The sequence below is a fragment of the Rhineura floridana genome, chromosome 9 (assembly GCF_030035675.1).
Source record: "Rhineura floridana isolate rRhiFlo1 chromosome 9, rRhiFlo1.hap2, whole genome shotgun sequence".
Taxonomy (NCBI): Eukaryota; Metazoa; Chordata; class Lepidosauria; order Squamata; family Rhineuridae; genus Rhineura; species Rhineura floridana.
In genome coordinates, this window is record NC_084488.1 from 79,422,448 (window position 1) to 79,494,536 (window position 72,089).

A 72,089-nucleotide genomic window follows, 5' to 3' on the forward strand; every position below is an offset into this window, starting at 1 on the left:
TTGACATTTTTATCAGACATTATCTATATCTATTTCTAGCATCAGGGGTTTCTCTGTTGTTTTTTTGTGATCCTTTAGGGTCTCTTTTAAAAAAAGAAAAGTCCTAAAAGCTCTCAAAACTTTTTCATTCTTCTAGTTATGAAAATTTAACACAACAGATTTAAAACACCCTTACCACCTTTCCAGTACTGTGTCTGCAATCTATCTCCTGTGTGCCAGAGACATTTGCTTTTAAGTTTATATTTGCTTGGTGAACGACCACCGAGTAGAATGTTTATAATTTCTGTGTGACTGCGTGTGTGGACACACTTAAGCAGTTGAAGTGCTGTGGTTTGGGATTTCCTAGAATTACTTTTGTAGACACTGCTTTGCAAGTGCCCATATCAGCATCATCACTTTCCAAAACAATATGAGAACTGAAATATAGCCATCTTTCAAAATTCTCACTTATCCAGATTTTGCAATGCACTTCTCCAGCCAACCAATGTTTATACAAAATTATATATTAGCGGAAACTGTGCATAAAAATTACTATATTAATGAAAATAACATACAAAATGCATTATATTAGGAGAAATTGTTTGCAAAGGTGTGTACATTAGTCAAAATAGCATACAAACGTGTTTATTAGGAGATTTAAAATGCTGAAGATGTTTCATGGGGATTTTTTTTTTAAAAAAGCACAAATTGCTGCAGAAATGTGGAGAACTTAATTTAAGATTGGAAAAATGAGAAACAGAGAACCCAAAATGACAGATCCTGCCATCCCTAAACAAAACAGAAGAGGTGGGTCCCACAAAAATACCTTAACTGTCAATAGTAGGGTAAAGAGGTGAATTTTCAGGTGGAAGCTGAATAATAATGCATCTAAACACACCTGTATGGGAGGCCCAATATTGCAGGCCTCAAGCCAGTTTCACTCCATTTCAACCCCAGCATATTCATTTTAAGATAGGTAGCAGAGCTCGTCTTTTAGCTTTTGTGGTTTCATATACAAGGTGGTGGAAGTTCTCTTACATTTTTAACTATTAGCATGTATGAAATTATGTCTTAAATAGCCATAAAAGGTCATTTGTCTCCCCTATCCATGTTTACTTAATTTCTACTGTACTCAGTGATGCTTCCTCTCAGGTAAATGTGCATGGGATTGCAGCCTTAGAACTATTTTTCATATATAAGTGAATGTGGAAGTTTATTTAATTTATTTATAACTCTTTTATGCCTCACCTTTCCATTCATATATTCAAGACAGCTTACTAAATTTCAAATGGAGAGATATTTTTTATTTTTATTTATTAAATTTATATCCCTCCCTTCCTCCCAGAAGGAGCCCAGGGTGGCAAACAAAACACTCAAAACACTCAAAACACTCAAAAACATCTTAAAAACAGACTTTAAAACATATTAAAGCAAAACAACTTTTTTAAAAAAAGCTAGTATCACCCTATTTGTTTAATCTATACACAGAATATATCATACAGAAAGTGGGATTGGACCAAGATGAAGGAGGTGTGAAAATTGGAGGGAGAAATATCAATAATTTAAAATATGCAGATGATACCATACTACTAGCAGAAACCAGTAATGATTTGAAATGAATGCTAATAAAAGTTAAGAAAGCACAAAAGCAGGACTACAGCTGAATGTCAAGAAGACTAAAGTAATGACAACAGAAGATTTATTTAACTTTAAAGTTGACGATGAGGACATTGAACTTGTCAAGGATTATCAATACCTTGGCACAATCATTAACCAAAATGGAGACAATAGTCAAGAAATCAGAAGAAGGCTAGGACTGGGGAGGGCAGCTGTGCGAGAACTGGAAAAGGTCCTCATATGCAAAGATGTATCACTGAATACTAAAGTTAGGATCCTTCAGACCATGGTATTCCTGATCTCTATGTATGGATGTGAAAGTTGGACAGTGAAAAAAGTGGATAAGAGAAAAATCAACTCATTTGAAATGTGATGTTGGAGGAGAGTTTTGTGCATACCATGGACTGCAAAGAAGACAAATAATTGGGTGTTAGAACAAATTAAACCAGAACTGTCACTAGAAGCTAAAATGATGAAATGGAGGTTATCATACTTTGAACACGTCATGAGAAGACATGATTCACTAGAAAAGACAATAACGCTGGGAAAAACAGAAGGGAGTAGAAAAAGAGGAAGGCCAAAAAAGAGATGGATTGATTTCATAAAGGAAGCCACAGACCTGAACTTACAAGATCTGAACAGGGTGGTTCACGACAGATGCTCTTGGAGGTCACTGATTCATAGGGTCACCATAAGTCATAATCGACTTGAAGGCACTTAAGTCATAATCGACTTGAAGGCACATAATAACAACAAGGAAACAATGTTAGATAGTGATTAAGCCAACAATGATTTTTCTGTAGGACCAAGAAGATTTATTTACTTATTCATTTGGCTGTCGGTACCCCATTCCAATTATACAGACAAGAGACTGCATTTATACAGAAGTGATATACGTCTTAATTTACACATAACTTGGCATTTATTTGAAATGGTCTCTTTAAAGGCATCCTTACGTTCTAATGCAAGTAGCATTTTTTCCTGAAGTTACTTTTGTCATTTTGTAAACTTAATTCCTCCAAAAGGAGGGAAACAATATATTAGCCATGCAATTACTTTGTGACATCAGCTACACTGAAAGATAGCAATTTCCCCAGGGCCACTAAATAAGGATAATTAGGGATATCAGCTCACCAGGGATTCAGTTCTGGGTTTTCCATATTCAAGACTAGCTCTTTAGTTATTTTGCCACCTGCCTCCTGCGCCACAACTACCACATGAACACTTCTTAAGCGTGCAGTTCCTATACACATTGGCCTGGTGGTATGCTCTGTTGGACTCAGTGGGGATTACTTCTGAGTAGACATGCATAGGATTGTACTGTTAAATGTTTCCTTATGGACTAAATTGGTGCCACTGTGGGGAAAATCACAACAGTACAGAAAGCTGTAGTATACGAACAGTTCAAAGTAGTTTCCACATGATCCACATTCACACACGTCTTGGGTGTAGGGCATACATGTATATAAGAGAGGAACAAGACTGTTTTAACCCCAACCCCAATTAGGGATAGAAGGGTCTGTCAATATTGGGTTCTCATTTCTTCAGTCTGAAAGTCAGTTCTCTACATTTTGTAGCCGTTTGCGAAGCCTGGTGTTCCCCCCCCTCCTGCCTTTTAAAAATCCTCTTGGAAATTCATCACATTTTAGTACAAATTTCTCCTACCGAACACATGTTTGTATGCAGTTTTGACTACCATGGACATTTTTGCAAGGAATTCCCCCTAATATAATGAAATTTATATGCTATTTTCATTAATACATATTTTCAAGCACACTTTCATTTTTTTAAACATTGGTTGGTTGGAGTACTGCATCCCAAACTTCAGATAAGTATGAATTTTAAAGGATGGCTGTGTTTTGGTTCTCTTTTTTTGGAAAATGCAAATTTGATAGATTTGGCTTTAAATACAAACTGAATCAAATTTCTCCCTTATCCCTAGTTTTGCTTAACTTATAATGTGCTGTTTTGCTAGAAATTGTTTCCATTGTTTTTATAATTATATCAACTGTTTTACTTGTTTTTAATTGTATGAGTATATTGTTGTAACCTTCCCTGGAACCTTATGGTGAAGGACAGGTAAGAAAACAGTATAGATAAATAAATAGTAGTAGTAGTAAGTGAAGAAGTACAATCTCCAATAGCTTATTAAAACCAACTTTTTTTTAAAAAAAGAGCCAATATTGGTTGGACAACTGCAGTGCAAAATTTGGGTAAGTGCGAGTTTTGAAAGGTGACCATGTTTTGGCACTCATATTGTTTCAGAAAGTGTAAATTTGATAGATTTGCCCTTAGCTGGTTGTCAGTCTCTGCTGGCAGCACTGAAGTGATATATGCTGCTGTAAAACAATTAGCCGGCAGCTGCCTATGCAGGGGCTTGGTTGTAAAGCAGATAAGGGAGAGGGTCAAGGGGTCTCAGTGCATGTACCAGGTCAACTTCCAATAGGCAAAAAAAGCAAGGTCCAATACTCTAACAAAGGTAATCCGGGTTTCAAAGCATGGCTAGCCAGGGCCTGATGCTGGCATCTTGATGTTGCTTCCAGCAAAGGGCATCCCACTGCCTTTTGAGCTCCCTTCCCTGGTTCAGTGCTAGCAATCAGCCCTCCAACTCTCAGGAGCTTGTAGCCTTAAACGGCTAGAATGCCTACACTGCTCTGCTACTCACAGGCATCTTTGCTCTGCAGGGAGTGGAGGGGCCTCCTGTTCACTCCCTGAGTCTGACTGAGGGCCCCTGTCTTGTATCTTGAACATCTTCTAGTGGTGGTGGGGGGTCTGGAGCTGCTTCTGGGGTGGATCTGCTTGTGCCTTCTCCTGGGTCTGCTGTGCCATTCCCCTGTTCCTCATCCTCCTCTGAGGACTCATCTGATGGAGGCATGACACTGGTCTTTGTAGATGCTTGTATAGACTGCTATATAGTGAGCAAAGATATGCCATGCTGCTGAGCATTTTAAAATTGTGTGAAGCACCTGTGATTAGAGAACAAAGCAAGCAATAGCAGGGATACATAGCATTGGTCACTATATCACAAATCCGAGTACCTACTTTCTAAGGTTGCCTCCAGACCATCATGATTTTGCAGGAAGAATTCAAGTGTGTACTGGAAATTTAAGTTTGTGCAATTAGAGTAGAGTGAAGCACTCTGTCGCTCTAGTGCAACAAATCCACTTAAAAAAACCCACTGAGTTTTTGTCATTAAGAAAGTGGGGGGAAAGAATGATTAACAGGAAGATGTGCAAACACAAGCAAGTTAGGATGAATGTTCATAAACAAAGCAGAATGAATGCTTAATAAAGACTGGACATGGACTAAACCAGTGGCTCCCAAACATTTCTCCAACAGACCATTTGAAAATTGCTGAAGATCATGGTGGAAACTTAAGGATTTTTCTGCCTGCTGTAGCAATTGTAATGCACTATGCTAGGTTCTGAATTATTTTTAATTGCAATTTTATTGCTTCTTTTATTTATAATGTTGTATTTTATTGTATTGCAATCAGAGCCAGCCCCAGACATGCCGGGGCCCTTGGGCACCAGCTTGCCCTGGGCCCTGGCACGCATGTGTGCACGCACACATACATGCATGCGTGCACCCAGGACCAGCCCCAGACACCCTGGAGTCCTTCGGCAAAAGCCTGCCCTAGGCCCCAGCGCTCCCCTTCCGTGACTCACACATGGCAAGAGCTTTGGGACTCCGCCATTCCCTTCCTTAACTTCCCTTGTTCTGCGGTTGCGCACACAGCGGTGCCCTTAAGAAGATGGTGGCTGAGGTTTCCCTAAGGAGCTGACGCCTCTGCTGCCATCTTGGTTCATGGCAGGGATGCGAGCACATAGCACGCATGCGTCCCACCTGGCCACCCCTTAGAACCAGCCCTGATTGCAATTTGCATACCATAGAGTTCAAACTGTAATACAATAAAATACAATATAAGAAATAAAAGAAGCAATAAATATATTTAAAATTTCATATGAATATTTAATGTGGACATGCCACAGACCACCTGAATTAAGCTTGATGACTACTGGTGACCAATGGACAACAGTTTGGGAATCTCTGATCAAAACCACGACACAAGCTTTGTTCAAGCAAATCAGGATGAATGTTGAATAAGCAAGTTATCTGAAGGAGCCCTAAATATATACAAAAATAAATGTATGGTGCAGCCAAAGTAGAGGAAGGCAATGGTAAACCACTTCTGAATACCACTTACCATGAAAACCCTATTCATAGGGTCACCATAAGTCAGGTTCCACTTGAAGGGAGTCCAGGAGGGCAGCCAAAGTCAAGCCCTTAGGGCTGCAGTCCTCTAATACTCAGTGGGTCCTACCTCTGAGTTGACTGTGGATATAAGTTAGGGTTGCCTGGTTCAATCCCTGATCTTGATCCTGTATCTTTAGGAGAAGAGAAAGTCAGCCAAGTGCAGATGTTCTTGCAACCCTGTCACAGGAAAAACCACAAGGTGGAATTCTCCCTCCCCCCCACACAATTTGTAAAGATACAAAAGACCTCTTGGTTGCCAGGCCCAGCCTCCAAGAGGTCTTTTGTACTGCATCTTTAAAAGTTGTGGAGGGGGGAGGGAGAATTCCACCTTGTGGTTTTTCCCATTACAAGGTTGCAGGAACACTTGCACTTGGCTGACTTTCTTTTCTCCTAAAGATACAGGATCAGTCTCAGGGATTGAACTTGGCAACCCTAATATAAGCACAGACTCAGTGCCAACCAATACATGATCACAGAGTTGGTTATAGGGTACAAACTTCTTCTTTCATAAATTGCCAGCACAGAACACCCTGGTCCAAATCAGGACCCTTGTATAGGATAGAGGGGTCCTTAATCCTTTCACCCTCCCACTGTTGTCCCAATATGGACCAGCTTTTTCCCATGCTTACAATTTCCATGGGAAAGAAGTTCCCATTGGAGTGGGCTCCTTCTGGGAGGAAGGGTGGGATATAAATTTAATAAATAAGTAAAGTAGTGTGGTGGACCCAATCCAGATTGGGACTGCTGTGAACAAAAAAAAAGCTTGCACACAAATATCAGATGCAGTTTCACCCTAAAACATCTTCCATTTGAAATCAGTTAAGCCAGAAAAATAGCTTAACTTTGGCGAGATAGTGCCCTAAGTTATCATAAAGGGGATATTTTTCAGAAGTAGTTTTTATTATAGGAAGACAAACACTTTAAAATATGATCTTTCAAATATTATTTACTCCTGAAAGTATCTGCTGACATCCAGCAAGTCCTGGAAATCTCTTGATGGTCATTTTTTTTTAAGGCTAAAAGCATCCTAAATGGTTCCATTAGCCCTAGCCCTAAAGTAACATCCTGTAACCAGATGAACCATTATAAACTGGCTTCCCAGAAGCACACCGCCTAGGTCTCTGCAAAAGGCATGTTTTTAATCTCAGCTGTTTTCATAGAAAGCATCTGTTCTGAACTGCACATAAGTCAGCAAAATGTCATGTTACAAAAAGTGTGAAATATCTTAAAATAATTAGGAAAGAAGGAGTAAAAAAGAAAAGGAGACAAGGCTATCTGCTAGAATTTTAGGAATGTGTTGGTGAGAACTGTGGAAAGGAATTGGTACTAAACTAATAATTACAGCTGATGCCTACCAGCACCCAAACTGACTGTAATGAGAAGAAACTAGCATGTGGTATATGTTATTATTATTATTTATTAATATTTATTAAATTTATATCCTGCCTTTCCTTCCAGTAGAGCCCAGGGAAGCAAACAAAGGGCCTGTCCATACGACTGTATAATCTGCAAAGTTATAGCTTTCTGTCCTCAATTCACCATTGTCCATATGACGTTTCAAACTAGTAAGGATTTTTGCATTCACAAATCCACATTAGAAATACCACCGAAAAACCAATATGCTTTCCTAAACAGATAATCAATCACATTAACATCCATGCACTCGGACGCAATGCCATGGACTTTCCTGCAATAGGCAGTCCATGGGCATTCCTCCGTCTTATGCCAAGCCCCCTGTCTCTTTCCCACCCAATAGCACATACACAAACCTGTGCATGTGTGGGAATTTAAAAAAAGATACACGTTTCTGTGCTCTTCTGAAAAAGCGTGCAAAAAGCAATGACCATTATGGATCAATCATTGAAAATGGGTGGACTTAGGGGCATGGCCAATGCAAAAGCAATTTAGACCAAAAAAAGAGCCCACACGTATGGATTCTTGATAATCAAGTTTTCACAATAATCCAACCACAAACAGGACATGCATGGATGTCAAGGCCACCAACCAAATATGGGAAATGCAGATTTTGCAGTTAGGTGGATGGTATAGCACAGTGGGGAGGAAAGCCTGGCTAGGAGTCCAAAGTCCATGAGTTCAAATCCCTGCTCGTGTCTCTTGGGTGTAAAGGGCCAGCTAAAGTTCACCCCCAAAGTGAGTGGCTCAGGGGTTACGTGCCCTGTCACCTCTGCAGCCATGGGCAAGCTGCATAGTCCCAAGGAGCCCAGTTGTCCCCCAGCTGGCAGTTGCGGACAAGGAAGGGGTTGGTTTGTGCAGCTGTGGCAAGCTGAGCAGGCCCTAGCCAGCTGGGGAGGACTAGCCTCAGAGGGAGGCAATGGTAAACCCCCTCTGAATACCGCTTACCATGAAAATCCTATTCATAGGGTAACCATAAGTTGGGATCGACTTGAAGGCAGTCCATTCCATGGATTGGCCCCCAAACACTAAAAACACGCTAAACCATCTTAAAAACAGACTTTAAAATATATTACAACAAAACATCTTTAAAAACTGTTTAAAAACAATAGTTATATTGGTCATGTTTGCAGCAGCAACTACAGTAGGGCCCCACTTTGTGGCACTCCGCTTTGCAGCGTTCCACCAATGCGACAGTTGTCAATTGCAGAAAGGCCCCACTCCTATGGAGCTTGTTCCACTTTTACGGCGTTTTTCAGGCATTGGGCACCATTTTAGACAATGTTAGTCAATGCGTTCCGCTTTATGGCGGATTTTGCTTTGCGGCGGCGGTCTGGAACGGAATCTGCCGTATGAGCGGGGCCCTGCTGTACTGTATTAGTTTCACAGGTTTCAAATGTTTGTCTTTGCTAAGCAGTAAGAATGAATCATATTTGGAGTGAGTTGGAAGCTAAAGGAGGAGGTTTAACTTGTCCCATAACCTGTAGGAACCATACAGAATAGATGAGCAGTTATCTAAAGCAGTCTTCCCCAAAGCTAGTGTCCTCCAGATGTTTTGGTCTGATATGGTGGGACTTGCACTCCAAAACATCTGAAGGTCACCAGACTGGAGAAAGACAATTGAAAGCTATTGCAGATCATTTATTATGCAATCAAGCATGTAACTGGCTTTATTCCCATAAATGTGGCCCATGATTTACCCACACTTCATCTTGTCTTGCCTCTTCATTTCCCGGCTATGCATTGCAATTCCCACGATCGTTAGACCCAAGGGCTCTGGCGATGGTGGGCCTTTGCAGCCATGCCGGGGAAGACCTAGCATTGCTTCAAAAAAACCCTTATCTTCAGCGTGACATGGCCACATGCGCCTGTCGCATAGGGGGCGGAGCAGGGTGGCTATTTAAGCCCTGCTCCACCTCCGCTCAGCCTCTTTTCAGCCTCATGCGACACCCACCCACCCTCCCTTGAGGACAGTACAAGTGTAACTGGTCACTTCGGGGTCGGGTAGGAATTGTTAGCTTGCCAGCCTTCATTTGTTGGCAATTTTTTTGCCTACCCTGTACTGTTCTTCTAATTCATCTGATTTGCTCAACTTTATTTGGCTTAATTTGATTTGGCTGATTTGTTGCCTGGCCTTGTAATTTAATCTGTAAATATGTTATTTGGTCACATTTGGCATATATGTGCGGAATTTCACAAGGTAGGGTTTGGTGACCACCCTTAGGCACCCTTTAAGGTGATCAGTGGGTTCTGAGGCCTGCCTTCCAGGTTGTGCGGCTGGTTGGCAGGATAAGGCTCACCTTTGGGGCTAAATTGCAACACCCACTCAGAGTTGTGCGGCCCTGGGGGGGGGTGAAGCAGGAAGGCCTCCCTAACCACCCTGCGGGGATGGGGCACGGAGAAGGCAACTGGGCTTGGACTACCCCCTTTCCCATGGCAGGATGTCCTTGCCCGACTGGGTATGAGTTAGGTTCCACACTTATCTCTGCAGATCATTTATTATGCAATCAAGCATGTAATTGGCTTTATTCCAATAAATGTGGCCCTTGATTTACCCACACTTCATCTTGTCTTGCCTCTTCATTTCCTGGCTATGTGCTGCAATAGTCTTTTCCAGAAATTGAATTTTGGACCTTTGCATGCAAAACATATGCCCTACCACTGAGCTACAACCCTTTCCCTGTTTTAAAAAATCTTTTACAATTGTTCTTTTCAATTCACTAATGAATGCACATCATACCTAATGCAGATACACACCATTCATTTAAAGCACATTTAACACATATTTGAAGCATATGAGTCACACCACAGAATCATGGGAACTATAGTTAAGGGTACTGGGAACTACAACTGTGAGGGGGAAAGTACACTTCCCAGGATTCTTCAGGGGAAGTCATTTGCTTTAAATGCAAGTTGGATGTGCTTTAAATATATTGTGTGGATCTGCTTAATCAACTTTGCCTGCATGTAAATTGTTTTAATTCATTTTTTACAATGGAAATGAGCTATAAAGTTTACTAGGTGATCATGGGTTACTCACCATCTCTCAACTTAATCTGCCCCTCAAGATGAAAACAACACAGGGGAACCATGAACACCCCAAGGAAGAAGGGCACACTGAATATGTAGAGGAAGTATTGTATAACAATAGTGTGAAATAAGATACTTATCAGGACATAGTATGAAGAAATATTTATATAAGCATGACCAGGCCCGCCCTTAGCATGTGCGGGGCCCGGGGCAAAAGCATAGTTGGGCCTCACCAATGAGCACCACTTTCGCGGTTCCGTCCAGGGGTTGTCAGTCCCAGATCCGGGGTTTTCTTTGCATCCTTGGGTCCGCCTGTCTGTCTGTCTGTCTGTCTCACGCACACACCTTATATTTTATTCACACACCCCGACCCTTCCAGTACCATTGTAACTTGCAATAAAAATGATTAATAACTGGAGAGTGAGTAGGGGGTGAAGTATTAAACACACTCATTTGCTTCCTAGAGGGGCAATGCAAAAATCCTCTAGTTCCTCTGTTTCTCTGGCAGTTTCGCCTTCTTCTAGCTGAGAGGGATCCTTTCAGTTATGTGGGGGAGGGGGTAAAGAAGTATCTTCCAGCTTCTGCAGTTCTGATCTGATTTTATCCCCCCCCCTCATGCCAGGAAGCCAGGTTGTCACATTCGGTCTTTTCTTTATTTTATTTTAGCCCTCCCCTTCAATTATATTATCAGGCATTTAGAAGCAAAAATCTAACCAAAAAGTATTACAGAAAAATGGCATTAAAATTCTATACTGCATATAAAATATTAAAATACTATACCCCCCCTACCATTTAGCAAGAATTTATACCAACCTCAATGATTGATATTGGAAATGTGGAAATGGGGGAGTTATGTTTGGTGGAAATTTGAAATAGTGAAGAATTAACAGAAAAAAATATTTGGAATATTAAAGTTATAAAGGTTATACCTCAATATCAATTACTTTTAAGGCTATAAATTCTTCTGGAATATTTGGGAAAAGATATACATTCAGAGCATACAAACCTGGTAGGAAACTTATCATGTACCACCAGAATATTGCCAATTGTGAACATCTAAAATACCAACACTAAAAGAATGGGTTATGAAAGCATGGTATGTTGCAATGATGGGTCAGAATTATTATTATTAATGGAGAATGAGAGACATAAATAAAATCTGAAATATTATGGTCTCCTTTTATGACATATACAAAGCAGAATTACAAGACACTATTATATTTAGCACTTTTGCTGCTGAGATGAAATGTTAACAACATTGAAAGAATATTCACCATTTATAGCACTGACAATTATAACAGGTTTATAATGTATATGATAACAGGTTTAAGCATATATGTATATAAATATTTTTGTATGGATGTTTTTTTACTTAAAAATAGAAAAATGCAAAAGAAAAAAAATGGGGGGGGGAGAATTTAATTTCCAGGAACAAGTGTATGTTAAAGTCACTTATATATCTATCTATCAAGGAATGCTTCTGTTTTTACTTAGTGATTTTTATTCATTTCACTGAATGGCACTCCTTGCCAACAAAACTCACAGTTTGCCCTTGGTTTTCCAATCCATAGCCCTGCCTTAGGGTGCTTCTGCCTGTTGCTATTTTTGGGTGGAATTAAATCACATACTGGCAAATTCAGGTTGTGCAATTAAAGTCAATTTAATGTTCTCAGATGGCAAACCTGCTCTCCCCCCCCAAAAAATGTCAGCTTTTTGCGATAAGGGAAGTGATAGGAAAAATGCATTGGATAGTATGGGATTACAATTGCTTGATGCAATGTTGTACAACCTCCTTGCAAACAAATCAGAATGACTGTTCAGTAAACTTCTGACATCTTCTGTCCTCCCCACAAACCTTGTGCAAACAAATCAAGATGAATGTTCAATAAACTGGTTGTCTAGAAGTGACCTTATTTATGATCTCCTGAATCTATAGCATTGGATTGAAAATCTTAACCTATCGGCTCTTAGCAGCTGGAAAGCGTTTGAGAATAGGGACATGGAAAATATATGCATTTATGAACATGATTGGAAGAGCTAGAACAATTGAACACATCGGGTCCCAGTTAAAGCTGCAACACGGAGCTATACATATTTAATAGTGATGGTTTAATTATGGCTGAAAAATGGAATTATTGCTCTATTGTTGCATCCTCTTAGGAGTCCATACACATCATCATGGAATAGCTGATTCTGTGCCAGCTGGATTTTTTCTTTACATGTCTGTATCTAGAATGTCAGTTCTCCATCTTATTTAGCCAAGCCCCTCCTCCACCCCCACACCATGCCAGGAATTTCTAATCATAAATCCATTATTAAACAATAAAATGGGAACTATCTTTACAAAACTCTGCAGGACATGCCTCTTTGTTCATACTTTATTTATACATTTGTTTAGGATTTTAGCCTGAGCTGTCCCCAATGGCAACAATGTAGAAAACAGCATTGAAAGAAGCTGAAAATGTGGAATATATTTAAAATATATATGGAGCTAAAATCACTTATACTCCTGGCCACTGAAGGACTGCCCAAATAAAAAGTTCTTACATGCTTCTGGTTGTAGCCTGGCAAGCCTTCAGAAGACGGGAGATGAAAAGTATCTCCAAAATACATGATTCTGCATGTCCTCACTGTTCATACTTGATGCATTGAGAGCCATCATTGAGATGCTGGTGGAACCATTGGGGAGAATACTGCTTTGAAGGTATATATGGCCTAAGACACTGATATAGTATGACAGAGGTGAAACAGACTGTGTCACCCATTATCAGGTCATCCATCATGAAAACAGAGAAGAGAAAACTCATACCTCACATTACATTCTCATATAAACATGTGTAGAAGGGATACTTTTGAATTGCCTCCAAACCCATTTCTGCAAGATATAAAAAATTGTCTGGATGAGATTGTGAAATACATGTGCACAAAGTCATATGTTTTTGTTGATTGCTTGCTTCTTCTTTTTTCCATTGCAAGTAAACAGAACCATTTCATGAAACTCATATTGATCCAATCTTATGTTTCTGATAAGAGAGATGAGCCAAAATCTCAAACCTGCATGGATAGAAAATGAACGGCCTACAAAACCAATCAATGCCACAAGACACTGAAAACTGCTTAGTGTGTTTCTCTTAGTAGTAATGTTTAAACTTGGGTTTGGGTACCCATGGCATTCATTTCAATAACCCACACAGGGGCATAAGGGTAAAAGTATATTGAATTTTGTGACTGATAAATGAAGATAAACCAGTCATCTTCATGCCAAAATGGGCCTTATATTCTCTCTCTCTCTCTCCTCTCTCTCTCTCTCTCTCTCTCTATCACACACACACACACACAGTCAGAACAATTACTTTCTGGGGCAGGATTTTGTTGCTGATTGACATGATTTCATCTACTATATCCAGCTGCTTGATGACTCATTTAACTACCAATTCAGTTTCCCAGTTGCATTTTACCTAGCCACTCAATACATTGCATATGCATGAGAAAACATTTCTTAGAAAATGAGAACTTGCACCATGATCTGTTGAGACTGAGGCAGGGATAGGGAAGGGGGAGGGAGGAAGAAAGAAAAACCTTTCCCAGTGGGAGGTAAATCTAAAATAAATGTGTGCCCAAAGAATTTATCTTTATTTATTTGCAAATTTATACTCTGCTTTTTGACTTCCTCCAGAACGCAGCTTATAATTTCAATAAAACAAGCACCACCTGGCAATAAAATACAAAATACAGAACAACTAAACAACAAACCAGCATAAAAAGTGAAGCACAGGAATAGAATATAAAACATCACACAGATAAAAAAAACAGTTAAAACATGAACATCAAATTAAAATGGCAGAAATGAAACAGATAAAAGCTTGAGAGAAATGTTTTCGACAAACTTTGAAAACCTAACTGTGCTGTGTCACTCCTGAAGGAAGAGAATTCCACAGAACTGGTGCCACAATCCTAAATGCATGTGCTTGAGTCATGGCATGCTTTAGTACAGAGATGTGTGGCTCCATCAACAGATTATTCTTTTTGTTGTGCCTACAATATTATGTATCTTCTACATGGCTCATGCAATGTAATGATTTACCTAGGGCATGTGTACATATTTTTAAATGAATAATTAAGTTTTCCCTAGTGCTATTTATTTTCTCTCATTACTTTTCCTCAGTGACATTGATTGGCAAGCACCTGGCACCTGGAGTATGCCCTGTGTTAGGTGCCTAACAATTTCAATAAATAATATTTCTCTAATCAATGGGCATTTTTAGTGCAGGGATGAGAAACCTGTGCCCCCCTCCCCAATGCTGATGGACTGCAACTTCCATTATCCCTGACCATTGGCCATTCTAGCTGGGTTGGAGTCCAACAACTTTTGCAGGGCCACAGGTTCCCAATCCCTGTTCTAGTGAAACAACATTTTCCTTTCCCCATGATGTAATCAGTGCTGTCTATGGCAGACTGTATGCTCACCAGAACTATCTCATATAGAATTATTGAAATGATTGTTGCAGAGGATGCTGAAAGGGTGGGTAGAGTCAGGAAGACAAAAAAAAATCCTCAACAAAACCCTGAGGTACACAAAGTGTTATGCAACTATTACACAATAGCAGGGAAACCTGGTAAAAAATATAAACCTTTTATCTCCAACTATAAGCTCTGGTCATACTTTCCCATATTTAGTCTGCTGATCCCTGATGTTAAAGAAGAGAAAAGAAGGAAAGCTATGGGGAAAATATTACGGAACTGAATTTATTAAAGAACAAACAAGCTAGAAAACATTGATACCTCAGAGACTTCTGTAATGTATAAATCTCCGCCTTTCCACATTTCATATAACATGTTCTAAATCAACCCAATTTCAAAAACTTTCACTGATAACATTTTTCCAAATGCATGTACCATATGCTAAAGATTCTTTTACTTCAAAAGTAAACATTTTAATTGAGGTTACTTCTGTGTATTGACACAGCATAGTCTTGAAACCAGATGACAGGCATCGCCATTAATTCTGTTGTTACTTTTCAGAGCAAACAACATTGCTAATGATTTATATGGAGTGAGTTCTGTCCACACGGTCTGTACTTGTTGCCACTACAGATCAGACTCATTCCTAGCATATGTTGTGATGTAATGTGGGCAATGTTACATGTGACATTAGAGAGAGAGAGTCTTGGCTGCTGTTTGGAGCAAAAGCTTATCAGAGTAAAAGATGGGGAACAGAAGGATTTTGGGCCGTGCCTCAATGGTAGGGCACATGTTCTGCATGCAAATGCCTGAGGTTCAGTCCCAGATATTTCCAGGTAGGGCTGGGATAGACCCTTCTCTTGAACCCCAGAGAGTGACTGCCAGTCAGTGTAGTGTATTGGGTTTGATGGCCCAGTGGTTTAATGGGGTATAGGGCAGCTTTTAGGGTTGCCAGATCAGAAGCATCCCAAACCCTGAGGTTTCCAGGGCAAGCCCTAGTGATATCACAAGGGTGGGCCTGAGTGATCTCATTAAGAATGATACATTATGCATCAACCACAGTTGCTTGAAGCATACCATTCAAACAAAAACACTTCTCTGATTGGAAATCAAGATAGCTAAAAGATGGTGTTCCCAGGTCCAGCTGAAGTGATGGGATCATTTCTTCTCACTTGCTTAGGAAGCCTGGTAGGGAACATAGCCTACCTGCATCTGGCAAGAAGGGTTTAAGTGCTCTCAGGCCAGGGCAGTCATCAGAAGGCCATTGTAGGAAGAAGGGAGCCTAGTGTTATGGAGGTGTTACATACAAGCACTCAGGAGTAAAGATGGATGCCCCTGAAGACTGCCATTCTAAACACATGAAGGGACTAAGCCCCATAGAATTAAATAGGACTTACTTCTGAGTAGATGTGGTTAGGATTGACTAGGGATCCTTTGCAAATATATCCATATCCAAGTAGAGTTGGCAACCCCCTGCTTGGAATGCTCTGTCCCTCCTTTTTAACATGGCTGCTGCAAAGGTCTTTACAGACTTGACTCTTCACTTCAGAAAGAGGTTTGAGAAATGGATAGAAGACTTTCTACCCTTTTCTGCCTACCCTGTGAGCTGCTATAAACTCACTTTGATAGCCAACCCAATTCCAATGAGTAATAATTGACAGACAAAACACACATGGATTGGTCTACCTTCACTGGCAGTAGTTTGGAAACAACAGCAGCTCCACCCATACACTTCCCAGTATGTGAATTCCTTTACCGCTATTGAGCAAGAAACAAACCGTCATGCTACCAACAAGGTGCATCATCAGTGAGTTTAAGGGGGTTGAGCTGAGCACATGGAACTACTGTTGTTGCTTCTATGGATATAATGGAGTGAGGTCAGAGGTAAATGAAATGCAAATAGAAAAAGAAAAACAAAAGACAGTGATGATTTCCTAAATGCAATACCATATTAACCTCAACAAGAATCCTATGAGTAAGGCAGAACATTCAGCATCCCACAACCAGTCAGGATTCCTAACCAAAAAGCAAAACTAAAAAAAATCCTGGTAGTCAGTCAGCCAAGGTCACAGAAATCCCTATGCAGCACAACCTGACCTGGGGGCTGCAGTTAGTGCAGAATGCTGTGGCATGATTGCTGACATGAGTGAGACTCTGTCAGCACATAATACCTCTGCTCTCTGAAATCTGCACTGGTTGCTGATATGCTACCAGGCCAAGTTCAAGGTGTGCTTTCCATGCTACAGGTGCCACATAGTACTTCTTCTGCTCTTGTAAGAAATGGATCCTTTAGTGTGGCAGCTCCTATGCTTTGGAATTCCCTGCCGATTAACATTAGGCAGGCACCTTCATTGTACTCATTTTGGCACCTGCTAAAAACATTTTTGTTTAGCCTACCCAGGCATATAGAAGCTATTGTGTTTTTTGTCTGTTTTTAACTCATTGCTGGTTTTATTATTTTGAATGTTTTTAAATACCTGTTTTGAACCCTTTTTGCCAATAATTTTATTGTTGTAATTCCTTCTGTAAACCACTCTGAGGTTTTTAAAAATAAAACAATATACAGTATAAATGTTGTAAATAAAATACTTATATAAATTTCACAGTCACTGTGGCCCTTGGGTCTCTTTTCTCTTTTAGGAACAAAGGAATCTGCCTTATACTGACTCAGGCCATTTGGTGCCATCTACCCTAGTACTGAAGACATAGACTACCATTGGCTCTCCAGGATTCCAGGAAATAGTCTTTTCCAGAGATTCAGTTTTGGATCTTTGCATGCAAAGCATGATGCCCTATCATTGAGCCCTTTCCCTATTTAAGAAAGTATCTTTAAAAAAGTATATTTTCAGTTCACTGGCAACCAAGAGATCTTCTGTATCTTTAAATGTTGGGCAGGGGGAAGGGAGAATTCCACTTTGTGGTTTTTCCCATTACAGTGTTGCAAGAACACCTGCACTTGGCTGACTTTCTCTTCTCCTAAAGATACAGGATCAGTCTCAGGCCCTGAATCTGGCAACCCTACTGGGTGACCAAGGGTTGCTCACCATCTCTTAGCCTAATCTGCCCCAAGGGTGAAAACAACAGAGCGGGGGCATAACCACCTCAAGGAAGAACGGCACATTTAAATATAGAGAAAATCATAATGTACAGCCATAGTGCGAAATCAAATACTTATTGGGACATAGTATGAAGAAATATTTGCATAAGCATGAATGTCAAAGATATTTATTATTTAAACAACCTGTAAAGATATTAATAGTGTAATCCTATGCATGTTTATGAGAGCGAGTGTGGTGTAGTGGTTAAGGTGTTGGACTACGACCTGGGAGACCAGGGTTTGAATCCCCACATAGCCATGAAGCTCACTAGGTGACCTTGGTCCAGTCACTGCCTCACAGCCTCATGAAAAACCTATTCATAGGGTCGCCATAAGTCGGAATCGACTTGAAGGCAGCATATTTTTACGCATGTTTACTCAGAAACAAGTCCCAATGTATTTAATGGGGCTTACTCAAAAAGGGAGGTATGCACAGGACTGCAACTTCAAATGATAAGGAACTTCAGTCACCCAACCCAACCTTCAGAACTATGCCACTTTAGGTTGTTTTCCAATTGTTTATACTTGTTTTATGGTTATTGGATTTTAAATGGATTTATTTCTTATTGTGAGCTGCCTTGGTTTCCTAACAACAACCCTAGCTCACAGGGTTATTGGAAAGATATCATATGCATACACAATGGAGATGTAAAAATTCATACAGCCCATATTATAGTTTATTGTCAAAACCAGTTGGTCATTGCAGAACATTAAAAAAAATCAGTATTAGTTTCCTACCAAATGAAAGCAGTGCCTAAGTAAGCCCTGCCTATTTGCTTTAAAAATAGGTTTGGAGGGGGAGAGAACGATTTACAACTAAAACACAATCCTTTTCTATGTTCACTCAAAAGTCCCATTAACTTACAGCACAATCCTAACAATGTCTACTCAAAAGTAAATCCTATTGAATTCAATGGGGTTTATTCCCAGTCTGTGGGATTAGAATTGCAGCTTTACTCCCAGAAGAGCAAGTATGGGACTAAAGCTTCATATTGGGAAGGTCTTCAAAATTGGCTATGAATCAAACAAATCACCTGCCTTCTTCAGCAGCCCAGGAAAATTTAAACTTGTTTAACTACTCATAAGTAGAAAAGTATAACACACTGTAATGGCATCATAAACTGCATGTACAAGTTTTTTAAAAAAAATCTGTTCAAAAATTATTTGAAAGATAAAATGTATAATGTGCTATTTTTGTAAGTAATTTAAAAAACCCTGCATGTACGCTTTGATAATAATCATAACTGAAATTGTTTACTGTGCATGCCTACCAAGATTCTGCTATGATCCTTTCTTCTAGATCTCCTGCACACAGAGAGACGGACTTTTGCTACTGTTGCAAGCTATAAACTTTCACAATTTATGATATTTTCAGACAAGGAGGAAAAGACAACAGTTTTCTGGACTTGCAATGGGTTCTAGCTATTGCCTGGAGGTCAACAAATCCCTTGTCAATCACAACCCTGACTTCACTTATTGTCTACAAACCTGAAAGGGCTGGGTTAGAGCAGCCATCTACGAGCTCATTTAACAGACATTGCAGGTGGGGGGGGTAATGTTTTGATGTATATCTCTTGAACCAGACCACCTAAGAACTTAATTTGTTTTAAAATGAAAGCTGAGAGTCCAGAGATTGGGGAAACCTGGAGAGAACCCCAAAAATCCAGAGTCTCCCAGCAAAAACAGGAGACCTGACAACCCTAGCAGCTTCCTATGGTCCTAATGTCTCCTGAAGAAACATAATTTTAAGCTAATCAAAACTTAGAAGTTTTACCTACTTAACCCTTTATGTGGTTTCCTAATAGGGGCACACACCTTTAAAAAGATGCAGCGCACAGTCATATGTCCAGAGGCACTTATTGATGTGCTTTTGCTGACTTAGGAGGAAGAAGCACAAAAATAAGATACGCCACAAATCTGTGGAATGCCTACAGCTGGAAAGGGGCATGACCTTTTGTTTGTTAATTTGTGATACACTTCTCAGGAGATAGTACTGATAAGAGGCAATCTTAGGCCAGAGAGGGGGATCCTGTGGCCCTCCAGATGTTTTTGGGCTCCAGTGTCACTCCAAATAACATCATCTGAAGTCAGGCCCTTATTTGTGCTGGTAATGGAAGTGCTATGATGACTGCAAGTTCCAGCTTCATTCATTGGCATGGGCTTACTAGGTTCAGCATTGCCCATAGAGACACTTGAGGAAGCCCTTGTGAGAGTCTACTCTCTGTACATGTCCTGTTTACTTACAAACTCTTTGGAATTTTGACTTGTACAATTAGATTGGGAATCATATCAAGATTCCTTGTGGATGTTTGGACTCAAAGCCCATAGAAGATCTTGGGCTAGTCATTGTATCTCAGTCTAACCTACCTCACTGGGTTGTTGTGAGAATGACATGGGGATGGGGAAAACCATATATATCACCTGAGGCCCTCAGTGGAAAGGTGGGATATAAATGTAAGCAGCAGCAGCAATTCCATAGTGGAGCTTCCAGGTCAAGACTGCAATTTTGGTATACCAGCCTTCTGGAGGCATGGATGACCACGTAGATCAGCCTTTCCCAACCAGTGTGCCTCCAGATGTTGCTGGACTACAATCCCCATCTTTCCTGACCATTAGCAATGCTGGCTGAGGCTGATGGGAGTTGTGGTCCAACAACTTCTGGATGCACACTGGCTGGGAAAGGCTGATGTAGATGTTGGGAGTTTGCTTTTTCATGGAAATGTACCACTTTCCCTAGCTCTTATGGTTTTGGTTAGGGATTTTTTTTAGTATTGATTCATAGTTTTATTATCCATATTGATATATTGTGGTTTTTCTATTTGATAGAAGTTTGTTGATATTTAAATTGTTTTAAATTTTTTAAAGTGTGTTTTAAATTGTTTTTAAAAGATGTGTTTTAAACTTCTATATTTGTTTTTAATGTTTTTAGTTACTGTAAACTGCCCAGAGAGCTTTGGCTATGGGGCGGTATACAAATACAATAAATAAATAAATAAATTTAGTTATGTTAGTTGTGTGATGTGTATTTTGTAATGATGTGACATTTGTATGTAAACTGCTTTGAGGTTACTTGTGACAAAAGCGGTATCTAAGTACAAATATTCAAATTCAAATTCAATAAATGGAGGTAGCTTATTCCTCATCCTTTTGCATCACCTTCTCTCCAGACTTTGTATGTGCCTTTGCTTGTATGCCTCAGACTTTACCACAGCACTACCTATCTCTTGGTTACTTGGGAGGAACTGGGTGTTAATTTTCATTTATATTGTCAAACTAAGACACAACATGTTCAGTGCTTCACAATCAAAAGCCATATCTGCACCTTACATTTAAAGTAGTATTATACCACTTTAACAGTTGTGGCTTCCCCAAAGAATCCTGGGAATGGTAGTTTGTTAAGGATGCTGAGAGTTGTTAGGAGAACCCTATTCCCTTCACAGAGCTGCAGTTCCTATAGTTCCCTAGGAAGAGGGATTGACTCTTAAACCATTGTGTAAATTGTAGCTCTGTGTGGGGAATAGTGATCTCCTAAAAACTCTCAGCACCCTTAAGAAATTACAGTTCCCAAGAATCTTTGGGAGAAGCCATGACTGTTAAAGTAGTACAATGTAAGGTGCAGATGTGGCCAAAGTGTGAATGTTAACACAATAAGGCCACTCTGTAAACATGTTTTTAAATAATGGGCATACAAATCACCTTGTGATGTCACAATACTTTTTATGTCCAACCCCCTTTTGTTTTTTGAGGTATGAAAGGCTAAGCCTGGCTTGGTATAGGTTACACCAAGAGGTTACCTCTGAGAGCTTGAAGCAACAACACCAGAAATGTTTATTTCAACTTTTAAAGAGTTTAATGAAAGATTATTGGATTGTCCAATAAGGATGAAGTACAATATGAGAATATATATTTTCCCTTATGAATGATAGTCCCTCTCAAAATTATACTCTGAACAATGACTTATTTTCTCCTGCCAATATTCTATTGCAAATATTGGAACTTGGCAGCCAGCAGATCTCAGATTTCAACCACATGTATTTTAAAAAAGCAAACGATCCTTATATGGTGCTTCAGTCACCTATCTTTGAAAGCAGTGTTTGTGCGTCATATTTAAACATAATTGAAACCAGGGGGTGCAAAAACGGAACTTTTCTTCCAGGATGTTTCAGCTTCAGTTGGTTCCAAAAACACTGAAGGCAACAGAATGGAAACCTCATGTATTAAACGGCGTTGGCAATGACCATAAGCTCATACATTGCAATATACACAAATACAATAGCAGATCCACAGAATCATACTCCTGTCTGCCTGAACATACTCATTTTATTCCATAAGAAAAACATCTTGACTCTTTCAAAAGTATTTGATAAACAAAATTTCAATAGAGAGAAAGAGCACTTCACTCCTCAAAGAAAAATGTGGGAAAAGATGACCCTGAAAAGTCCATAACAGCTCTGCAAAAGAAGGCTGTGACTATTGGAAGAGTTCTTCAACATGATTTATAACAGTCAGTCTGAGGCCACTTCCTGAGATCATTTCAGCCCTGTAGAAAACAATAGGAGGTCGCCCAAAAAGATTCTATGCTAGAATCTATAGTATGTGTGGTGAGGCTACCCTGTTTGTGGAAGAGGTGCCTTAGGGACCATTTCAATAAAGCAAAGGGCACTTCAGAGGACCAACCTAAAGCTAAGATACAAATAGCAGGAAAGATAAGGGCTGTGAAGAGCCCTTACAGCAGAAAGAATGCCAAGGAAACAGAACTATTTCCACATAAGTGGAAGAGGCAGGGTTAGAAATAGTCTAGCAGCTGAGAAGCAGCATCCTTGAAAGAGCTGGTGCTTTGATGCTGTTGCTATAGCAAAGAAAAGGAGTAGTAGTACATTTATTTATTTATTTATTTATTTGTTTGTTTCATTTATAAACCGCCCATAGCAAGTAGCTCTCTGGGCGGTGTACAAAAAGGTTAAAATACAAAAATAACACAGTAAAATCAGATTACAAACGATAACACAAGCAACAAAACAACATAATATATTAAACAAAATATAAAAGTTTAAAAGTTATGAACATTAAACATTAAAATGCCTGGGAGCATAGCCAGGTCTTAACCTGGCGCCGGAATGATAGTAACATAGGCGCCAGGTGTACCTCTTCGGGGAGGCTGTTCCACAATTCGGGGGCCACTACAGAAAAGGCCCTAGATCTAGTAACTGTCCTCCAGGCTTCTCGGTGAGTTGGTACCCGGAGGAGGGCCTTAGATGCTGAGCGAAGTGACCGGGTAGGTTCGTAGCGGGAGAGGCGTTCCACAAGGTATTGCGGTCCCACGCCATATAAGGGTTTTGCAGGAGTAAGTTTAGCTCTATAGCTGAGGCTTGCAACAGGAACAGGGAGTGTAGTCTCAAGAGCCTTTTTATCTGTACGAGGAATAGGGATGGATCTGTCCATTTCAGCTCTCTCCGTTTCTTATTTTTTCAATCTTAAATTCAGTTCTCCACATTTCTGCAGCAATCTGACCATTTTTTTTAAAAAAAATCCTCATGAAAATCTTCATTATTTTAGTGTGACTTTCTCTTACTAAACACATTTTTGTATGTAGCTTTGACTAATGTACATATTTTTGCAAGCAATTTCTCTAACATAATGCATTTTTGTATGTTATTTTCACGAATGTATTTTCACTAGTATATGATTTTTTGTAAACATTGTTTGCATGTAGAACTGCCTTGAAAAATGTGAAGGATGGCCTATGTTGTTTCAGAAAGTGCAAATTTGATAAATTTGGCTTTGTATGTGAACCAAATTGCATTTCCCCCCATCCCTAATCAGGAATTGGTTATACTGCTAATCCCCAACCAGGCAGGAAGTTAAGTGTTATTGGAAACTTCCTAATGGAACTGAGAAAAAGGCATAATGTGAGCACCAGAATGATGCAAATATAGGATCTCACCATCGTAAGGCAGGTGGGAGATCCAATTCTTCCTCTCAGTTTAATTCTTCAGCAGATCTACATCCTTGGATCTTTGGTTCAAAAATATTACATTTCTTCATCCCTGTTCTTAGGCATAGATGTGGGAAGCAGCCATTCATATATTGACCATGCCCATAGAGTTTAAGGGGAATACAAAGGTCATCTAGGTCAGCCCTCTGTTGCATGGCAACATTATCAATCTACCAGTCCCACACACAGATTAAGCAACACAGTCCATTCTACAATGTATCAGAATCACCACAGAAGTTGGCTCACAGATAAAGTAGTTCTGGATGACTGAAGCAAAATGATAAACATTATATGACACAAGATGATAAACATTGCATAGCACAAGATAATGAAAAACCAATTCCAAATATGGCAACTAATCAGCTATGATCCATATATTGGCTGAGAGCATTGGGGAAAAAGAAGCCTGAACCCCTCCATACACACACAAGCACCAGAACAGCAGGTGGGGAGTCACGAACTAGAGTTGCAAATAACTGCAAACAGTTCTTTAAATCCTGGTACTGTAAATGGGTTTTCATAGGGAGGTGACCAGCCCCTTCTGCCCACTTTTGCATTGAAAATTTTCAGATGAAAATTCAGAGCCAGTTGATCTTCATCATGGCTGCCATTGAGGTGGGGGGATGGAATACTTTTGTATAATTAAAAACCATGTCATACTGGCCAGGACCACAGGTTTATTAGGATCATGTACCTACTTCCCACTTGTGTCCACAATGGAGATGCATGCTGGCTTGAACCATGGAGCTGGATGACCCATTTGATATTCACTGACATATATTACTGTTTCATTGTCAAGTACTGACCACTGCAGCCATATCACATTGAATGAACTGGGCCTGAGTCCCTAAGCTATAGATGGTTATCCTTACAAAACATACAGCATGCAACACAAATGTCTTCTGGAGTACTATGTTGAGGCAAAGTGGTGTGAAATGGTGCTTATACAGTAAAGATGGTAAGCATACATTGCCAAAGCAGTTTCCAATATACCCTGAGGTAGAAATTGCAAAACAGTCATGGTGTCTTCCAAGCTAAATCTGAGTAAACAACCTCCTTTTTGCCAAGCATAATAATCTATCTTTCATCCTCAAAGCAAAAATTCTCTCAAAAAAACCACTGGGGCCTATAATAAAAAAATACAAAACACAACAAATATATTGTGGTAAACCTCTTCGGATGGATATTGATAAAAGCAACTTAATGCTAGCTGTTAAACCTCAGCCTCAGATTCCTTTCAGAACTTGATCTGCTCCTGCCTTGTGTTCCAGCCCTGTCCCATTCCAGCACACAGATGGGAATGCTATGATTTGCAGCCTGAAAATAACCTTGGCCCGGCCATTTCAAAAACAGCACAAAAACATGGGTCTTACAGCTACTAGAATTTATGTAGTGGCTAATTAGAAAAAGAGTACAGCTCCACTATTGTCATTAATAGAATATGGAATATAGCATTATCTAAATTAACATAAATGACTCATCAGTAAGGAACAAAAGTGAAATGAATTTATAGAAAGATGGATTTTATTTGTGATGTTCTAGAATGATAAATTTTGGGATAATATCCAGCCATATATTTCTTTTTCTTTACTGTAATTGATTATTGTAACTGCAACTCCCCCCCCAAGCAAATATTTTGAGGTTCAGTATGGACTTGGTTTACCACTAGTCCCTTCTCTTGTAAGGAGAGGAATATTCCTAGAGCAAGGAATATCGTATATGAAATCAAACAAAGTGTTCATAATGTAACTAGAGATAGGATGAATATATGAAGTGAGGGAGCTTCACAAGGCAAGTACCTTTGTTCAAATGTGAGCATGCTTCCCACTTTGATTTTACTCACCCCCTGCCTAGCTTTCTGTCACTAGTTTCACCATTTCTTCCTCCAAGGAAAAAGCTCACCCAGGGTAGGGTGCAGCAGTAGTAGTATTACTACTTGCAGCACAGCAGTCTGAGGTGTTGGCAGCATGTTTTAACACCAGGGAAGCACCTTGGACAGCTCCTTGAAAGTTCATACTAAAATTTGGAGCAGATTCACTGCCCCAAAGACATGGGAGCCATCAGTCTCCACTGATGAGGGATGAACCATAATTCCCATTATATCCAATGGCAAATGGCTCTAACAGTGTAAACCCCTATCAGTGTTGCAGATTCCTGATGATTACAGATACTAGTGTGAAAGCACATGATTTGATGTGGAGGAGGATGTGATGACCAGCACTAAATATGATAGTAGTGGTATGGGGAAGACACCAAGTGAAGTTCAGGTGATGCCTGCTTCTAGATAATAAAAATTGCACACAGACAAGCTCTGCGATTGCTATCTCGAATGTGAAGCAGCTGAAGAGGGAGGTCTGAGAAGGAAGGGAAAGAAAAAAAGGCAGAAAATGGATATAGGAGAAAGGAAAAGTGAACTCTGATAGACTGAAAGACTTGTGACAGAAGAACCTGTGACAGAAACTGACCCTTAAATTGTAAGTGATGTTATTTGTTGACTTATTTATTCAACAACTCCGTTGCTGCCAAGTAACCAGCAGTAGTTTGAATTGGGTCATTGTGGGATTATGATTATTGTATATTTGTTGTTATAACTGTTCATGAATTGGTCATGTTGATTATTTTTGCTTGCATTAGATTATGGCTGCTTTCACACTGCACGTTATTCCGTTATTCTGATGATTTCTTATCTGGTAATCTGCACATTACACTTGATCTTTCACATAACATACAAGCTAGTTCTGGAATTCTAGTGGAATATAGTACAAGTGTAGCCTTAATTTGTATGATAAATAATACCAGAAATAATCCATTTGCATGCTTGGGAACCTGGAAAATCACAGGAGTTTTTCAGTAGCTGCAACTGCTCACATAACAGTCATCCCAGCATGCAGTGTTTTCCTGCCCTTTAGGCACACTCTTTTTTTTGCCTGATGAAAATTGTACTGGTATTCCAGCATAGGCATGGGTAGCAGCAGCATTTTCCACACACCCCCTTGTGTCTATACAACTAAGTATGTATATATGATGAGATCTTAGACCTCCTACACAGTGGGGAACTACAGTGTGCATGCATATAATGGGTGAGAGATTCAAACAAGACATTCATTGCAGCTGTGTGAAAGGCAGTTGCACAAAATGCTGGTATATCGGCTGAAAAATCTAGTTTCTTAATGCAACAGTGAGAAAGGAATTGTAGAAATCGGGACAGAAGTGCTACCATTTTAATCCATTAAACTAACACAATTAGCTCCATGTCTGACAGCAGCCAAAGCAATATTCTTAGACTCCAGAATGATTGCCAGCCTGTTCGTCCTCATCCTGATCAGAGAGAGGTATTACAGATGTTTCTGGAGTTTCAGATGTATTGTAAAGTGAGAAATATTTGTGGGACAATGATGTGGAGTAATGATGTTCTGAAATATGTGATCTGATTTATAATTAGAGACTCATCCAGGAACATTAGTATCAAATTCTTTAGCAGACCTAGAAGAAACCAGAGAAGCCTCAACATTTTTACTGTGCTTCTGTAGTGCAACTTGCTGGAACAGGCATTTAGAAGAAGGTATCCACCTCATCAGATTTTAGTTAGCCTGCTATTCTAAGCTACTAACCTGATTTATCCCAGTTGAGTTCTAGAGCAGCAAACACTTGGGCTGCAGACACACTAGCTGCTTCAAAAGCATCTAGACCATTTCTCTGGCTTCCGTTCAAAACACATTTAAAACGTGTTTGCCCATGGCTGGACACATCTCCTTTCCCCACTGTTGATCTCAGACCTTTTACAACTGCCCAGAGCATAGTGTTGTGTCAATAACTGTCTCTTTCCAACCCACAGCAAAGCATTTTCATTGGACACACCTCGGAGTGGCAATCAGTTGATCTACCAAACAGTTTTGATTTCTGTGTGAAGCTGATTTCACAGAGAAATGCACTGGAACTGCATTTCCCCAGGTTTTGGAGGATAAAAAGGGGCAGAGTGATTAGTGTTGTGTGTCTCTGGCTTCAGAAAACAGAGGTGGAGACACACTGAAGCCAGCACAACCACAAGTGTGTCTCTCCCATTTGTGCGGCTCTACTTCAAGTATGAGTAATGGCTCAGACCCATTTTTTTATAATGTTTTGGGTAGACACTGCACTTACAATAGGTGAGATCTGACAACACTACACAGAATAGAGAGAAAGAGGGTCCCAAAGGGTCAAACTACCTTACTTATAGTATATTACTTGCTCATAATCTTGTAGTCCCTCTGAGTGTGTGATATGCCTTCAAGTTGATTATGACTTATGGTGACCCTATGAATCAGCAACCTCCAATAGCATCTGTCATGAAGCACCCTATTCAGATCTTGTAAGTTCAGAGCTGTGGCTTCCTTTATGGAATCGACTCATCTTCCTCTTTTTCTACTCCCTTCTGTTTTTCCCACATTATGGTCTTTTCTAGTGAATCATGCCTTCTCATGATGTGTCCAAAGTAAGTATGATAGCCTCAGTTTCATCATTTTAGCTTCTAGTGATAGTTCTGGTTTAGTTTGATCTAGTAGCCAATTAATTGTCTTTTTTGTGGTCCATGGTATGCGTAAAGCTCTCCTCCAACACCACATTTCAAATGAGTTGATTTTTCTCTTTTCCACTTTTTTCACTGTCCAACTTTCACAGCCATACATAGAGATCAGGAATACTATGGTCTGAATGATCCTGACTTTAATGTTCAGTGATACATCTTGGGATTTGAGGACCGTTTCTAGTTCTCTCATAGCTACCTTCCCCAGTTCTAGTCTTCTTCTAATTTCTTGACTATTGTCTCAGTTTTGGTTAATGACTGTGCTGAGGTATTGATAATCCTTGACAAGTTCAATATCCTTATTGTTGGCTTTAAAGTTACATAAGTCTTCTGTTGTCAATACTTTAGTCTTTTTGATGTTCAACTGTAGTCCTGCTTTTGTGCTTTCCTCTTTAACGTTCATCAGCATTCATTGCAAAACAATACTAATTTCTGCTAGTAGTATGGTATCGTGGGCATATCTTAAATTACTGATATTTCTTCCTCGAATTTTCACACCTCCTTCATCTTGGTCCAATCCCGCTTTCCATATGATATGTTCTGCGTACAGATTAAATAAATAAGGTGATAAAATACATCCCTGTCTCACACCCTTTCTGACTGGGAACCAGTCGGTTTCTTCATGTTCTGTCCTTTCAGTAGCCTCTTGTCCAGAGTATAGACTGCTCATCAAAACAATCAGATGCCATGGCACCCACATTTCTTTTAAAGCATTCCATAGTGTTTTGTGATCTACACAATCAAAGGCTTTGCTATAATCTATAAAGCACAGGGTAATTTTCTTCTGAAATTCCTTAGTCTGTTCCATTATCCAATGTATATTTGCAATATTCTGGTATCTCTTCCCTTTCTAAATAGAGCTTGAACATCTGGCATTCCTTGCTCCATGTATGGTAAGAGCCTTTCTTGTAGAATCTTGAGCATTACTTTACTTGCATGGGATATTAAGGCAATAGTTCGATAGGGATCCCCTTTCTCAGGAATTGTGATATATATTGAACACTTCCAGTTTCTGGGCTTTTGTTTTGTTTTCCATATTTGTTGACAGATTTTTGTCAAAATTTGTACAGATTCTGTCTCAGTAACTTGTAGCAACTCTATTGGTATGCCATCTATTCCTAGAGATTTGTTTCTTCCAAGTATTTTAAGAGCAGCTTCCACCTCGCATTCTAAGATTTATGGTTCCTCATCATATGGTTCCTCCGCGAATGAATCTGTCATCCTGGCATCTCTTTTATATAATTCTTCAGTGTATTGCTTCCATCTTCCTTTTATTTCATCTTGGTCAGTCAGTGTATTGCCCTGTTGATTATTCAAGATCCCTACTCTTGGTTTAAATTTCCCTTTTATTTCTCTAATCTTTTGGAATAATTCTCTTGTTCTACCTTTTTTATTATACTTATATTTTTATACAAAAACTATTGTAATAGTTCTCTTTGTCACTACATACTAGTTGCTGTATTATTGCATTTAGGGTTCTGGCCGTGTTTCTGTCTGCTTTTGATTTCACTTTCCTTCTTTCTTTAACCATTTTAAGAGTTTTGTCCGTCCTCCATTGAGGTCTTTTTCTCGTTTTAGCTAGAGGTATTGTCTATTTACATTCTTCCTGAAAATGTCTCTTGCTTCAATCCATAGTTCTCCTGGTTCTCTATCAACCAAGTTTAAAGCCTCAAATCTGTTCCTTATATGATCTTTATATTATTCTGTGATGTGTTTAAATTGTATCTTGATATTATGATTGTTTTGTTGTTCTTCTTTAGCTTTACTCTGATAGGCAATATTACCAGTTCGTGAGCTGGACCGCAGTCTGCTCCTGGTCTTGTTTTCGCATAAAGTATGGAACTTCTCCATCTTCTGCTTCCAATTATATAATCAATTTGATTCCTATATTGACCATTTGGTGATGTCCATGTGTATGTCTTTTTGGTGGCTCAAAAAGTATTCGCAAGAAACAAATTACTGGCTTCACAGAATTCAATAAGTCTTTCTCCCTGCTTCATTTCTGTCTCCTAAGCCCAATTTCCCCACAATTCCTAGTTCTTCTCTGTTCCCTACATTTGCACTCCAGTCCCCCATGATTATCAGCACATCTTGTTTTGGTGTGTGATCAATTTCTTCCTGTACTTCTGCGTAAAATCTCTCCAATTCCTCTTCTTCTGTGTTTGCTGTTGGAACATGGATGATGGTTATGTTCAGGGCCGGATCTAAAGGGTGGCCAGGTTGGGCACTGGCTGAGGGCCCAGGAGCCTCACAGGGCCCCTTCACCAGCCTCAGCCCATCCTTGTCACCCCAGCGCTTCTCCTTTTGCCACCACCACCTTAATATTTCCCCTCAAAGCCTCGATCTTGATCTTTTCCCTCAGAGCTGGCTCGGAAGCTTTCTCCTTCTGTGCATGACTGGTCTTCTCCTCCTTCTTCAAGAGGGAAGAATCAACACAGCAAGCGAGGAGGAGAGGCACACATACACTTCTGGCTCTCTGTTGTGCTGCCGAGAGAGGAGCAGTTGCAAAAGGCACAAGGAAGCCGTTTTGGAGCACTATAATTAGTTGCATTTTTCCTTTTGCTTCCGTTGCTGCCACCACCTCTATCTTCTTTCCCCTCAAAGCTTCCATTTTTCCCTTCAGAGTCTGTTGGGATACTTCCCCCTTCTTTGCATGCTGGGTCTTCTCTTCCTCCAAGAGGGAAGGATCACTGTATCGAGCAAGAAGGAGAGGCATGCATACATTTCCAGCTCTCGAGCGAACTCAAAGGGCACAAGGAAGACCTTTTGGGACACTCCAGTTGCTGGAATGGAAAGCAATAGCAGCTGCCAGCAAAAGCACAGTGAGGCAAGGGACCCTCTTGCAAAGCAAGTATTTTAAGTCATATTTTCAATCCCCCTTTTTATTAAAAGTTCATCACAAATTCAGGGGGGGGACGCAGGAAGAAGGCAGGGGTGGGAGAGGCTTTTTACAACTTATTGAGATATGTGTAGCACCTCATATATATATATAACAATAACAAAAAAGCACTGCCCCTGTTCATATATATTTGGCATACCACCTTGCAAACTTTTAATGGCTTTTTTCTAAAGTCCTTCGCTGCAAGGGCAAACCTAGCCTTTGGAGGGAGGAGACTTGAAAGCCATTCACATGTGTCCTTTTTGGAACTGTTGCGTTTGCTTTCAACAGGTGCCTGGATCAAGGCTCAAGAGAGGCTCAGGCTGGTGATGCTTCTCTTCTCAACTCCCCCCCCCCTTAAGAGGTGGAGGGGTTTTTGCTTTGCCAACGTGCAAGTGTAGAGTCAGGGACTTGGGACAGGCTAGAGGGGGAGGAAGCAAACTTGAAAGCAAACACACACAAAATTACAGTCCTTAGTGCCATCATATGCCTCAGTTTCATAAGGCTTCCCGCCTCCCAGGCAAATGTGCATAGGACTGCAGCCCCAGTTAAAGGAACAAGCTGTTTCTTCCATTCTCTCACTCCCTTTCTAAAATTAATATCTGTGTTGTTCCTTTATTACATGGTGAAGAGAGTTATGAAAGGGGGCTGGCTTCTTGCGCTGGTTTCTTCCTGAAGCGGGTGGAGGTACCATGGAGATGAACTTGAGGAGTTCTGTATTTGCATGTGGTGGTGCTATTTTCTTCTACTGTTCCTTGGAGTTGTTGTTGGTAGGTGGAAGCTACCAAGTCCTCTCTTGTTGTGCCTGTCTCTGATCTGGCAGAAGTCCTTTGGTTGCCTCCCCCTTGCTAGCCCAGCATGTGTGCTTTTCTCATAGTCTGGAGGCGAGCACTACTGAAAAAACTGGGCGGAATGTGTTTTAGTTGCATGTTAATTTTCTGAAAATTGCAGGGGAAGAGGTAAAATTTATTATGGTTGTTTAAGTTATGCACATTTTCTGTTTACATCTAAGTTATGTCTCAAGTTCTATCTCTGTCAGTGCAATCCTATGTCTACTTGGATGTAAGTCCCAATCAGTCTATTTTTTTAAAATTCAGTTTATATCACACCCTTGGTCCCAAAGGAGCCCAGGGTGGCAGGTAAGTGTGCATAGGATTGCAGATTAAGGCTGCAATCCAATACACACTTACCTGGAAGTAGGTCCTATTGAATCCAATGGAGTTTACTTCTGAGTAGACATGTATTGGATTGCACTGTAAGTTATATCTCTAATTTTTGTCAACAGTATAACTTAGAGGTATTAAAAAGGCACCTAATGAGATAATAAAGTTTTTGTTGTTTTTCTTTGACAATAAGGTCTTGTCATATCATAACAAAAATTTTGTTTTAGTTTGGATAATGGAAATGGACTGCCTTCAAGTCGATTCCGACTTATGGCAACCCTATGAATAGGGTTTTCATGGTAAGCGGTATTCAGAGGGGGTTTACCATTGCCTTCCTCTGAGGCTGAGAGGCAGTGACTGGCCTAAGTGCTGAGAGGCAGTGACTGGCCCAAGTGCACTTCATGGCTGTGTGGGGATTCGAACCCTGCTCTCCAGGTCGTAGTCCAACACTCTAAGCACTATGCCACACTGGTTCTTTGTTTTAGTTTAACCAGGTTTTAAGTTTAAAGGGGAGGAGCCAAGGTAGAAGGGTGTGGTTTAAGGGGTGGGGTGAAGGGGCCCTCTGACACCCTATGCCCAGGGGCCACAAGAAACTTGGAGCCGGCCCTGGTTATGTTAATAGGTTTCTCATTTAATCTCATTGATATCACTCGCTCAGACCTTGCATTATAGCTCCTAATTGCTTTTGCTACATCACTTCTCACTATTAAAGCAACTCCATTTCTTCTTAATTTCTCATTTCCTGCATAAAATATTTTGTAGTTGCCTGATTGAAAATGTCCTATTCCCGTCCATTTTAATTCACTCACGCCAAGTACTGTAATGTTGATACGTTCCATTGACAATTTCTAACTTTCTCTGGTTCATGCTTCTCACATTCCATGTTCCTAGTGTATACATTGTACAACTCCAGACTCTCCATTCGCATCTGTTCACATCAGTCTCTGGGCTTCCTTTCAGCTTTGACCCAGCTGCGTCATTCGTCACAGTGCTACTCGTATTTGTCCATTGTTCTTCCCCAGTAGCTCGGGGAGTGCCATCTGCCCTTGGGGTCTCATCTTCCAGCACTATCTCGTGTTGCATTTTTGATACTCTGTTCATAGAGTTTTTGTAGTAAGAGGTATTCAGAGGTGGTTTACCATTGCCTTCCTCTAAGTTTGGATGCATCTTAGCCTAGTGTTTCAGCTTTGACCGTTCTGTCTTGGATGCCCTGCTAGGAGTCTAGCCTCTTGGTCTAGACTCCTGATGGCATTGCTCTCAGCTTCTTCAACACTCTCAACCCCCCTCACCACATTAAGGTGTGCATCCTAGAGGGGAGTTGTCCCTCTAAGTCCCACTTAATACAAATGGTTATATAGAATTGCAGCCTTTGAGGGGTTCAACTACTTAACTCTCTCCATTAGTATAATATAACAAAGCAAGAGAGCAAACAGGGACAACACAATAGAAAATTAGAATAACAATTACTGATTAAAGAATAGCAAAATCAGTCCTTCATGTGAAGAACTGACATTGTTTGTTCATGGGTTTAGGCTTTTCCTGTAAATTAGAAACGAAAGATAGAATAAAGAAATGTTGCTGAAGTACATAGCTGAAACATGCCCAATATTTAAGAACAAATTGGCATATGGCATTTTGGGTTTTGATTGTAGGCCAGCTACTGGCCTGAAAATTCCTTTAAGCATGCATTTGTTTTTATTGAAATTATTATTTGCATAAAAAAAGAAAGCAATTGCAACTTCAGTTACAATTGAAAGCAGAATACAAAAATGGGAGACACGTTTATTTTGTCAAACTATATTAATTTTAAACTACGCACACTATAATATTCTTGTTTTCTAATTAGACCATTGGCAATCTTTACTGGAGGTGATAAATATAGCTGTAGTTGGCACTAAAAGATAATCTCATACCAGCTGGCATTGTTTTAAGCTAAAGTACGTGAGGGCCCCATTCCTAAAAACATATTTTTCCCATCATAGGACAATGCCTGCCATGATTACTGTGCTGTCAGAATGGTGCCAACAAGAAAATTGCATGCCAACAATTCCGAGAATGGAAACCTTTTTTTCCCCTTTCTGTAGACGGAATTATGGCTTTGTAGGTTACACAAAGGACTGCATTTTTTGAATTACAGACTTGGAGGGGAAAGGGTATACCTTCATGAAGCACAAAGTCAATGCAGCAGATTTTGTGGTTAATTTCTTGAGTGCAAGGCACAGGGCCTTCTAGGAAGTCATACTCTCTAAACTGAAATCTCTGTCTTTCAACCCCAATCTGTGTGGGAATAGACTGCTGTTGCTCAGCAGTAATAGCTGTATGCTTTAGTCCATCTTGTGAGTGTAATTTTGCCACCAGCTCTTAAAGGAATAGTGCATGAGGAGCACGTGAGGCCAGGTGTACTGCCTCATAAAGTCTGGCCAATCAAGGACAGACATCAGCTTAAGGCAACCATGCCAACCCTAAACAGCAGTCATCATGGTACTCTGCTCATCCACCAAAATCCTAACAGTGCAGGGTTAGCCAGTTGCCAGTGGGATCATTCCTAAACTAGAGATAGGAAAGGAACTTTTGTTTTGCATTTTTGGACTTGAACAATTGGTTTCACCCAGCCTTAAATCTTTTTAGAATTTAAACAGGTCACAACAACAGACAAAATTTAGTATAGGATGGAGGGAAGAAGAGACATCCATCGTGGACTTTAGTGAACACTCTGAGGCATTGGAATGAAGACCTGACTGCTCACAGCTTGTCAGTTCATGGGGACCTGGAGTAGAGAGACCTCCTTGGGCAATAATGGCCTCATTGACCCCAATATTCACTGGCCCCAGGGGGCTGCAGATGCTGGCAAGTCCTCCTTGACACACCTTTAAGGTATGCAGTTAATGAAGAATAAAGACTATATATCTCTGTTCTGATGCTTGTAGCCAGGTCTGAGTCACACAACAGGAGATGCCATCTCCTAGCTCCCACCCAGGTAGTATACCTACACTGAGTTAGGGAAATTTTGCTTTAACTAGTGAAGAGTGCTGCAGATCAGAAAACTTTATCAGTAAATGATAAAGTTGTAGCCTATAGTTCAGTCCAGCTAACAGCATCTTGTGGCTTCACTCTGGGCTGTGTGGAGGAAAATATACTCTTCTTTGTACTAATGTCTATGCTGGGATGCAAGAAGGCTTCATTTTCTGTTCTGCCCAATATTTGTCATGTGCAGCACTGTTTCCATTATTCGTGTCACTGTTCACTGTGGCAAAATTATATAACCTAAACAACTTACATAATTAATTACATAATTAAATACACTGCCCCACCACCCTCAGTCTGCCCTCAGCCAGCTCTCACCCGCTTGCCTTCTTACTTACATCCAGTCCAGAGGGTGAACTTGGCTATCAGCTTGTCCTCTTAGTCTCAGTGTTGCCCTTATAGAACTTGGTAGGGAGAAAGGTGAGAACAAAACTAGAATTAGTTGGTTCTACCTTGTAGTGGTTAAGGTGTTGGACTATGACCTGGGAGACCAGGGTTCGAATCCCCACATAGCCATGAAGCTCACTGGGTGACCTTGGGCTAGTCACTGCCTCTCAGCCTCATGAAAACCCTCTTCATAGGGTTGCCATAAGTCAGAATCAACGTGAAGGCAGTACTACATTTACCTGTTATTGGCTCTGGCTCCATCTACTGTTGGGCGCCCTGCTTTCTGCTCCACCAGTTCCAACAGGCACCACCCACCACTGCATTCCACCCTATTTATTTCAATGCAAGGAAATGCCAGACCTTAGTTTTGCAGGACTAACTTGTGACATTAGGTGTTTCTTCCATTTTGTCCATATAGCCATATTAAAAAAAACTAAGGTAGAAAGGGGTATCTTTAGCAAGACAGCAGAAAATGGGATTCAAGACTTATGTCACCCGTTGCCTTTTGAGAATGGGAGCTCCTGATGAAAGTTAAAAGCACCCTATCCCTTTGGCCCTACCACTACTAGGGTCTGATTGATGTTGTCTCTCAGAAAGACTAACCAAGGACTAGTCAAAAACAATCAGCCAGAAAGTGTAGTCAGGATTTTATTTTTATCAAATCTTTTTATTCAAGATTTTATAGTACAAAAAACACAATATCATGTACAAAAATATATAAAAATTAGATCATGCATAAAAATTCACACAAGATAATCCAACAAAGAAAAAAACTACTGGAGTGTGTTTATGTGTTTATTTTTGTGTGTGTGAGCAGCCTAGAGGGCCTTTTGGCCAAAAGGCGGCATAGAAATAGAATGAATGAATAAATAAATATACTAATTTTCCAATGGAAAAAAGGCATACTGCCTTATTGAAAAACAAGGTATATATCTTTACCAGTGTTTCATCACGTGAAAATCAGAATTCTCATAAACCTAATATAGTAATACAAAGCAGGGAAACACAAATTATTCCAACATATCCCTCCAAAAGGAGGTGTGAATTGAGGAGGAAGACCAGTCATGTTCCTTACTAGCTACAGACTATATGAAACAGAACCACTTCTCTCTTTAGGAGTTCCTATTTTCATTGTGCAACACTGGAAATAAATTAAGGTGTGGTCAGTGCTGTTCATGGAAATGCACAGCATATAGAGATAGTGATCATTGATGGGAAAATTTTGAACTGTATCAAGACTGTTTTTCAGAACTAATTTACATGACTCTCTTTTAAATCCTTTGCATTTTCTGCACAATATTTTTCAGGATATGGTTATTGACAATGACAGTTTTATGTATTATGCTATATAGCTAAAATACAAAATAATGATCCAAATCTGGAAGATGAAGGAATGATGTAAGAGGATTATGATCCACACCTATTTGGATCCTTCTAGTTCTTTGGCATGTCTCTGAATTGCTTAGATGGGAGGTTATTATCAAGAGACTCAGGTATCTTGGTGAAATGTATACTTCATAATGCTGTTTGTGTTTAAGATGAGGTGAAAAGCATATCTTCCATGATTTTTCATTTTTCTGGTTGGAGCAGCTGTGTCCTGAAGCTTTTGCCAGGAAGTGGGAGTCTTAAAATCTTTGCTTTAACATCAGAGGAGGCAAACATAAATTTTGACTAAATCCAACCTTTAATAGGTTTAGTTTCTTCTGGAGAGTACAGAGGGAACTTAAGTAAAATATTTGAGAGTTCCTATCCTTCTGCACTGCAGTCTGTAATGCTGATGTATATGTCATACATAAAACATTTTCCCAGTAACCTAGATCTGTATTTAATTTTCATTATGGAAGGCCTGGCATATATTTGCTCCATAAATATAATTTATTTTTTTCAGTGGTAAGAAATAACACAGCAAGCAATGAAAGAAACCTTTTAACAGCTGTTATCAACAAAACACTAATATAATGCATCCTTATAACAAAATACAACCTATTCTGTTCATTGAAATGTACTCCTGATAATAAACAGTTAAGATGCCAGTCAAGGGAGGGGGAATCAGTTTTGTTTTCTGAAAGACATTTTATTTTGCAGACAATTCATTACGTAGTTTCCAAAATGATGATGAAAATTTATGAAATTATAAATAAAAATATATTCTATTAGAATCCTAAGATTTCACATGCTGCATCTCTATAAAACCTAGTAGTATCAATTATAACAAAGTCAAATGTTTCAATTATTTTTAGTTTTTAAGAGTTCTAGAACAATCCCAAAGTGCCTCCTCATCTCTGCATGTTTTATATATTCAGCCATTATACATCAAGGTTACAGAGGCAACATAAAATGATTAGAAGTAAAACTCTGCTTGGGAATGGATGCATCGTACCTACAGCACACAGTTGCTGTATATAAATACATGTGCATGGACCATTCCACATCCAGTAGCTGTTGTAGTGTATTTTAAACTGTTGATCTCCTATTGTACAATAATTATGTTTTCAACTATGTTATTCTGGTTAATCAATATCTTGACTTTTAAATCATAGGGGAGGACAGGCTATTACAGAGTCATTTGTTAATGGTAATGGTGGTGGTAGTGATCCTTGGGATGAGAAAACCATGCCCCTGTTTGACACTGTATGGACAAGGCTACAATGGGTAGCTCCATACCCAGTATTATGTGCTAAATCTGTTTTCCTTTAATATCCAGGCACTAAGCATGGACACCTGCAAAGGTGAGAGCAGCTGCACCTGCCTAGGAGCTGCATGTGATCAGGATTCCTAATCATGCAGTCACCCCACTACATGGAGTATCTACATGTAAACAATTTCTCAAGTGTAGATGCCCTCTTGCAGATGTCCACACTACAGTCAGTGTTTGGACACTGGCAGGGGTGTAGCAAGACAATTTTCATTGGGGGGGCAGAGACAAAAATTGGAAGGGCAGAAGGGTTAGGACATCGGTCACTATAAAAGAGGTTTCTGGGGGAAAATGTTTCATAGGTAATGACAAAAAACCAATTTATGCATTTTAATTAGGAACTATGACTTGTGAAGTTTACAAAAAAGCAAATAAATTTAAATACAGTATCTTCCACATGCAAAATAGTTGTGTAAACTAAATAACAGTGACTAGGAAGTAAATGTATATTGTGCAAGTCGCTAGGGTTGCCATATTCCAGTCCCACAAATCTGGGCAGGCTAATTTGCATATTATTTGCATATTATGCTAATTATTTGCATATTAATATTTGGATTGTCCAGTTGTTTTGTTTTTGTGCCTAGGAATTACCACCAAAAATTGGGGAAAGATGTGAGAAATCTTTTTTTAAAAAGCAACATTTTCAGCCTTAAATGCCTAGACTCTAGTTTCCAACACTATGGAATATTTATTGATTGATTAAGAGGATTTATATCCTGCCCTTCTGCTGTTAAAAACAGAGCTCAGCACAGCTTACAAATATAATAAAAACAATAAAAATACACAATCAATATAAAAACATAATAAAAACACAAAATAACAACAAACATAAAGTAAGTCAGGGCAGCAGTATGGTTAATCATTGTGGCCGATGGGTGAAATAAAGCACAGACAACAGCAGTTATGGTTGAAACAAAGGGCCACTTTATTAAACTATAACCAACCCATTAAAGCGAACTGCAGAGGGTAAACCTAGGTGTGGGACTAAACCTTAGGCAAGCAGCTTGCCCCACAGCTCTTGGGCGACCAGCCCCTACTGAGGCAAAGGGCAAGCCCCCCTTTTTGCTTACCCCTTGCCCTGGCCACACCTTGTAGGTGAGTAGGGGGGCCTTCCCGCATCACCACCCCTCGGGGCCACACAACCCTCAGGTGGATGTGGTAAGTTGGCTTCAGAAGCAGCCCATATCCTGTCCTCGGACCGTAAAACCCTGAGAAACAGGCCTCCGGAACTACCAATCACCTTCAAAGGTGCCTAAGGGGGCCACCTAGCTGATCTTTACCTAATTCCCTTCCCGCACCTTACCGCCATAAAAGGGGGACAAATCTCTGTTTAGTCCCCCTTTTCCCCACTGCCAAGAAGCACTCCCAGCAGACACCTCTGCAGGTCTTCCAAAAAGATGTCATTCCCTGTATCTGACAGGTGAACGCCATTGGCCCTATAGAGTTCAACCCTAAAAGGCTGTATGGGTGGATGGGGAATGACCAAGCCCCCATCCTCAAGAAGAGCCAAACGAATTTGCCGGTTGACTCTCTTCCGTGCCCAGTCTATCCTCCTGGGGTCCCACACACCACGCCACTCCCTGCGTGGAAGAATGTCTGACCACATCAGACGCACCCAAGGCCAACGTTGCCTTATAAACTGCATGTTTTCACATGCCTGAACAGTCAAGGCCATGCCCTTCATTAATCACAGGTCATTACCTCCCAGGTGAATGACCATAACCTGCGGAACCGTCCACACTAAACCTTGCTGGAACAATGTGGGTAGGAGCCCATCCCAGCGCATCCCTTGATGGCCAAGCCACTGCACCGTAGCCCATTGACTGAGCCCCAGCTGCGAGCCCATTCGCAACTTCGCGGCTCTACGGCTCACCCAGAAAATCATGCTGTGGCCACAGATTAGGATGCGCGTCCTCTCCATCTCCGTCCAGCATCCTGCCAAAACAAAGCAAACAACATTAAGCTTCCGGATTCCCATGCCCCTTCACAGGGTGAATATAGCTCTTATATGCCCCCAAAGTCCATCGTCCAACTGCCTGTAATCTGGTTTGTGAAAACCCAAGCCGTGCTGCTGTGGAAGCAGCTCCAATCCTAAAGGAATGGGTGCCAAATCCCGTAGGGCCACTCCTAGCCCCTGGAGGGCCTTCTTCGTGAGTGCCCAAAACGGATACTTTGTGAGGGGTAAGCCACCTTCGTGAATGAATAAATACCCCCTCACAGTTCCCCTGGCACTCAGAAAAACCTGCAAAGCCTGCACAGGGCAAAGTTCAGGCGCTGGAGAAGGGGCTAAAATCACAGACCACCCCCTGCTGCTTTGGTCTGTTTTAGACCTTCTTAACTTAATACAGGCACGACCCCCCTTCAAGCTGATGTCTGATAGCAGAAGCACATGCTGGGAATGGTCCTGCTTGGACCCAGCCACTACTTCCCCTATCCGAAATGCACCAAAAAACAATGTAAGGGCCACTGCTTGGAATAAGTGCACCTTGTTGCTTGAAGAGCAAAGCTTTAACCACTGTCTCATAAGACCCAGTAAAAGGTCCGGTGACAATGGGCGTCACTGGTCAGGGGTAACTGGGTGTTCCCTAGCCCACCCAGTTAACATATGGCACATCCTAAAATCCCTGGAATGATCTGGAAAACCCCCAGCTTTGGCCATAAAAGACAGTCTGGCTAGTTTACCTTGCAGTGCTCGGATGGATAGGCCCCTCCTTCTGCCAATTACTCGGAATTCAAGCAGATGACTCACTGGAATAGGCCACTCAGGCATGTAGCCCTTGCTGGCCCAAAAATCCTGAATCTCCCTACCTGCTCTTTGATATGTGGCGAGCGTGCTGGGGGCAATGGATAGGCTTATGGCCCTTTCCGACTCCACTCTCCAATGTCCCAAATCGCAGGGGGCACAGCTTCCGGCTGAGCCCTGGCCAGTGGCGCCAGCTGATGGAAATGTTCCATCTAGTTCAGTGACAGAGCATCAGCAACATTATTGTCAATGCCAGGAACATGCCGTGCCCGAAAAAGAATATTAAAACGTAGGCATTGGAGAACAAAAGCCCAGACGAGGCCCATAACCCTGGTGTTCCTGGATGTAAGGGAATTGATAACATGGACCGTAGACCTGTAGCCTTGTTATCACACCAAAAATGGACAGTAGAGTTCTGCAGCGTCTCTGCCCATAATTATATTGCCAGTACTATTGGGAAGAATTCAAGAAAGGTTAGGTCTTTATCCAGCCCATCTTGAATCCATGTTTGTGGCCAGAGTCCCCTACACCAGGAAGACCCAAATATCACGCCAAATCCATAAGACCCTGAAGTGTCAGAGTGGACTTGCAACTCTGCCTCTGGGAGCCTTTCCTGCGTCCAAAAGGATATTCCATTGAAATCCTGCAGGAAAGAGGACCACACTGCCAGGTCGGCACGTAATGCCGCTGTGACCCTGAACCTATGGCGTGGCCATGAAAGCCCAACCATAGCATTGTAAATGCGTTGCAGAAATGCCCGCCCTGGCGCAATGACCCTGCACACGAAGTTCAGGTGTCCCGCCAGCTCCTGAAGGGTAGAAAGAAAAACTTTATTCGCTTCAGCAACCTCTCTAATCTTAACATGGAGATGTTTAAGCTTTTCCATGGGCAGCCTACAACACCAGGCCAACGCATTAATTTTGATGCCCAAAAATGTTAGGACTGGGGCCGGACCTTCCGTTTTCTCCAAGGCCAAGGGAACCCCCAATTCTCTGGTCATCTCACTAAATTGCAGCATGAGATGTTGGCATTCACCAGTGTTTGCCCCACCCGCAAACAGAAAGTCATCTAAATAGTGCACTACTGTATTTAAACCAGCTCGCCTCCTGACAGCCCACTCAAGGGAAGAGCTGAAACGTTCAAACACTGCACAAGAAATTGAGCAGCCCATTGGAAGCGCTCTGTCCATATAGAACTGGCCAGCAAAAGAAAAGCCCAGCAGTTCAAAGTCCGTTGGGTGGACTGGCAGGAGGTGGAAAGCGGATTGAATGTCACACTTCCTCATAAGTGCCCCTTTACCACAAGCACACACCATGCGCACTGCAGCATCGAGGGACGTATAGTGAGCTGCACATAAATTATCTGGGATAAAGTCATTAACTGACTGTCCAGGTGGGTAGGACAAATGGTGAATCAATCTAAATTCCCCTGCTGTCTTCTTGGGAACAATGGGACGGGGGGGTGATTGAAAAGGGCCAATCACCTGCCCAGCCTGCACTTCTTTATCGATCTTCTGCTGGATGATTGCTTCCATGCCTGGCACAGATTTAAGGTTGCGAGACATGAATGCAGATCGTGGGCCAGTATAAGGAATCTGGAAGCCTAAAGAAAAACCTTGGAACAAAAAATGTGCACTGCCAGCCTCTGGATAACCCACCAGCAGGCGCTGTAAAACTGCTAATTTAACTGGGGAGGGACCCTTTTCCTTGAGCAGCTCCCGGTGGGGGCTGTCTCCTGCCTCCCTGTTGGTCCCTTCCCCTCCCTTTAAATGGCCTCCCCCTAGGGCAGCTTGTGCAGGGATGTTCTGCCCCACATATTGAACATTCATGCCGGAAACGGCATGAATTGCGGGCACAAACTCCCCGGGAACTAAATTCCCAGCACACCAGCCGTTGTTGAACCCCTTGCCCTTCATGTCTAAATATTTCATTAAAACAGGGCCCCTTAGTGGCTGCTTTTCCATTATGACACCTGCGTAAGTCAAGTAGGCCGGCAGCCAATTGTGCCATGTCCGGTCCATTGCTTTACGCTTTGGCTTCTCATATTCCATTTCACCCTCCTTGTCTTTATCTCTTTTAGGGAGCTCTCTATAAAGGAGGGTAAATAGGTCCACATACTCCCCCCTCCAGATCTTTTCTCTGGTTGCTGGGAGGAGGTGGAATCCCAGGGGAACAGATGCCTCCCCAAAAGGTATAGCGCTAGCAGCCGTTGATCCAAAAGGATCAGAAACTGTTGTGGCAGCAGGGGTTGCTACCTGTTGCTCCACTGCTGTCAAAGCAGGCAAAGTTTCCCGTCTCAGGAGCAGTCAAAGTGGAAGCCCCGTCTCCCCCCATGTGTTGCCAAACTTGCTGGCAAGCCGCCTGAATAGGAGGTTGAGCCACTGCTGGGCTTGATACAGGCCTAGATGGGGTCAAAAATTGCCCCCCCTGCCCTGAGGCCCAAGGTCCCCAATGGGGGCATCCCCAGCCTGGATACCCACTCGTCTGAGCCGGCCTGGCTAACTCACCTGTTCCTGCCACTGGCCGTGGTACTTCAGAGGCCCTGCCCTCCTTAGCCGTCGCCTCTGCTGATGATCGAGACATCCGAGCCTCAACAGGTCCCACTGCTCCAGATGTCCCCAGAGGAGTTGGCTGATCTTCCAACCTCCTGGCCATTGTTAGGGCTGAGCTAGGCCCGGCTTCCAAGGCATCGAGCCGGGCTAGAATTAAAGCAAGTGGAGTCTGGTTAATATCTGCCTGTTGCCCTGTGGAAGTACTGCCTTGCTTCCTATTTTTAGCCCTCCTGGATACTACTACCCTTGTTGAATTCCCAGGGGCAGGGGACGCTCCCTCTGTTAACGAGGGAGATGAGGCATCACACCCCCTTTTTTCCAGTGCCTCCAGGCACCCAAGAATAACTGCCCAAGGTGGCGCCTCATCCTCCTCAGAAGATCCTGCCACAGGGGGGCACTTAGGTGGGGGCCGAGGGGCCTTCCCCTTCCCTTTTGGCCCCCTCTCCCCTTTTTAGGAGGCATTGGGCTTATATCTATCTGGCTATATTATAATTAATGACAATATTTGATCTAAAGTGAGCGTGCACTCTTATTTCACTTCCCCTCCCTCCTCCCTTTAATGGGGCGGGGGGGAGCAGCCAGCAAACCCCAAGGGATGTGTCTATCTATCTATCTATTTATCTATCTACCTATCTGTCTAATTATTTATTACTTGTGTAGTATGCAAATATGTGCATTCTTGGTTTTACTTCACTCCCTCCTCCCTGTATGGGGGGGGGAATGTGTGTGTGTGTTCTTGCTTTTTACTTGGCCAAGCCTCACAACAAGGCCACCAGCCACCACACAGCTAATCTGTGCTGCCCATGTGGCAACAATAACTAACAGGCCAATTAGGCCCACAACTGCGGCCTTCTCTAGCCACTGCCACTGTGCATGCCAAAGAAAATGGCGTCATCCATGCGGCCGCTTCAATGGCTGCCACTCTTTGTCCCTTGCAGGCTCCTCCGCTCTGTCTATGTCCCACGATGTCTCAAAGGAAAAGAGGAGGGAGGGGCGGCGCAGGCTTAAATAGCCTGTTGCCCCTCCCCTCCATGCAGCATGTCACGTGCACGTATTGCCTGCGATGCGCGACGCTGCCCTTCTTACCAATGGCAACTGCGGCTTCACCACTAGCTGCAACTGAGCACCGCCCGGCCAGGCTTCGCGGATGAGCGGTGCTGGACTTACATATATGATATATTTCAGAGATGTGGTGGGTGGAGGAAAACAAGAAGCCAAAATGTTAGGAAACAGAGTCTTTCACACCACATGCTCAGTTCTAAATACTGTTGCAGCAAGTTTTACAAGTTCCTCCAGTATTCCACTGGTGTAGGCACTCAGACATTCAAAGTATCTGTATGTTTCTTGGGTTTTATATAGAGCTTTGCTTAACTCAAAATTTATTCTCCCTTTGATAAACCACATCTACACAAGTTCCACCTCCATACTCAAAATGAAACTGGGCCTGGAAGTGTGCAACAACCCCACACATACCTTGCTAATTAGATAACCAATGCCAGGATGTCTGTCTTATCGACTACTCTCCTGCTCTCCCCCACCCACCGGGCATCATGAAAGACCCAGTCCTGGGCTCAGAAAGAAAATAAATATCTTGTCCTCTTCAAAGTACTCGTAAGCCTCTTGTTTTAATTAAAATAATAATTATAAATTCTTGCTCTTGTCACTAATGGGAGTTAATTATCTTGCATATGCTGCATAGTTTGGTCTACTTTCATAGGCAGCAGCTTGGGAACAACAGTTGTAGCCACACTTCCAAATATGTGAATTCTCTTTTACCACTATTGGGCAAGAAGCAAACTGTCATGCAACCGACAAGGTGCATCATCAATGGTTTTAAGGGGGTTGCCCTGAGCACATGGAACCACTGCTGTTGCTTCTATGGCTGTAACAGAGTGAGGTTAAAGATAAGTGAAAGGCAAATAGGAAAAACAACAACACAAAAGGCAGTAACACTTTCCTAAATGTAATACCATACCAAGCACAACAAGATTCCTATGAGTAAGGCAGAAAACTCAGCATCCCACAACCAGTCAGGATTCATAACCAAAAACCCAAACTAAAAAAATACTAGCAGCCAGTCAACCAAGGTCACAGAAATCCCCATGCAGCACAACCTGACCTGGGGACTTCAGTTAATGCAGAATGCTGCAGCACAATTGCTGACATGAGTGAGATCCTATCAGCACATTACACCTCTGCTCTGAAATCTGCATTGGTTGCTGATTTGCTACTAGGCCAAGTTCAAGCTGTGCTTTCCATGTTATGGGTGCCACATAGTACTTGTTCTGCTCTTGTAAGAAATCAGTCCTTTTGTGTGGCAGCACCTATGCTTTGGAACTCCTTGCCTATTGACATTAAGCAGACGCCTCTTTTCAGCACCTGCTAAAATCAGTTTTCTTGAGGCAAGCCTCTCTAGGCATGTAGAAGCTATTGTGTTTTAAAATCTGTTTTTAACTCATTGTTGGTTTTATTATTTTGAATGTTTTTAATTATCTGTCCTTAACACTTTTGCCAATAATTTTATTGTTTTAATTCTTTCTGTAAACCGCTTTGAGATTTTTTTTACAATAAAGCGGTATATAAATGTTGTAAATAAAAATACATAAATAAATGTTGGAGTCACTGTGGCCCTTGAGTCTCTTCCCACTTTTAGGAACCAAGGAATCTGCCTTATACTGATTCAGGCCATTTCATACCATGATTTCTTAAATGCAATACCATACCAACCACAACAAGATTCCTATGAGTAAGGCAGAAAACTAAGCATCTCACAACCAGTCAGGATTCCTAACCAAAAACCAAAAATATGATAAATGAAGAAATATTTATATAAGCATGACTATCAAATATATTTATTATTTACACAACCTGTAAAGATATTTATAGTGCAATCCTAGGTTTATTTATTCAGAAGCAAGTCCCAGTGTATTCAGTGGGGCTTACTCAGAGACAGAAATGCAACCTCAAGTGATAAGCAACTTCCTTCATACAACCCAAAATTCTGAATCATGCCACTTTATGCTGTTTTGCAACTGTTTATACTTATTTTTATGGTTATTGGATTTTAAATGGCTTTATTTCTTGTTGTGAGCTGCCTTGGTTTCCAACCCTGCCTCATAGGGTTGTTGGAAAGACTCCATACACGCACACGCACACACTGCAGATGTATAAATACATACAGCCCATATAATAGTTTATTGTCAAACCAGTTGGTCATTGCAGAAAACCCAGTATTAGTTTAAAAAACCCCAGTATTAGTTTCCTACAGAATAAAAACTGTAATACCTAAATAAGCCCTGCCTACTTGCTTTAAAATAGGACTGGAGGGGGAACAGAAAGAGTTAGAACACAAACACAATTCTTTTTTACATTCACTCCAAAGTCCCATTGATTTTCAGCACATTCATAACCATGTCTACTCAAAAGTAAGTCCTATTGAATTCAATGGGATTTACTCTGGGCATATGGGATTAACATTGCTTTTACAAAAGCAAGTATTGGGAAGGTTTTCAAAACACTGCCCAGGATCTGACTCCTGCACACAAGAGGAAAAAAAATTGAAATGTATATACTTTCCCAATTTATGAGATTTTCAGATAAACAGGAGGGGAAACCACCATTTTCTGGCATTGCAATGAGGTTTTCTAGACACTGCCTCAGGTCTATCAAACTGAAACACAACCCTGGCTTCACTGATTGGCTGCAATCCTGAACGGGCAGGGTTAAAGCTATGAAGTGCTATACAGTACTGTTTAAAGAAAGATTTAACAGTCGGGGGCGGCTGACGTTTTTATGTATATCTCGAGAACCGGACCACCTAGAAACTTATTTTTTTAAAAAAATAAAGTTGAGAATCCGGGGCTAAACGGGTGCTGGGTGGCATGCAAAGAATCGGGGTAAAACCCGGCTAACCGGGCAATATGGCAACCCTACCATATTCTGACCATAAAATGTTTGACATCCACTAGATTTCCCACTAGCCACTATAGACAGCAAAATTCGCCACCAAACATGCACCTAAAAACACAAGATTTCAGGGGGAAAATCAATAAATTGGCAATAATGGGAGAGATGCTCTGCAATGCCAATCCCTTCCCCATCCATTAAGATTTGTGTTCACTTCATTCACACTTTCAACTCTTATATTTGCTATTTGGTATCTATCCCCTTTTATCTATGCCACAAATCTACTGTGGATTCTTGAGGAGAACTTTATCCATCACATCCAGTCACATTCTTGGCCTAATTCCTCCTGCTCCTTTTCCCTCTCCTCCCAGCTCCTCCCCTCAACTACTGGGGCCTGCTCAAGACAAACTTCTTAAACTCAAACTTATTATTAACAGAATACAACACTGTGTTTGCATTCCCTTGGTAACTTTGCCCTGCCCCTCTCTTTGGATGCCTAAACTGTATTTCTAAAAGCTCAACTGAAGTTTTAAGTCACTGCAATGCTAGAAATTTGGGGGCTGAAGGAAAAATTCATTTGGGGAGCAGAAGTATCATTTGGGGGGGATGCCCTCATTTGCCTCCCCGTTGCTATACCGCTGCACTGGGGGTGTAGGTGTCAGGGCCTGCAGGGCACATAATGTTGGGGGTGGGTCTGACCAGTGCGGACCCACTCATGTGTGATATTAGGAGCAGTACCAAGAAGTGCAACCCTGCTCTATCAACATGTAATTATTCTATGTGGAGGACTATCTGGAGAGGGCTTATTTGTTTAGCTCTTCCAATTGAAGGATGAACATGGGTAGGGGATGATAGTTGGGGATCATTGCTGTTGTTCATTCCCAAGACTCTGCATGTTCAGCTCAGGTCTGTACAGACCTTTTTGGACATACAACTGTACAAGCATAAATTCTGCATGCATGATTTTTTGGGGGAGGGGTTGTTTCTAGAGAACATGGAAGAGCTTGTATATATATATAGTTGTACATGTATAGGATTGTGTTCAGCCCTTCCACAGAATGCATGGATGTCAAGAGACAGGAAGAGGAGACTTCAGGCATTAAGCACATTGATGCATGTTGTCCATGGATATCCTGTCTCATTTTAAAAGCACAAGCAAGGCTGTTTGCACATGCTTGTTTGGGGTAGCATAAGATCACAGTAGAGCTTCTTCCTTCTGAATCCCTTCCTAAAGCCCTCTGAAAAAAGGCCAGCAACCTATGCATGTATATGCCTATATAGATAGATACATAGTCAATATGCCATACTTTATGAATACAGGGGGGAAAGTGCATTTATCCTTTTTTTCCCTAGGGGAGACCATTTAATGCAATTGAATGAAGTGTCATACAGGTCAGATTATACACATTTGAAATCTTTCCAGTTATCTTCACATGTTATAAATATTGTAAGATCTGTCAGTTTTCTGTTTTCATTGCTGGACAGTTCCATTTCCAGGGTAAAAAAAAAAGAGATTTATGAAACAAAAGGAATAACTGCAGTAGTAATAACTGTAAAAGGAAGAAATGCTGCGAAGACATTATATAACCTGCATAGTTTTGGCCAAAGAGTCTAGAATATAGAAGTGTAAATATGCTTTTGTTGTAAAACTCAGAGTTTCAGAATGATAAAAATGAGTGTAAATTGTAGTGATTTAAGCCTCCGTTCTACCTTGAAATTTGAATCACCCACCTGTCTCTTTAAACTTAATCTGTAGCACGGGACTCACTTTTCCTTTTTTGCTATATATGTCCTCTGCTATCTTTTCGGTGCCTTTTGAAGACTTTTCTTTTTCAACAAGCCTTTTAAGTTGAGAGCTATCCCAGTCTGTGTCTGTGTCAGAATTGCTTAATATGTTTTTTTAAATAATGTTTTAACCCTTTAAAAAAAGTTTTTAAAATGTTTTTAACGCTGTTTTGTCTTAATGTATTTTAAGATTTGCTTTTATGATGTTTTAAAGTGTTTTTGTGCCTTGTTTGCCACCCTGGGCTCCTGCTGGGAGGAAGGGCGGGATACAAATTAAATAAATAAATAAATAAATAAATAAATAATATGTCCTGGGCCCATGGTAAGGTCTGAAGGTACATGAGGCCATCACCTTAGTGAAGCTAAGCAGGTCTAGGTCTGGGCAGTGTCTAAATGGATGACCACTTTGGTACCAGATGTATTCTGCCTTCGGTTCTATGTTGGAAAAAAGGTGACTTACAAATGTAAGAAAATAAATAAAGCCTCAGTATCAGCAGGCAGCACTGCACTGTTGGTGAAACCTTTGGCTTTGCTTTTCCTTTTAGTCGCACACAACTCTGTTTTGACAATATTTGTTTTCCATAGGCTTGCATAACTGTTGCACCACTGATCAGAACCTCACCAAACCAATGAAATTGCCAGCTACATAACAAGCCTAAATAAAGTGCATCAATAGTTTTCACCAAAATTGGAAAGAAATATATGATATGCTGCCTTAATAGCTTGAAAAAGGGGTCAATTTGCAGCACTTTTAACTAGTATCTGTGGCAATTTATATTTGATCAGTTTGAAATTTAGCTCTTTCATAGACCTGACTGGTAGATCCTACATGCCAAGTTTCACATTATCAACCCAATATATGCCATTTATGTTGGGTTATCAACCCAAAAGAAGCAATAGAATGTTGATGCTTTAAATGACAAAACCTTGTTTTTGCCCCTTGTCTAAACTATAGGAGCATTCCTGTGCTCCTGTGATAATCCCAACTCCCAGACTCTGTGAACTGAATTTCTGTGAGGGAATCTAGTGTTTTCTAATAAAATTGTCTGCAACTACACCAAACTCTAATGTCCTGGATTCTTTTCAAGAAGCTCTTATAGTTAAAGTTTTATAGGACAAGTATACATTTGTAGTATAGATATGTCCAGACAGAGAAAAGCAACAGCACTTATTTTATTCCTGTAGTTGTGTATGTTAGCACACAATTTGGATCACTACTTTCATGTTTCATTTAGAGTAGCAGACTAATTATATTCCAGTGGCTTTACAATGGCTCATTGCTTTTATTTTCCTAGTCACACTGCTTCATTTATAAGTTTTGTTTTCATTTTGCAAATTCTGAAATGAGGCACAGTAATCTACCAAACCCTTAAAAGAATGTTGCTGTTGAGAGCAAATTGCTGTTGCAAGGATTTGTAGATTATTTGCACCATGATATATCTGCATGACATGTAACATGAATGCATGTGTATACAGACTGTTTGAATTACAAAAAGGATTGATGTTCTTATCTCAAGGCAGGACACAACATCCAAACTTAAAATTATAGGAGGAGAATAATTGAACTTTCCTTTTGGCCCAGAAGACAACAATTCAAGTCTGGCTTGTCGCCTTGCTGATTAGTAGCTGGCCATATGTTGACTTTGTGGACACGTTTCATAAAAAGGGCAGCATAATGAAGGATGAACTTGGAGAATAATGTATTTGTGCTGTGAGGTTAACCACAAGCATTCTAGAAATCACAGCAATCCCTGCTTCTGCAGATGAGCTGGAACTGTATTCTGTGACTGGATAGTTTTCCTTCATTATATATTGTCAAGCCCATACCTATGCTGTTGCCAAAACTTTCAATAAAATTTTACTTTGCTGTTTCCAGAGTCTTTATCAACTTTCCAGCTATTAATATCAGCTAAAGTCAAAGCAATGAACACATGCAGCATGTAACTGAAGTCAGTGGAGATGACCAATTCATGCCTTCCAAATTTTAAGGCCAGGGAAATGGTTCCAAGTGATGTGTTGAGGATAGCTCCAATCAGACTGTTGTTAAAACATTACCTCCTCAGATAATAGGGAATACTATGGGAGTTTCCTTGTCTCCAGTAGTGTTATCCCAGAGCTTGGAAAAGTTACTTTTTTGAACTACAGCTCCCATCAGCCCCAGCCAGCATGGCCACTGGCTGGGGCTGATGGGAGTTGTAGTTCAAAAAAGTAACTTTTCCAAGCTCTGCATGGTGTCCATGTTAAGAGTACAAGAAATGTCAAAGATAATTTCTAAGTTTCTTCCAAATTGTATTGGCTCTGAGGACTATAAATGCCCCCTGCTCATATTTAGATACAGTGAAGCAAATTAATGTTTTAAGGGAAATCTGTGGTGGCTGGTGCCCATTGGGACTGGTGGGGTGGAAGGCAGGGAATCCAACAGTAGGTGGAGCCAGAGCCAATGACAAGCAGAGCCAACTAATTCTAGTCTTCCTCCCTGCTGAGTTTTACAAGGGCAGCAGTGAAACTACGGAGATGGAGGAAGCATACAGCCAGTGCCACCACTCCCTAGACAAGATGCAAGCAAGAAGACAGGCAGGTGGGGGCTATCTGTGGGCAAACTGAGGTTGGTGGGGCAGTGCTACACTCACCCTAATGGATCAACTTCTACTGAGGGAAATATCTTTAAATAAACACATGCCATTTTGATATAATTTCATGATTAGTATTTCCAGCAGATATAACTAAAGTAGGTTCATTTTATTGCTTCTTTAAATAGGATCATATTGGAGTTGTTTGTTTTAAAAAGTGGGAGATACATTCATACTGTAGCTCTTTACTATTATTTTGGTGGACTGTAGATCCCATATACACTTATACTTTGTGGAATAACCAAATATATTTTTAATACAGTACGTGACTGGTCATTTTAAACAATTGCATGAATGTTTAAATATTGGCAGACTGGATGGCCAATGAAAGTCTTTTTGTCCCGAGAACTAACTCAGTCTAACTCAGTGCAATGTAACAAATATGATAGTACATTAATGCTATGAGTGTTGCAGACTCAAAGGGATCATCCATACTGTTGCGTAAAATAGCTAAAAATCCATGTTTTCCTTATTCGAATTGTCCCCTGGTAGCCCAAACGTGATCACTGTGCACTTCCTTCATACTTGGATTTAACTTTTCCCCCATCCATACTTGTAGGCATGTACTTTTTTGTTTACTTTGCTCTGTTGCTGTTTGCCCACCTCTGCCTCTGCACTCAGCACCCTTCCTCCCCTGATCATGTGAGTGTACCTGAGTCCACAATTGTGTTTGGGTTGTTTACAAACTCCTTCTCCCCAGAGCTGACCATCACACACATCAGCAAAAATGGGGGAGGACGGGTGATGGAGGCTAGATAAGCCAGGAGGAAGGGAGTCCCATTCCCGTCCCCACTGTGCTTGTGAGAGCTCCACAATGGCAGATCCACAGCATACATTTATAGCTTCTGGAAACCTTTAACTTTTATTTTGGTTGATGCAATTCACTTTCTGAGAACCTGCCCCTTCTGACACTGCCCCTGCCCCCCCCTCCCGGGATGGAAGCTGCTAGTTGTTGTCTATCTGAACTGACACAGGTGAAATGCAAGGCTGTTCCATCGCATGTTGTTGTTTTTTGTTTCCACTATCTTCTGCATTTATCTGGTTTGATTTCCCACCCCCTGCGAGTTTGGAAGGAAATGTAAAGGATTCATACCACAGAGTTCAAGAGGCAAGCCCAGAGAGTCTCCTCAAGAATTCAAATTGTAATATAATAAAATGCAAAAAAATAAAATGAGCAATAAAAATATAATTAAAAATCATATAACACCGAGGGCAGTGCTTTACAATTGCTACACCAGGCAGAAAAATCATTAAGAGGTCCGCCAATACCCTCAGCAATTTTCAAGTGGTCCATGGAGGAAAAGGTTTGGGATCCACTGTTCTAAGTGCAATCACAATAGGAGGGCTGGGTATAAATTACCTTGATAAGTAAATACTATCTCTTTTCTTCCTTTGTTTCTGATCTGTCATGTGTGCAATACTCATCACTCACCAACACCAAAGCAAGATACTTGACAAGGGAGGCTTTGTTAGCAGTGTTCATTGATCTGGTAACATTGCATCATCTTTCTAATTTTTTGTTTGTTTGATTATTAGTATAGTGTATCAGCCATGAGACATCTGTAAAAAAACTAATGAACCACTTATTTATTTATTTATTTATTTATTAAATTTATACCCCGCCTTATGGCCAAAAGGCCCTCAAGGCGGCTTACAAAAGAAAATGAACATAACAATACAACAATAGAACATAATACTTCAATAAAATAATACAATTCTCAAAATTAAATAACAATTCTCAAAATTAGATAACAAATAACATTATTAAAAGCAAATTATTGAGCAAGTGTTACTTTAAATACTTGTATATACATGTCCACAAGGCAAGAACAAGAATAACTCTGGCAACTGTTTTCTTTGTTATCAATCAAATTACTCATCATTTCCACAGTCAGCTGGGTTCTTCCTTTTCAGACATTCAAATTCTTCGGTCCCCCAGGAATAAACAAGGTAGGTTATGATGAAGGGAGGGGCCACCCGGAAGACCGGGGTTCCCACAAGTTCAGTCACATCTCCTGCACCAGGAGGAAGTTCTTTCTTGGGGTTGCCATGGAACCGTTCTGCCTCTTTGACTTGAACAAATTGCTCATCCAGTGCTTCTTTTTGGAGCAGCAACTTTTGTGTATGGCCTGCCTGGACACCAAGATCTTTCTGCAGAGCAAAAATCACTCTCTCTTTGCCTTTTATCTCATCCATCAGCTTACGGATGTCCCTCTCGCATTCACGCTTCATTTTTCTGCAGGGTTTAGCTTGTTTGTTTTTGGTTTGAGGGTCTTCTTTCCCACCTATTCCTCCATCTAAAAGCAGCACACAGTGAAATGTAGGTCCCTTGGGAATTTTATAAATAAATAAACCTTCATTCAGGATCTGGTCACGGCCTTTTACAGCTATTTATTGATTTATTGGCTGGACTACTTTGTGAATGACCTATGTGGACCCAGCTTCACTTAAATCAGAACATACTTTCCAGTGTAATCAACTGGAGGAGAAACCACAGAGACATTCTAGGCTAGAGATAAGAAAATAATAAGTGTCCTGTTGGATCAGACCAAAGGTCCATTGAGTCCAGCATCCTGTTCTTACAGCGGACAACCAGATGCCTATAGGAAGCCCACAGGCAGAACCTGAGTGCAACAGACGTTATATCTGCAACAGATAAAGTAGTCTATAGAGCACTTACCATTTGATGCATAGAGTAATTATTTCAAGGAGAAAACCATCTTCAACTGAAACATCACTTTCCAGGCCCCTTTCTACAAGAGCCCTCAGTGAGACAATGTGCTTTCCCAAAAGTTTTGCTACGGTAATCCAGCTTTGTACTAGATTTGTGCAGGGCAGAATAGAGCCAGAGCTTGTATTCTGTCTTCATAGGAACACAGGAGGCTGCCTTATATCGAGTCAGACTAGTGGTCTACCTAGCTTAGTATTGTCTACATTGACTGGCAGGGGCTCTCCAGGATTTCAGACAGGAGTCTTTCCCACCTGGAGATGACAGGGATTGAACCTGGGACCTTTAACATGCCAAGCATGTGCTCTACCACAGAGCTGCTGTCCTTCCTCTTCCATCTTAATATATAACCCAGGAGCCTGAAAAGTTATAATAAACGACACATTTAGCCCTGAGACATGTGAAGTAATCACAATCAAGTTCTGGAATTGGAGCTGGAGTTTGCCTCAGGTGCCGGTTCTGGCAGTCCTTTTGGAGTCCCCCATCGTACCCCCATTCCTATGTTACTAATGTACAACATTCACAGTGTTTGCCACTATTTCCATTGCTCCCAAAGAAAAATAAAAAAGGAGGCATGTTGATTCAACAAGGCATAGCACTAGAACCTATTTTCAGTGCAGGGAACATGCACTGAAGCATGTGAAGAAAACATTAAAGAAAGAGTTCATCTGAACATGTGCAGAATTTATTTTCCTCACCATCATGAAGCCACAATTTGCTGATATATACCCGTTTATGATGAGCAGGTTATAGGGGTGTAACACTGGAGATGGGGATCCTACCCATATTCTCTTCATCTGTGTTTCTCCCGTGATGTCAAAGTTTTAAATTGCCTGAACTTGTTTGCAAAGTAGAACTGATTAATTAGGAAATAGCAAAGGTTCCATTTTTGAAATGTTTTTCGTTTTGTATAGAGCACTATGCATACAGTTTTCCACAGTTTTCATTCTTTCAGTCCATTAATGTAATTCCCCTCCTTATTTATTAGCAAACTGCGCTTGTCGTTTGATGAAGCATGCCAAAGGGCAATTGTGATGTGATTGTATATCCCGTTGCATCAGGTTTTCTTTCATGTGCTTTTTTTAAAAAACCAATGTACAGGAGCATATTGCACATCAGTAAAACACCAAATTAAAAGAATATTGATGCAATCATACATGAGGTCATATCAACAATTACTTTTTTTCAGTGTTTTATCCTCATAAAAGTGAATCAGGTGGAGTCCAGTTCTTCTCCCCCCCCCCCGGAGAGCTATTATGGTTTTCAAAGAGGGTGCTTTCAACTTTTGTGACCAGCACAGAAATACAACATGTTGACCGATGATGCAAATGCTTCCCCCACCTCATGAACATGGAGTACACTAACAGAGAGGTACAGTGTGCCATCCCATCTCTGTCAGTGCTCTTTGTTTATCCTGGCTAAACATGAACGGTAGTGCCCGCCACCATAAATAGAATCAGAACCCTCTGAGCAGCTGGCCAAATGTTTAATGCCCCCCTCCTCAAGGGCTGTCTGCTGCTTACCTTCCTTATTTATCACTTTGAACGCATACTGTAGGTGACAGAGGACAGAACAGTGCCGAGCCCTTGTGGCATAGGATTTAATGTGGGAGATTAGGACTGAGAACCAGATTCAAATCCCTTGAAGCTCACTAGGTGTGCTGTGTGGTCTACCTCTCAGCCTAACCTACCTTCCAGAGGTGTTGTGGGAATAACATGGATATGAGTGAAGAACCTTGTATGCTGCTTTATATAATAGTGAAAATAATGCACATAGAGGTGGGCTTGATCCTCAGTGGCTGGGGGCAGCAGAAACATACAAAACACTTTGCTTTTTCTGTAGAGGTGAAGTATTTTCTTTCACAGCTGTGCAGAAAATGCTGTTTGTGGAAGACAGTGTTGCAGTGTGGGCAAAACCTGCCTTCCAGCTGTGTCACTGGCCCCCAGTAACAGGGATCTCACAAGCCATGCTCAGAATAGATAGTACTGTGTCCATCCCAATGGACTGCCTTCAGGCTGATTCCGACTTATGGTGACCCTATGAATAGGGTTTTCATGTTAAGCAGTATTCAGAGGTGGTTTACCAAGCCTTCCTCTGAGGCTGAGAGACAGTGACTGGCCCAAGGTCACCCAGTGAGATTCATGGCTATGTGGGGATTCGAACCCTGGTCTCCCAGGTCGTAGTCCGACACTCTAACCAGATACTTGCAATATAATGCCTTCCCTCCATGTTTGTACACCCTGCCTGTTATAATAACAGGCATTTTGCTCATCTTAAATAAATATTAAATGAAACTTGCCAGCACCTGATTCATAACATTTTAAACTCATCTTTACCCCATTCCTACATTTGATTTCTTTTTACTTCATGATTTCTTTTTACCTCACATGCATTTGTTTAGAGGAAAAGTACTTTCTCTGTGTCTTCTGTGCATTATTTCAACATATCTTTGTTTCTGTGCTGAAGCATAGCTCTTTGCATTTTTAGTTTTTATGGTTAAGGGCTTCACTGACTTTGTAGGTCACATGTGACTTTTCACAAGAAATATCTGCAAATTGGAGATGATTCAGCTTCTCTCTGTTTAGGTTAACTCCCTTTTAATTTCATGCAAATGTCTGGAAGATGTTATCTAGGTTAACCATATTGAAGAGATGAAGTTCCTTGATCCTTGTTCATTTCACATTGTTTGGCAAGGCAATGCTACTTGGCACATTACATTGGTCTCATTTCCATAGAAATTTATCAGGAGCAGAAGTATAATTTTGAAACAAAATGCTGGCTAGTCAGAAAATACTGCTTCAACTTTTATAATGGAGCATCTGACACAGCTTGCATCACTGGGTGGACTTGTAAGTGCATAGTCTGTCTAACATCCACTTTCATTGTAGCAATGTGTTTTCTCTGATAGGGTCTTACATATACAGTATAACAAAGAATGTTTTGCCAAAAGGGCAGGAGAATATCCATGGTCAGACACTCCATGGCCAAGGCAATTAACACATGCCTTGTATGTGAGTGGAATGATTTCTTATAGGAATGCCTATATGTTTCCGGGCCAGATTCAAAGTGTTCGTTTTGACCTATAAAGCCTTACACAGCGCGGGCCCGCAATACCTGATGGAACGCCTCTCCCGATATGAAACTACCCGTACACTGCGTGCAACATCGAAGGCCCTCCTCCGGGTACCGACTCATAAAGAGGCCCGGAGGATGACGACAAGATCTAGGGCCTTCTCAGTGGTGGCCCCCAAACTATGGAATAGTCTGTCTGACGAGGTGCGCCTGGCGCCAACTTTGCTCTCTTTTCGGCACCAGGTTAAAACATACCTCTTTTCCCAGGCATTTTAATATTTTAATATTCTTAGTATATTTATTACATCTTAGTATACTAGAACAATTATGTAATATGTTTTTAGTCTTTGGAATTTTGTTATGTGTGTGGTATTGATATGTGATTTTATTATATTGTATTTTAAATTTATGCTGTTCACTGCCCAGAGAGCCATTGGCTGTGGGCGGTATAGAAATTGAATAAAATAATAATAATAATAATAATAATAATAATAATAATAATAATAATAATAATAATTAAGCATTTGAGAGGTTGTGACTCCAAAGATTGCCTTAAAATCTTCATATGAGTTCACAGTTCTGGTAGGTCGGTAGGAAGACTTCCTCCACAGAAGTTTTCTCCCTTGCTCAGCTCTGGATGGCATCATTTTGCCTTTCTAGTCAGCAACCCCCTCCTCCAAAGAGTCTCTTCTAGCTCTCTGAGCACTACTCAGTCTATTCTGATAATTAGCAATAGGTAGACTATACATGTTCCACTCTGTAAGCTCATTTTGGATAGGGAGGTGTCTGACTTATTTATTTATTTATTTATTTATTATTTGATTTATATCCCGCCCTTCCTCCCAGCAGGACTTTTTTCTGTTTGTGATAACCTATAAAGTGCTGTCTACATGGATGGTATTGTAAAATGATGGTGACGATGATGATCATAGAAATTACATTGCATTACTTCTCCCATGAATACACTGCCTTGATCCGTCAACACTTCATGAGGGAAACCCAGTCTCATAAAGATTTTTAATAAAGCCTCTGCCACTACAGGGGCTTCCACGGATCTTAGTGCTTCAGCGTCTGGGTATCTGGTGGCAAAATCCACCACCACCAATAGATATTTCTTGCCATGCCTTGTGGGTTTGGAAAAAAGGCCCACCAAATCTATTCCCACTCTATAAAAGGGTTGTCCTATTATAGGAAGGGGCTTCAATGGTGCTTTTGTCTTTACTCCACTTTTCCCCACCTTTTGGCATATGTCACAAGATAAACAATATTGTTTTACGTCTTTAGAAATATTTGGCTAATAATAATGTGCAGCCAATCTTTTCTTGGTCTTCTTTATTCCAAGATGCCCTGCACATGGGACATCATGGGCTACCTCTAGCAATCTGGCTCTGTATTTGCTAGGTACCATCAATTGTTTTTTATTGTTAACACGTCGTATGAATCCTAGAGCAGGAATAATACTTTGCTGTTATTTTAAGGGGGGGAATGTGATGTTCCTGCTTATAGTGTAAATATGGTAAGTGCAGTTTATATAGAAGACATATGGTAAGTGGAGTGAAAGAGGAGGGGGGAGTACATGAACAGTAGAATGCTGGATGATTGGCTGAGCGTTTGAGTGGCTGGGAGTATAAATGGAAGAATGACAGTTGAATCTGGGTGGATGTTGGGAGTGTGGAGAAAGAGGTGTTTGAGGGTGGATGTTGGGAATGTGGAGAAAGAGGTGTTTGAGGGTGGAGGTCAGGAGTGTGGAGAAAGAGGGAGTTGGAGTTCTGATTAATAATAAGTCAAGTACAAAACAGGAATAGATGAAACCATACGCTTGTGAAACATTCTAAAACTAATCTTGTTATTTCTGATATTTAATAAATACTTATTTGGTTTACCAAAGGCCTGATCCTTGACTGGGGGATATACATACCAGAAGGGAGGGCAAGGTAATTACCAAGGCTGAACAGAAACAGTATCTAATGGTGACAGCGGTGAAGGGAGGAATAATAACAATTCAAGTATCCAGAGCAACCCAGAGTTGTATGCGTTATCTATAAAGATACAAGGGGGTTGGGAACAGCATAAGCACGCAGTCACAAAAGTAACCAGCTAGAGAGAGACTCAGGCAAAGTCTCTGGGAGTATTGGTTATAGGACGTGACTGGTGGTGCTGCCTAACAGGGGGATCTAGTGAAATCTGTGCTACAGCGGAGTGAGAAAGCATATAAAGGACGGTCTGGACTGGTGGTATCCCTGGTGGTGCCTAGTGAAAGGCAGTAGCCACAAGCAGGTGGGAACCTGACAGGGAGAACCAGGGAAGGACGTCACAGGGTCATTCAATGAAAGTGAATGGTGGGAAAATGAAGGACAAAGGGACTTCATGGAGTACACAGTTTATTTAAATAGTATTTTATATATAAAGTATGCATAGACCACCCCCTTATAGAAAATATCAAGGTGGTGTATAACAAAATATGCAAATACAATAAAACATAAAATACCTTCAGAACAATTAAAATGAGTAGCTCATCTTGAAAAAGTCTAAACAATTGAATAGGCTTGTCAGGATTTTAAAAAAGTCTTCAAGAGGCATCTAAAGATTAGCAGTGAGGATGCCTACCAAATTGTACAAGAAAGAAATGACATCTCTCCATCAAGATTGGATGGGGAAGGAGGAGTCTGGCAGATGTGAGAATGGTAGCTGCAACTGGATGGTTATGACAGCTGTGTCTTATGAGGAAGGAAATAATGAAAAGTAAAGCTACCTGGGCTACAGAGAGATGAATGAGCCAAAGCAGAAAGGCTAATTGTTTCCATTGTAGCTATTTCGTACAGCAGCCAATGCAGTTGATTGCTTTCTCATGAACAGGGCTATGGGCTGATGCAAAATCACTTAAATATACACTCCTATGGACACAGTGCCACTTCCATTTGTCTCATGCAAAGCTATCCATTTCAAAGTGCCTTCACATGAAGTTCATGCCCCCAAATGAAACTTGCCATGGAAGAAAAGTTAGGCACAATAGGCATATTCAGGCATTTCCCTGAACACACAAAAGCTCACAATGTGGACAAGGACCGGGGTGTGCATGCAAGTCCCACCTCCAATGTCATAAGAACATAAGAACATAAGAAGAGCCTGCTGGATCAGGCCAGTGGCCCATCTAGTCCAGCATCCTGTTCTCACAGTGGCCAACCAGGTGCCTGGGGGAAGCCCGCAAGCAGGACCCGAGTGCAAGAACACTCTCCCCTCCTGAGGCTTCTGGCAACTGGTTTTCAGAGCATGCTGCCTCTGACTAGGGTGGCAGTGCACAGCCATCACGGCTAGTAGCCATTGATAGCCCTGTCCTCCATGAATTTGTCTAATCTTCTTTTAAAGCCATCCAAGCTGGTGGCCATTACTGCATCTTGTGGGAGCAAATTCCATAGTTTAACTATGCGCTGAGTAAAGAGGTACTTCCTTTTGTCTGTCCTGAATCTTCCTCACATGTATTGTGCCCCCTCCTCACTCTCTGATCTTCCCTAAGTTGATTGGAGAAAGTTAGTTAGTTAATTGAATTTACAAATTGTTCCCCACAGTAGAATGTCCCAAAGCAATTTGCAAGAATAATTTATAAAAATGAAATACAATGATACAGTAAAAAAACAAAAACAAATAAACATATTAAGAACAAAATCAGAGTAAAAACATCCAAACATTGGTGCTGCCCACATGCCTGAGAAAACAAATACCTGGCATCAAAATGATGACAAAGATGGTGACAAGAAGAACATTCCATGGATGGGGAGCTGCTACAGAAAAGGCTCAGTGTAACCATGCATGTCACTCCATATGCTCAGTCCCTGACCATCCCCATGTTGAGTGAGGAAGGTCTTCAGGGGGCATCTACATGTATATGCTTTAACTTCAGTAGAATGTCTCACATAGTCAGGGACCTGCTTTATGGCCTTGTGGAATTGGTGACCTTGCAGGTGTTCTTCACTCAACATGGGGATGACCGGGGACTGAAGACATGGAGTGCTTGTGTTTACATCCATGCTCCCCCCATCCATAGATACAGATTTCACATGTTCAGGCAAACACCTGAACTCACTTTTTCAGATTAACTCTCCCCACGTGAAATTTGAAGGAATTTCCACCTTGAATTAAATTCTGCCATTTGACTATTCACTCTAACGTATAGGAATTCTCCCTTGAATGAGCCATATACTACACAGAGAAAGAGGTGATAAAATTCTGATCTCTACTCCTATTCTTAACATTACTTGGGCAGCACAACTGCAGTGTGGACCCTTCAGAGCTGCTGGAGCCCTGGACCACATGGGGGAAGGGAACTATATTAGTGGTATGCCATCCTATGCTAATGTTCACCTTTTGGGACTCATCCTGTCCTGACTATCAATGGAGCCCACATGTCATGACAGATGTCCAAGGGTGGCTTATTCAGGTGGCAGGTAGGGTCAGGATGGAATTGCAGGACTTTTGATAAAGCAGTCAACTTTGTCAGACAAGGTCTGGAGCTGAACAGAAGCCTTTCATATCCCTCTTGGATGAGACTACTACTCCAAGGCTCAACTGGCTTTCTGGAGAGTGAAGTATCTTAAAAGGATAGTCCTTTAGTCAGGGCCTGTGCCTGGGTCCAGCACCACTGCAGCTCTCCTGTGTCAGAATCCTGGCTGCTGCTCAGAGTCAGGGACATGATAGGATTGTAGGAAGATAGGAGTAAATTTTTTGAACTTCCAAAAACTCCATCCATGTTGCACCTACCACACCAGGAGGAAAGATTCAGTGAGCCATTAGAAAAGAATTAGCTCCATGAAATTAAAATTGCTCTTTGCACTCAGGTCCTGCTTGCTAGCTTCCCATAGGCAACTGGCTGGCCACTGTGAGAACAGGATGCCAGACTAGATGGGTCCTGATCCTGCAGGCTTTTCTTATGTTCTTACCATTGTTGAAGAAAATAGTTTATCTTCCAATATACATTTCATGAAAGCAATCTGTTTGCAGGCTGGCTTTGTAAAATGTTATTCATTGGAGCATGTATTCCACGTCTAGATGCTGTGGAAATATGGGAAAGGGCAGTGAGGCCATGTATACAATATTTACAACTTCAGTCCTGCAACCAGTTATGCAGGTTCTTTTTCTTATGCATGGTTTCCAGTGCAACTGTGTACAGGAACCCAGTTTATCTGAATAAAGACCCACATTTCTCTAAAAGACAGCCAATGTAATGTAGCTATCAATGTTAAATTAAAGGCTTGTTCTAGTGGGGCCATCAACAGAAATGAATCAGATGGGAAAAATAGCATGGATGGAATACAGAAACTCTGGCACTGGAAAAAACACAGTCCATAGCATTGAAAAATATAGTCCATAAACCATAAATATACAGTCAAAAGTGCACATTGCAATGAAACTGATATGCTCAAAATCTAAGTTTAAAATGACAAGAAGTACAATATGTCATGCAGGTTATAAACATTCCAAACCCACTCTGGAACTGATTTTACAATGTCTTAGTAAGTACAATCAGATAAGGTTAATGGCACACATATAAGTCAGCTATGTAGTTGTGAAGAGTGTTGTAGATTTTTGGAAAAGACAGATGTCGATTATCCTGGCACCTCAATATAAATCCATAATTTTATATGTGGCACTAAATTTTACCAATTGAAGCAAAAACCTGAGAACTGGAAATGCACCTGGTTTCACTAACTAATAAATGTGAACTCATAAAAAGCCTCCAGGAGTTGTCCTGGTAAGGTGGCATGATGATTTGGTCAGGACACAAAGTGACTCAGGGGAAAAATCCATAAGTTTGTTCTGAAGGGGAAAAAACCCAGAAGTTGGTTCTGAAAAGGGATCATAGGGAAACTCAAGGCTATCACGCCTGAACAGTTTAGTAAATAATTTTTAATTAGATTTCGTCCTTTTGCAATACAGTAGGGCCCCGCTTATACGGCGGGTTAGGAACCAGGCCCCTGCCGTAAAGTGGAAATCGCCGTAAAGCGGAACCCATTGACTATAATGGGTCGAGTCAGGCAAAAATGCCACAAAAATGCCGCAAAATGCCACAAAAGTGCAAAATCAGCTTTAAAACGGGGAATTTCCCCTAATTGAAAGCCACCGCATCAGCGGAATGCCGGAAAACGGAACGCCGTAAAGCGGGGCCCTGCTGTACTTAATTGAAAAATGAATTGGCATTTATGAAGTGGTTCTTATCTCTGACCCTGTAAACAGGGGTGGGGAACTTGAATCTCTCCAGAAGTGACTGGACTACAACTCCCATCATCCCTAACCATTTGTTATGCTGGCTGGGGCTGATGGGAATTGAAATCCACTAATATCTGGAAGGCCACAGGTTCCCCTTGCCTGCTGTAGAATATTATTAAGAATGAATTCTGGTTCTTCTTTTTGGAACATAGAAGCCACACCTGATGTTGTGTATAACTTGATCAAGTTTTGTGTACAGCTTGATCAAGGACTCTGATGTCTCTAATTCTAAGTTTCTACCCAAAGTCCTGATTTAGAAATGACATGTTAGTGTTTTTTTTCCCCAAGGAGGAAACTCTGGCCGATGAACCCAAGACTGGCTTTGTCCATACCTCCCAGTATTTGAAAATCCAGAAATGTCATATTCTATTTGTGGATAGCATTTTAATTTTTTTAATGCCTAGTGTAAAAAAATAATAATCAGGCTACAGGAAAATAGGCTTGTGGAGAGTTCTACAGGTTTTATATAATTGAACATAATATCGTATAGTTGGCAACAGAGTAGTTATAATAATGATGACTCATGAACACTCTGTATGCTAATTTTTCTCAACGTCATGAGACAATGTTTATCAAGATTTTTGAACAGCTGAAATCAATTGGGTACCACTGATAGACTTAATAGGGCATAACTCCATTTCCAGTAATGGATTCCAGAATAAATGAAATGTAACCATTACTTTCTTTAAAAAAAAATCATACAGTATAGCTGGAAGCAATTGCTACTCATCTCGTACATATGACATATCAATGGATATTATCTCCAGGGATACTAAGTAAGGACAGTGATAATATTCTTTTAATACTCTATTTTCAGAAAATGTTATTTATATAAAAATGATACAGACCAATACAGTGCTCCATAATAAACAAAAAGGGACATTTAGCAGAGGACATGAGTAGAGAAACATCAACAAAAATTTATCTAGATATTGATATTTTGACTCTTCAGAGTCTACTTTAGATAAGAAAGGAAATGTCTTTTTTAAATTAATTAATTAAGTAAATGTTTGATATTGCATTTATTTACTTATTTGTTATCTTACATTTATATCCTGCCTTTTTTCCTTTATGGAACCCAAGACATCATGTATGTGGTTCCCAGGCAGTCACTCATCTAGTCACAGACCAGACTCAGACCTGCTTAGCTCCAGCAACGTGATGGCCTCATGTGCCTTTAGACCATACCCTGCTGTCAGTAGATGTCTTGTCCATGTTAAGTACTTCCCATATTTTGCTATACCATCTGGGCAATGGAGGTGTATTTTTTGCTTTTCTATTTAAGCACAATTTGAGTTCTAGACACTCAGTAAGTTTATGTCTAATTGCGATTCTGTCAGCATCCAGAACTTTCAGCAGAAGTAATCTAGGCTACGAGATTTCCTGTGATGTTTTGATATGTCTTGCAATTCCATTCCAAAATCTTTGTAGCTTTGGACATACCCAGCAGGCAGTGGAAAAGAGATCCACCTTGCTACACATTCTCCAGCAACAACCGGAATGCTGATTGCTTATTTATGACCCTAATAGATTTTACTACGGCATAACACTGGCATGAATCTTTGCTCTGATGCTGTAGCAGTACATTATGTCAACAAGACATCAAGTAATGTGCAGTTGATAGCCATATCCCACTTGTGTTTGATGCCAGATACATACCATTCCATGCCCTATTGCAGCTATGCATATCTGTATAGAATCTGTGTTGGCCATGTATTGCCAAGCTCAAGAAGAAAATCCATTGCACTTTTTTAAAAAAAGAAGTCAATATGGAAGGAAATGGAAGAAAATGGCATTTCCGCTAAGGCAGGGGCATGTTTGCCGCCACCTCACATTGCTAGAAGGCTCGGGAACATTCCCGAAGGGTTCAAAATTATATCACATGGGGACCCTTGGGCCAATCTGAGTAAGGCAGGAGCAGGGCATATAAGACTGCTCCTCCCTTAATTCTTGCCTCTCTTTTGCCTTGCGGCACCCCCCCTCCCTGGTCAGTATGGGCTTTGCTAGTTGCCAGTTGGGGCTGAGTAGGATTTTTTTGGGGGGGGGATGCTGATTTCAGCATCCCTTTCATTTTGCCTACTCCATACTGCTGGGATTTGATTTAATTGGCTAAAAGGGTTTTTTTGGGTTGCTCGCTTTGGCTGGCATGGAATTTGGGCAGGTGAGGAAGGTGGGGTACAAAATAGGTGACAGGCATTGTATTAAAGGGCACTCACTAGGGAACCGCCAGTCAGGTGTGGCTGGTGGGGAACTTGGGGGTGTCCTTGTGGGACCAACTTGCATATCAGGGTGAACACCTGTATGGCGGGGCCAGGGTGCGGAGGTTGGAAATTGACTCTATTGGCAAGGAGGGATAATTTACCCACATTCTTTGCTAGGGAGTCATGGTCGGTAGAGACTGACATGCCCAGTGAATTGGAGGGATAAATCCCTCTCAGTCGGGTATCCTCACCTGCCCGAAGTAGCTTTAATTTGGTAATTGGCAGAAATTGGATTTAAATATAAGTGTTATATTTTAATAAATATAACATTAATCCATAAGTGTGTCATGAGTCTTTTTTGGTGTGGTGGCAATTTATATTTGCAAAAAAAGAGGGTATCCCTTTATTGCTATAAGCATTTTGTCTAGCATTTCCTTTTGCTTTTGTTAATACTAATAACATAAGATTAACAAAAATAATATAAGTACAGACAGAAAAATATAACAAAAATAAGCTAATATGCACCCGAGATTCTCCACTTCATTAATATAATCTGATGAATTACAATTCATTTTGAAAGGGATAAACGTATTTTTAATTCAACAAGGAAACAGCAAATTTGAGAATAAGAAGGGAGACAGAAAAGTTTGAAAATCCAAGATAAATCAACACCTAGTTAAAGAACAATTTAGAGAAGCCTGCAAGATCACATTAAATATCTCTGGCTTTACCGTCCTGTAGAAAATAATTCATTATTTAATGAACAGTAGTGATATACTGAGGGTCTTTCCAGATGATATGTTTGTTGAGCATTCATCCTGAGTTGTTTGCAGGGAGATTAAAAGATGCTATCTATTTAATGGACATTCATTCTGATTTGTGTACAGGTAAATTATGATTTTGCATAAAAGCAAGTACTATCCCACAGTTTCCAGTGCATTTCCCCATCATTTTGCTTATTGCAAAAAGTCTGATCTTTTGGGGAAGTGGGTTTATTGCACAAGGCCTCCCAACCAGCTATAACTGTGCACCCTAAATTTGCTGGTAAGTGATTAAATCCCACCCCAAAATAGTGACAGTCTGGAAGTGCCCCGAGTTTTGTATGTCATGGCTCAGAAAGATGAATCTGTAATTTTTGCTTCAAATACAAGGCAAGTGTTATGGCCCGGAGAGTTCTTCTCTAGTTTGTATTTCAATCCAAGCCAGAAAAGAAGTCCCTTTCCAACGTCCACCCATGTCCCAAATGTCCTTGATGCTCTTGCAGTAGGAAGACGGTCTCTCCCCACTCCTTAGCAAGTGGAATGCTACAATAGGTGTGTGCCAGGAACTAGGAGTGCTTGGAAATATAATTTTCCCAGTGCTACTGACACACTGGTAATGCTGGTGGCATGCAGTAGCATGCCAGGAAATGGGGGGAGAGCTCCCTCCTGTACCCAATCCATCACAATGCAGCTATGGCCCATGTAGCAAGGCACACAGGTGGGTAGGAAGAGGAAAAACATTTGGGGGATCACCATGTGTGTATAGGGGAACAAATCAGAAACCACTGTGCTCTCAACCATAACTGGAGGTGCAACCATATCTGATTTGGCTCAGAATTGGTTTGGGAGGAAAAATAGGTTTATTATTCAAGTCAAATTCCAAGCCTGAACAGGGAAGTTCGCACATAGTCTTAAAATATCATCAATCCTATTTTCAATTAACTGTGCTGAACCACTAAAGCTTGCTACCAGTAATGCTCAGTGACAATCCAGAGTATAGCAGTATTCAGGAACTTCAAAATCATAGCTAGAAGTGAGCCATACACCCTCTCCCCACAATCCACCATAGATTTATGTGGGGCTATTTATGCCCCCACAAAAGTTTTTTTAAAAAAATCCTTACATTTATATCCAGGATGGAAACTAAGGCAATGTATATGTGGTTCTCAGATGGTCACCCATCCAGGCACTATCCAGATCCAAACCTGATTACCTTCAGTAAGGTGATGTCTTCATGTCCCATCAGACCATTGTGACATTTTCAGCCACTGTTGCAGTGAGGCAAATCCTATTTTTTCATTTGTGTGTGTGTGTAGTTATGACAAGAGGCAGCAGAGAATTCCAGCTTTTATTTAACAAAGTTTTGCAGCTGTTGAAGTGGTGGCCCAGCAGTCTGGCAGAATAGCAGCGTCCTTCTTAAAAATGGCTCAATGGGAACAACACTGAGTCATTATGAAGGAGGACTTTGCCATGCTGCCTGGCTGCTGATTACAGCTTTGCCACTTGACACCATATTCTTGAATAGCCTACACTGGATTGAGGCCATCTAAAATAATCTTACAGAATATTATAGCTGGCCTTAGGAAAAACAAACAAAATCTTCAAAAGGTCTGGTATTTTTGGATGTTCTGAGATAGCGTGCACATTGGGGCCAAACCTCTGAAATAGGCATAACAGTACCTTTTGTACTGAAAGTTTGCCAGTTCAGGCAAATACATAGATCTGTTGCAAATTTGCAGAGGACTAGAGTTCATCACTGGCTAGCTGAAGCTCAAATAGAGAAACTCTGTTGAACACAATTGATATAATTCTGAATAACTATGCATAGAACTGAGTTCTTAATATTGTCATGGAATGAAATAATATATTCCTGCACATATGAAATGCTAATTTTGATTTAATTGAAACTGGAGAACATTTAGCAAGGAATTTGCTATGACCCTCGCATGAATTCTCTGAACCAAAATGAAGTTGACATTGGCAATATAATAATTTTCTAGCTGGAAAGAGGTTATCATTGCAAGCCAAACTTGGTGCCATTTCCTGGAATGAACAAGGTAGGAATTTATCTCTGGTTATTTCCAAACAAAACAACTATGATTTAGTGTCGTTTCACCACTGAATATAACTTTACATTTTATAACAGAGCTGGGCAAACTCTGACCCAAGGGCAAAATGCAGCCCTCAGCCTATTTTCATGTGGCTGTTAAGGAGGGGAGAAATGGGGGGGGCAAGGGTGTGGCAGCAAGAGAGGGGAAAATGGCAGAAAGAGAGATAGAGAAAGGGGGACTTTTGGCTTTGGTGCTGTCTATCATTGTCTCCTGCTCCATTTAGGGATGAGCAAATCTGCCAGTTTTGGTTTCTCTCAGTTTCTCATTTTTTCAGTCTTAAGTTCAGTTCTCTACATTCCACATCAGTTTGTGAATTCTTTTTCAAAGTCCTCTTGAATATTCATCACTGAATTTCTCCTAATTACACTTTTTGGATGCACGTTTGCCTAATATACACATGTTTCCAAAGCAATTTCCCCTCCTGCAATGGATTTTAATGCACACTTTACCTTAGAATATAGATTTTTGTACATATTACTGAGCTGGAGAAGTACATTGCAAAATTCAGGGAATTGTGACTTTCGAAAGACGGCTGTTTTTTGGTTTGCATATTGTTTCAGAAAGTGAAAATTAGGAAGGTTCACCTTAAAAGGTGACCTGAACTGAATTTCTCCACCATCCATAGTCCCACCCACTGCCAGCATGTGGCCCCTAACAGATTATCCCAAAGGAAATGTGGTGCTCAACAGAAAAAAGGTTTCCCACCTCTGTTCTAAGAGGTTGCCTTTTTATCCGAACATGTGAATGAACTAATATGTTTGTATCAGTTAAAAGACTGGCTCCCAGACAGATGAGAAATGCACTTAAGAAGATAATTAACAGAACTGTGCAAAATTACAAGAAGGAAGAGGAAAGCTATCATTGTTGCTAAGGTGTAAAACGTAAGTTACTTTTCTGATTAAATGGTCATGATTGTGAAACATGTTTATATTTTCCTATGATGCCATTCAAACTGAGCTCATATTTGCTAAGGATAAATTTAATCTCTTCCCTCTCCTTTCCCATTTCATTCCATGGAGAAAACGCTAGGTACAGCCCTCCTGAAAGCTAAGGAGCATATATGTGGCCACCCACTTGGTTGTACAAAATTGTAATATGTGAAAATATCTTGTTTCTGAAAACCTAGAGGTATCATATTGCCCATCACACATGGTGTCAATAACACCAAGGAACCGCCATCAACTCCTTCCCAACCAATCAGCACATCCTTTTAAAATTAATTGCATGCACTAGTTCTGGTTTAAGTTTCAAGAACAAGTGGCTGAAAAAGAAGCCTGCTGAGCAATTTGGAAATAAACTGCATTGTCAACAAAGGGAGATGCCTGCTGCTTTGTGATATACAGAGAGAGTATCCCAGCCATGTGGAGGGTTTCATGACAATAACTTCAGAGAAGGTTGATGTTTATTCATGCTATATGCTAGCAATTTCCAGAGCACAGCAGGGAGAAGACAGAGTTTAAAAGTGCACATGGAAATAAAGGTGTTTAGGGCTTTTGTATTAGGATGGTGTCTGGGATATGAAATTGACATTTGTCTTCTGATCCAACATACTGATTTTTTTTTTTGGAAATGACCCTTTGTTTTTGTTTTTCTGTTTTTGTTCATGCAGCTCTGAACATATATGTGCTTTGACTGCTTGCTACATAGTTAGTTGAGATCCATCAGACAACATAAAAGAGATGTCCTTAATTGCTTATCAGGATGCAGAACAGATTGTCACTGTCTAGGATGCATTTTGGTTTTCAGTTGATGAGTGTGCTATCCATCCTAAACAGGACTAGACTATGGTGTCTTTTTGTTGTTGTCACGTCTGGAGTTTTCAATAGTAAAAATAACAAACATATGGGAAGGCCTAATTTAGAAATTATTAAATGCTGATTCACTGTGAGTTGTCATTCTGGTTTATATGTTCTTTGTGATCTGTCACATTTTCTGCAGCTTACATCTGGGAAACCATTTCAAACCTTGCTAATTATATTTCAGTTTCTTCCACATTCTCATGAAACTGTACCACCTCCAGTATATCTCAAGAACTGATACACTTTTGCTTACTCCAGGTTTCCTAAAAAGAATTCCTATCTCCTTGACACTTGGACACTAGAACTAATGGGAGCTGTAGCCTCAAACATGAGATACCAGAGGTTAATTTCCCTAATGATTCAAGACTGTATTTATTAACATGCCTAATTCCCAATTCCTTGGGGAAAATGATTTTTGTGTTGAACTCCGATAAGGGATACTGCCAAATTCTAATCCACCTACATAGGATTGCTCTGTAAGTTCTGATCCATACATGAATTTGGGAAGTTCAGATCAGTTCATTTCCTATAACTTGTATCATAACTGGCCCCACTAATGTGCCCGGATTGCCTCGCCTTCCCTGCTACCCTGTCCCATCCCATGAAGTGGCAGTACTGCTGCTTCCCCACCCTGCTCTTGTATAATATCAGTACTCACAAAGACTGAATCCCTCAAGCATCCCTAACTTGGACTCTGATTTGAGCCAAATAGGTTGGCCACCTTGCCTTAAAAAATCAAAGCCAATTGTTTTCCTCTTCTTCCAGAACTTGCAGCTCAGCGAAATGTCCTTGATAACCTTATCCCTGTTTTGTAATATGACAAAAGCAAACTCCAATAACAACCTCCTGATCTGAAACTGCTGCTCTCTTTTTAAATATAGACTCACATTTGTGGTCCTCACTACCCATCTTGCAATTCTTGTGTCTGCACATACTGAATGAACATGAACATGTGATGACCAACAGAAACTGCTGTGATCCTTG